Raw genomic sequence first — 72,089 nt, 5'->3', positions numbered from 1 at the left:
CTTTGGGAGACGGAGGCGGGCGAATCATGAGGTCAGGAGTTCAAGAACTGTCTGTCCAACATGATGAAACCCCGTCTCTACTAAAAATACAAAAAAATTAGCTGCGCAGGTGGAGCTTGCCTGTAATCCCAGCTACTTGGGAGACTGAGGCAGGAGAATTGCTTGAACCGGGACCTGGGAGGCAGAGTTTTCAGTGAGCTGAGATGGTATCACAGCACTCCAGCCTGGGCTACAGAGAGAGACTCCGTCTCCAAAAATAAATAATATATATATATGTGATTATATATATATATATATACACAATCACATTTTAATTTGTTATATAACTAAAAATCTCCTGAATTCATTTTACAATTATTTTAAAAATATAAAAACTATTAATGACAATTATAACTTCATAATTGTATAACCATTTTCACTGTAGAATGAATAATTGTACCTGTACATATGGAAATTGTAGCTACAGATAAGAATATATTTTCTACATCTCTAAATCTGTGCCATTTAATTAAGAGTACTTCCTGCATCTACAACAAATGCTATTTAAATTTCTTACACCTTATCAAGAGATTACAATCATGCTGCAGAAGTTCTTTTTTTTTTCGTATTTGAACCACAGTTTTTTTGTTTTTTGTTTTTTGTTTTTTGAGACAGTCTTGCTCTGTCACCCAGGCTGGTGTGAAGCAGCGTGATCTTAGCTCACTGCAACTTCTGCCTCCTGATGAACCAGTTGTTTATTCAATATTTTTTTCTCTGAAGTTTGTATACCTTCTTCATTTTACTATATTTTTTAATAAGTGAAGAATATGCCTTCATTTTATTATTATCATCCAATTTCTTAACAATGTTTTATGATAGGCGCCATTCTGTAACTTCTCAAAGACATTATTAAAATCCTGTGGTCCCCTACAATAAATCAAACTGATGGTCTCATACACATATTTGGGACACTTTCATTTTGCTTTCCTAAGCTAGAATTTTGTTTTCCACTTTATCTGGAATGTTGCAGCATCCTTCTTTTCAAATTGTTTCAATGGTTAGAATAATACTGTAGTTATTTTTTAAGAGAATGTTCAAAGGAGGTTTATGGAGTACTTACATACTTACATATTAATATTTATATCTATATTTATATAGATATCCTCCTATCTTTCTTATATCTGTCTCTATCATCTACCTATCTCTATGTTAATTTTCTCTTATTAGCATTTGTATACTTTATTGGCTAGAGCACTCTAGTGCTAAAGTCATTGCTGTAATGTCTTCCAGCACCCAATGCTCCTGCAGGGATTCTTGGTACCAGTTCAGTGTTTTCCATTGAATGGTATCCTAGTCCCTGCTCCTCTTTCCCAGAATCCTTTGGGTTTTCACTTTTGTCCTAAAATATAAAAATTGTATGGCAATATTTCTATGTGTGAGTCTTTTAAACATTTTCTGGCTTTTATCCTTATAAACCCCTCTCTGAGGATTTACATTCTAATATTTCTGGATTATTTCTTACCATCTGTATTTTCTATTCTCTTTCTGAAATGCCTATTATGTGAGCCCTCTACTCATTGTTTTCTTGATATTTTTCTCTTCATTTATATTAATTATTATTTTCCTCAAGTGCTCATGGATACTTGCTCTTCCTACCTTTCTCTTTGGGCTACTCATTTTCCTCAAATGGCTAGTGACTCCTGATTGTCAGTACATACTAATAAATAAGAGTTATGTAATAAATGCAGAAGTTTGGGGTTTTCTCTATAAATTTATCAACCTGTGGGGACACAGCCAATCACTCCCTACTTCAAGCCCCTCGATATACCACTTTATTGCAGCATCCAACTCAGGATAGTGATTCATTTTGTTATACAAACCAAGTCCAAGTCCAAAAACACCTTCTCAGTTGCAGTTCTTCTAGTATGGTTACTCAATTCTGACAGTATGTGTTACGGTTCGGCTGTGGCCCCACCCAAATCTCATCTTAAATTGTGGCTCCTATAATTCCCATGTGTTGTGGGAGGGACCTGGTGGGAGATAATTTAATCATGGGGGTACTTTCCTCAATACTGTTCTTATGGTAGTGAATAAGTCTCACAAGATCTGATGGTTTTATAAGGGGTTTCTGCTTTTGGTTGGTTCTCATTCCTTCTTTCCTGTGGCCATGTAAGACATGCCTTCTGCCATGATTGTGAGGCCTCCCCAGCCACATGAAAGTGTGAGTCCATCAAACCTCTTTTTCTTTATAAATTACCCAGTCTCGGGTATGTCTTTATCAGCAGCATGAAAATGGACTAATACAGTGTGTATCTAAAAAAACAATGATCTTCCACTCATACAGCCAGTCTACAGTAATTGAACAGGCATTCAATAGCCAACTATTATAGAGGCCTCTGTTTAGAAAGAGGAAAAATGGAATACACACAGCAGCCCTTAGTTCATAGTAGATACAAAATTCAGTCATACTCATAGTGCCAGTTCCTTAACTGGGCTTCAGTCTTATTTCCTGCAGGGTCTATTGCCTCTGCCTTTTGGCCTCTTTGATTTATCTTTTGTTATTCTGTTCCCACAAGAAATGGCCAGTGGTTGAAGCTGAGTAGTTTCCAACCATTTACTAACTATTGAAGTTTGGAGGCCATGAGACCTCTTTTTCATTGTGTCTCTGTCCCTTTCAATTCAAGGTGATATAATTCTTTTAAAAATGTTAACGGCTTCTTAGGAATCAATGTATAGTACATTTCATTATACAAAAGACTTTCTATGCCTTCTATACCTTGGGCTTCCTGTGATACTGCAATGGGACTTGGTTTTTAAGATTCTTAGAGAAGTATTGTTAGGCCTGCCTGGAAGATTCTTAGAGGGGCATAGTCTGGCAGAATGGCTCTCTCAGGCATTGCTTTACAGCTTTCTGAGTTCTTAACAAAAGATTTTAGAGCCACATCATAGATTTTATCTTTGCCATGAAGCCTTTTCTTAACTTGAGAATCTTGAAGAGCAGAGTATAGGAACGATTTATTTTCAAACCCAGTATGTTCTGGCTCCCTTGTAGGTACTCTAAAATTAGTTGAACACTGGACAATATTTTTAGCTCACCTCCACTCTCATTTTATCATAGTCATTGAGAGGAAGCCTGAAGACTCTTCTAAATTCTGCCCAAAAATCTCCTTCTCTAGATTCATCAATTTACTAGGTACAGTTTCTATTTTCCACATTATGACAAACAAATAAACTTCTCACTGCTATGGAAGAAAAGCCGCTCTACCTCCATCCTGCTGTTACATTTTTTCCTACTTTCTTCTAAGAATTCCCTAACAGGCTTCTTGAAAGCCATATGACTTCTCCTAACAATCACTTTGAAGTTGTTTTAATCCGTCTGAGTTGCTGTAACAGAATAATACCATAACCTGGGTAGCTCATAAACAACAGAAATGTATTTCTTGCAGTTCTGGAGGCTGAGAACTCTAGGATCAGGGCACCCCCAGATTCGGTGTCTGGTGGAGGGTCTGTTCCCTGGTTCAGAGATGGTGCCTGCTTGCTGTCTCTTCACATTGTCAGAAGGGGTGAGGGGTCTTTCTTGGGCCTACTTTTATAGAAGCTCTATTTCCTCTCATGAAAGGTCTGCCCCCAGGACCTCATCACCTCCTAAAGGCCCCACTTCCTAATACCATCAGTTAGGGGTTAGGATTTCAACATATGAATTTTGTTTGAACACAGACATTCAGACCATGGCAGACGCCCTTTCAACTTTTACGAACATTCTCCTCATTTCAGCTTCCACCCATCATATGCTTCCAATGGTAAGTGTTTGAGTTTTGTTACTATAATAATGTGCTTCCAGGTACCAACATCTGTTTCACTCACTGTGACTCCATAAACTACTCTAAAATGTAGTGGAACAATACAACCACTTATCATGCTATCCTTTGTAGATCAGAATTTGGACAGATCAGTAGAGATGGCTTTTCTCTTCTTCCCATTATCTGTGACTTCAGCTAGAAGACTGTAAGGCTGAGGGCTAGAATCTTTTGAAGCTCATTCACTCATGTCCTACAGTCGATGTCTTTGGATGTGGTGTCGGTTTCTCTCCACTTGAATCTCTTCATGGGAGCCATCTTGGACTTCCTCACAGGATAATGACTGAGCTCTAAAGCTCAGAAAGAGAGAAGAGAGAGAGAGAGAACAATCCAGAGGGGCGTCCTATCCCATTTTATGATCAAGCCTTGGAAGTTAGGCAGAGTCACATGAGCTTCATTATTATTACTGAGGCAGCTACAAAATTCTGTCCAGGTTTAAGGGAGAAGAAATAGATTTCATATACTGCAGGAGACTAGCAAAAATATAGAAGAACATGTGAGGCTGGCAATATTACTGTGGTCCTCATTGGGAAATAAAGTGTGCCACCCTTAGTTTGACTCTACTTGGCTCTACTTCCTTCTGTGATAAGGACAGTAGGAGAGCGGGCAGCAAATAGTGCATTTGACAGCCTAGGATCATCTAATGGAACTACCTTTGCATGTGTTCTCTTTCTTTCCTTACATCATTCAGTTCTGCTGGACTTTACACCTCCAAAAATAGTTAAATATACTCCTGGAATCTGCAGGCTTTCAGTGTGTGTGTGTGTGTGTGTGTGTGTGTGTGTGTGTGTTACAGTGTCCTTTCTGCCATTTTTCTGTTTCGTCTGTCTTCTCTTGCCCTGAGCAGTAAACAGCCTGCTAGAGATCCTAGAAATGATCATTAGGGGAATGAATTAGGTTCTGCTTTGTATTTGGCCCAAAGTCTAATTCAAATAGAAGCTGACAGTAAATCAACAAAAGTAGACCTGGGACATCTCCCTCTGTGTAAGACTGCTGACTCATTTCCTCATCACATTAGAGAATGTATTACAGTGAATATTTTTATGATGACAAAGAAGATAACACTATGTGCTAATGGGCATTTTTGGCTGTATTTTCTTTGATTTAGTATTATTTCATGGCTAGAGCAGCAAGGAGATATTTTGTATTCTTTTAAATTATGATACAAATGAATATAGCATGTTTTTAAATTTTATTGCTAGATCTTAAATCATCAAATTGAGGCTATAATAATATAATTTGTATAATTAGAGGAGAAAGGAAGTATTTTGAAAAACAGACAATGTGATTTTACTACGTCCTACTCCCTAGTAAAGAAAAATTAATACTTAATCAGCAGGACAGTGATTTTTATTATTACACCACTATGACACCAAATTCCTATTTTTATATAGCTTTTCATGCTACATAAAATATGTATAAAGTAATGAAGTTTAACAGTAGATCTATTTGGAGACTTGAAGATAGCTTCCTAAATATCATGAAACTAATATTAAGTAACTAGAAAACATAAATTTCATTTAATTCAAATAGTAACTATTAAGCAACCTCTATGTGGTAAGCACAGTGAATAATTCAACAATGTGTCTCTCTCAAATAGATAAAGCATGCAAATAATTTAAAAGCAATCATCTATTTGTTGACTTTGACATGCATAGCAATTCAGCACTTGGCAAGGATGTACTTGGTCCTTCAGAGATTTTATAATTTGTTTTAGAAGAGGAGTAAAACAAAAATAATTAGTATGTGAAAACAGTAATTTTCTTTAAAAAATTGAGCCCTAAACACCAAATCCTATGAGTTTTTCAAGTACAAAGAAAAATAAAAGATCAATGGAGAGTGAATACTTCAGTATTTGAAAAGGAAGGAATTTTAAACCAAGCTTTAGAGGGACAGTAGGGTTTCCACAGGTAGAGGGGAAGAGAAAAGAGACTTTTAGAAAAGTGAGAGAACTAAATATGAGTACAACCATGGAGATGGGGAAGAAAGACCCTCAATATGAAGAAATACCCCTTAGAATAACTCAGGAGCAGCCTTCTGGGTGGTGAACTAGGGAAATCAGGCTCTGGGGCAGTTTCTCCACACTTCTGATTTCCTCACCCTGCAATGAGGACAACTACACTGTCCCCATTGTAGTGATAACAATTAAATCACACAATGCCAAAGCCTGTGCAGCATATAGACATTAGACTATAAACTTTGTTATGAAAGGAGTTATTTATTGCTAAGCACTGAAACAGTATCCAACATAGCGTGGATACTTCAGCTGAAGTAGTTACATGAGTCTTTCAGTCTACAGCAAGCAGCTACTTACGGAAAATGTGCCATTGATGCTGTTACTCTCTTGGAAGGGACCCAACATGATGCCTGAAATAGGATACAGGTTAGCCGCACTTCAGGAGTTTCCTGACACACTGGGTGTATTCTCTTTAAAACATGGCTAAGGCACTTAGCCTAATGACATACATATTTGTCCCAACTTTATATGAAAGACGGTGGAGGGTGGTGGAAAATTCTGGAGTTTGGATGAAGATGCATCTGGGTTCAAATATTGGCTTCTCTGTATATACAACGTGCGCCTCGGGCAAGTCACAGAGGAATACTGGCCCCCAGTGCCCAAAGATAAGAACAAAACTTGCCCTTTCTTACTTCACAGGTTTATTGTATATGTAGTATGTCTGTGTGTGTGTGTGCGTGTGTGTGTGTATGTGTTCTTACTTCACAGGTTTATTGTATATGCAGTGTGTGTGTGTGTGTGTAGAACGTGTAAGTATTAAATATCTCAGAAGGGCAAGTGTGCTGCACAGCATTGTGCCAACTTCGATTACAGTCCTACTTCTATGAATAAACGAGAACTGAATTTCCTTCCCATTAGATCTCTACCAGCTTGTGTCATTCTGTCATATCTTAAACACATCACTTAAAAATGTGCTTTAGCATATTCATTTCCTACGAAGCTCAGAGATACTTAGATACCAATTTTTAGGGCTCTTTATTCTTAAGACTCAATAAAGATTCAGGATTAAAGTCCAAGGTATAATTGAAAAACATATATTTTGATCTGCAGTAAACCTAAAGGGAAATTTTCTCAAGTCTATTTTATACTTCCCAAATCTGGCTTATGTAAACAAAAATACAGAATTCAACGACATCTTCGGAAATATTCAACTCATAAATTGTTACTACTGAGCTTCACTACTTTGGACTATTACCAGAGAACTCTTACTTTCATACATTACTTTGGTCTCTTTCTTTTTTACTACGACAGGCTTCTTCCTTAGTTTTCCCTGAAACAAACAGAAAGCCTTATCTCTTTGGGTCTTAATTCCATGCTGTAGTCAGTTTGATTCATCCACACTTACTACTAAATAACTTCTTTCATCCACACTTATATACTAAATAACCTATGTACTAAATATACTTACATATGAAATAACTCCTTTTAGAATAGTCGAGCCCTGAAATTGTCCTAATAACTGTCCCCAAAATAGTCTACAAAATAAGCCAATCATCTGTTGCAGGGCTCTTATTCTCAGTCACTGGCTTACAGCTACAGGGGAAGAATATTGGCTCACTTCGTCAACATATGTATCATACAAGGGCAATAAATAAGGCATCCTTTTTACTTATCTTACCTTTACTGGTAGCTCTTTTCTCACCATCGGAAGGATCACACTGCAATGTTTTCAACATATATTCTTAGCATCTCTGTGGATGACAGCTGTGTGACACTATCCCCTCTTTGCTAGGTCAGAACATAGTAGAAAATATATGTCTTTAGCAGAAAAAGCAGTCTCATTTTTACCGTCATATACGAAAGCACAAACATCTACAATACAGTGAACCTACTGTTCATAATAAAATAAATAAAATGTAACTATAAACCAAAAGCTGCAGAAGGAATTAAAATAGTATCATGAAAATAAAATGCATATTTCTAGACTCTCAAATAGTTGATTTTGAAGTCCCACAGAGGCCCATTAATGGCTGTGTTTATGTTTATGTAAATAGAGTCGATGGCTAGGAACATGCAGTTACTGTTAAATTTAAAAAGCATTTTGGAAATAGTGGACAACTAAAGTTTCTCTTAACGATTACATGTCATGTTTTCACCTTTTCCAGAATCTGTTGACTCACTACCATTATTGACTCTGTATGTTCTCAACTATTTTATTTCTGTCTGCTTCTTATATTATTATATGGTAACTTTACTTTATTTTTGTAATGTGTTCTTAGTGCCTTAGGGAACAATGGATAATTGGAGTGGTCAATTTGTCCCCAGGTATCTTAGAAAAAAGACTTTTATGGTCTGTCAGTGAGGGATTTCAGGGAGCGCCCAGTTGAATGTTACATTTGAGAAAATGCTTCCAGATTCACAGAGCACAAGTTTTCTTGCAGAGCGAAGGGTAGGGATAACAGCCTCATTTCTTAATCATCTTTAGTAATGATTCTATGAAGAATATTTCTGTGGTGCTCCATCTGTGAAACTTTCGACTGTAGTTACAAATTGTTGCACAAAATCCTGACAGAGATCTGCCTGTGGTCACGATACTTGGAACAAATGAGTCAGAAGTTTAGGAGTTGAGCAATTAGCTGGACATAACCAGAGGATAGGACCACCATGACTAATAAGTGGGCACAAAATGCAAGTCAATTAGGAATAAACCTAATAAAGCCTTCAGAAATACTTACACTACAAAGGCATTTCCACTCAACTTCACTAAATTATGGTGATGACTTTGGAAAATTTATCTGCTTCCTTCTTCAAGAGCACAGTCGTGGGGGTGGGGGTGAAGTTACCCATGAACCCTAGTCCCTGTGTAGTAACTGAAACTCTCTCCATAAATAAATAACCCAAGGAAATTTTGAGGTGGCCAGCATCACAAAATTTAGAGTTTAGAGGCCTACTACACATGCCCATTAGAACCTATGTCTATTTTATAACTCTTCCCTATATTTCTTCAGTAAATAATTGTTAAGCACCTACTATATGCCAGACACTATTCTAGAATACATCAGGGAACATCACAAAGAACCTCCGGCAGGGAGCTTCCATACAAAGTGAGAGATCTCATTCATAAATACAAAATAAGGGGGAATTCAGAAAGGCTACTGGCATTCTCCAAAGTCATCCATCTGGTCAATAATTGAGCCAGGATATAAACTCATAATCAAAGGCTGTTTCTTTCACAAAGCTAACATACAAGTAGAATTGAATTTGCATACATACATAATTGAGCACACAAAAACACATTGCTGATTTCTATGTAGTTAAAAGGTTCTATGCCTTTACACTATAGGATTATATAATGTTATAAAAGGCTTTTTTCCAGGATTTCCAGATGATGTTCATGTATCTTTATGATATGAAACAAACAAACAAACAAACAAAACAGAACTTCAGACAATGTGGATTGTGTAAATTTTGATATGAATCATTTTATTGGAATGTTTCTTCATCTTTATTCTAATAAACTGTCTAGTCAAAACTATAAAGACATTTCAGATTTGCCTTTTCTGCCTTACAGTGGATAATCTTTCAGGACTCTACACTGAAAGGTGCCACACAATAATCAAATAATTCTTTAAACAACTGGCTTGCTTAAACAGTTTCTTCAAATACTAAAATATATACAAGCATATATTTTTATTTTTGTCTTTATTTTATTTTATTGCAAGTCAATGCAAAACAAATAAGCTAAAAATTAGCTATATCTTTCAATGCATCTTATTTTTTGTTTTTTGGGGAGCTGAGTATCAAATCTGAAATCTCCAGGCTTTTTGGGGGTTTAGACATTCCATTTGACCTCTTTATTCTTCAACCCAGGGGAAGGTGGCAATGACTGCCTGAGGAAACTTCACAGAATTATGTGCACTCTGAAATAGGCAAAATGGAGCATGTAAGAATTCCTGTAATCATCCCATAAGATGGCTGAAAGAGTTTTATTTGGTCTCCATGTGGGTTCCACCGTTAGAAAAATAAATGTTTCAGAATTCAGAATTCATAAACTAGACAAGCAGAGTAGAGATGAAGACCATTGACATTATGGGGTCTGCTATAGTTTGAAGGTTTGAATGTGTTCCCCAAAGTTTATGTGTTGGAAACTTAATCCCCAATGATACAATGTTAAGGGAAAGGACTTTTAAGAAGTGATTAGGTCATGAGGGTTCTACCCTCATAAATACGTTAATGTCCTCGTGGTTGGAGTGGATTCCTGATTAAAAAAAAAAAAAAAAAAAAAAAAGAATTCTGCCCCCTTCCTCTTTCTTTCATCCTCTCTATCCTCTCTCATCGTCTTGCCTTCTCTCATGGGAAAGCACAGAAACAAGATTCTTGCCAGATGCCAGCACCTTGATATCTTACTTTCTTGCTTTCAGAACTGTGAAATAAACTTATCCTCTTTTTAAGTCTCCCAGTTTGTTATAGCCTGTTACAACAACACAAAATGGGCTAAGATAAGGCCCATTACAAAAATACAGGATGCAGGCATCAGACCCAGGCAGGTAAAGAAGAGTTGTGCTGAAAGAATGGCAGAAACTGAGGAGGGAAAGGAAGGCAGCAGTTAGATTATGAAGGGCCTTAAGTGCTAAATTCATATGTTTAAATTTTTTTTTGCTGGCAGCTTTAAGAATTATTGAGGTATTATAAGCGGAACAATATCCTGTTTTTTTGTTTTGTTTTAAATTACTTTGTCCTTTGTGAGAAGGGTGAATTAGAGGGAAGCCAGTCTGGCAGCTCATGGTCCCCAGTAGTAACAATAGTGATAGCCTGAGTTATAATACTCATAGCAGAGAGGTAGTAAAGGGGGGATGGTCTAAATATGGTTAACAGTAGATTCAGCAGCACATTATTGATGGATTAATTAACTAACTGATTAGATATTAGAAAAGACTAGATTGATTCTCAAATGTCTGCTATAGATGTCTAGAGAATGGAGTCATAATTAATACAATTGATACTAGGGAACAAACAGCCAACCCTAGGGAAAAAAAGAGATTAGTCCATTTTGGACATGGATTTCACATGCCTGTAGATGTTCAATTAGTCTGTTTAGTCAGCTGTTAGATACCTTGTGTTATAGATCTCCCAACAAATCTGAACTAAATTAGAAATAAAATAAGAAAAGAAAAATCCTGCAGGCAGGCCATGGCTTTGCAAGGAGAGGATGTACACTTCACAAGGTACATCTCTCTGCTGACTTCATCACAGTCTGATATCTGTTTCTCAATGTCACTGGCCCAGAAAAGCAATTTCTTTAGGATCCCAGAATTAATGAGACTAAAAAATGATGACTCACACTAAGAAAACTTTAGAAAAACCAATGTATAACAAAGGAATGTAAGTGCATAATGCTGTAAAAAAAGAAAATGATGATCAAATACAGTAAATGCTCATTAACCTACCTTTTTAGTCCTCCTTATTTGCAGGTTTCAAGGGATGCTAAACAATCAAAAGCTTTCTCAAGAAACACAGAATCAGACAATACATAATTCCATGGAGTGGGAATAAATTTAATAGTAAAAAAAACTTGTCTATCGTTAAAATACACTTACTTGAATGGTCAGCATCCAAAATGCTGACCACACTAAATGATGATGAAGACATGGAGCAACAAGGCCTCTCAACAAGGAATGGAAAATGGTACAGCCACTTTGAAAAACAATTTACCAGGTTCTTACAAAACTAAACATACCTTTACCATACAGTCCATCAGTTCCACTTCTTGATATTTACTAAAAGTAGCTGAAAACTTATGTCCACACAAATACAGCACATAGATGTTTATAGCAGTTTTATTCATAATTATCTAAACTTGGAAACAACTAAGGTATTTTTAGCAAGTAAATGCATAAATAAAATGTGATGCCTTCAGACAATGGATTATTACTCAGTGCTAAAAAGAAATGCATCATCAAGCCACGGAAAGACATAGGATACTTAAATGCTTATATCTTATTATTTTTTAGTTATTCATTTATTTATTTATTTATTTTTGAGATGGAGTCTGTCTCTGTTACCCAGGCTGGAGTGCAGTGGCGCAATCTTGGGTCACTGCAACCTATGCCTCCTGGGTTTAAGCGATTCTCTTGCTTCAGCCTCCCAAATAGAGTAGCTGGGACTACAAGCATGCGCCACCATGCCTGGCTAATTTTTGTATTTTTAGTAGAGATCGGGTTTCACCATGTTCGCCAGGCTGGTCTTGAACTTCTGACCTCAAGTGATCCGCCTGCCTCAGCCTCCCAAAGTGCTGGGATTATAGGCGTGAGCCACCATGCCTGGCCTTAAATGCTTGTTTCTATGTATGATTCTAATTATATGACTCTCTGGAAAAGGCAAAATTCCAGAGTCCTGGGTAGAAGGGAGTGGATCCCCAGTAAGGCCCCACATTACGGCCAGGAAGGGCCTGAAGGCTGGGGGCCAAGCTACCAGTCCCCTGAACTGGAGTGTGAGCTAGTGGTGCTGCTTCTGGGCAGCCTATGGCTGCCCATGGACCAATCAGCACACACTTCCTCCCTTCTGAGGTCCATAAAAGCCCTGGGCTCAGCCAGAGCAGGGCAGAGGTTGGTCAGAGAATGGAAAGGGCAGAGAGATGACAATGGGACAACCCACTGCAGAGAGGTATACTATCTCTGCTGATAGCTGGAGATAATGGGATGATCAGCTGCAGAAAGGAGTACCCTCTGCACTGAGAGCTGCAGAGATGACCTGCTGGCAGAGAGGAGCTACCCTCTCTCTTCTGAGAGCTTCAGAGACCTGCAAAGACGTTGGAGTAACTTGCCTGCGAGAGGAGCTACCCTCTCCAGGGCCTCCTCTCTGCTGAGAACTGAGCACTTGACTTGATGATCTGCCTACAGGGAGGAGTTACCCACTCCTCTGAGCTGTTAAATAAAATGCTTATTCACCCTTCACTTGTCTGCATACCTCATTCTTCTTGGATCCAGGGCAAGAACTTGGGCAAAGGTGCCGCAGCCACAGAGGTTTCCAGTCAGAAAAATCAACATCCCAGAGACCCCGTAACAAAACTATTTTGTATGAGCCTATAATGGTGGATATGTGTCCGTATGTATTTGTCCAAACCTATAGAATTCACAACGTAAGAGTGAGCCCTAATGTAAACTATAGACTTTGGGTGATAATGACATATCAATGTAGGTTTATATTATAACAATGGTATCACTCCAGCAGTAGATGTTAATAAGGGAGGAGGCTATGCCTGTGTTGGGGCAGGGATATAGGGCACATCTCTGTACCATCCTCTCAATTTTGCTGTGAACCTAAAGCTATTCTAAAAAATAAAGTCTGTTAACAAAAACAGAGACCATTCATAATTCATGTACAATAATTTTACTCTTTTATTTCTGTAACTAGGTTTTCTTACTACATTAGACAACATTGTGTTTGATGCAACAAATATAAAACCTGATACTTTTCAAGTAACTCAGACAACTTCAGTAACTTGTGGTATAGTTTAAGGCTTAACATTTTAATCTCAGCACTCTTTCTGCCTCAGATTGCATGTATGTTCAAAGAAATCTTTTCTATTATCATGGATGATTGTTATGCTTTTCATCTTTGTTACTTAGTATCTGTCAGGAGACAAAACGTCAACAAGTATCTGTTACAGAAGTAAATTAAGAAATCGTAAAGTGGCTGGGCACGGTAGCTCACACCTGTAATCCCAGCACTTTCAGAGGCTGATGGGGGCAGATCACGAGGTCAGGCATTCAAGACCAGCCTGACCAACATGGCGAAACCCCATCTTTACTAAAAATATAAAAATTAGCTGGGCATGGTGGTGGGTGCCTATAGTCCCAGCTACTCCGGAGGCTGAGGCAGGAGAATCGCTTGAACCCAGGAGGCAGAGGTTGTAGTGAGCTGACATCACACCACTGCATTCCAGCCTGGGTGAAAGAAAATAAAAAAGAAATCATAAAGTATTCCAAAACTTATATATCTATGATACATTCTAAAAGACGGCATAATATATCTGTAATACATTCTAAAAGATGTCATGACATATCTATGATACATTCTAAAAGATGACATATACTACAATCATAGTAGTCTTTCTCTTCTTGATTGTAAGGGAACAGTCTCTTGCCCTATTTAGTTAAAAGAAGTCTGAGTGTTAAGACTATGATATCTGATATTTCTTAGATATTCTTGTTTTCTTTCCTATACCATGACTAACCATTTTATTACTAGAGTGTGTGATGTATGAAGAGTCTAATTCACAGTCCTAGACAGTGTTTTACAAGTAAAAGAGTACTCAAAAACCAGGGACATTTGAAAATGTGTATAACAAATTTATTTTTCACAATCATTAAGAGGGTTTAAAAAATTTAGAGGCAGGGATCAAAGATGATAAAATATTGAAATGTATAATACATTCCAGCACAAGAAGAAATTATCCCACACAAAATAACAACCACTCTATAACTGAGACACATAGATCTGGAATGTTAGAAATGATGTATATATAGCAGGCCCAGACCTAAATTCAGGTTTTCAGACTGCCTGAAATATCAGAACAAAGAATGAAACATCATAGAAATGTTAACTTCAGGACTGACCTGTGAAGTCTAGTTGATTTATCACTTCCACAAATCTTAACTTGATTCATGGACATCTAGCTGAAATTTGAGAAATCAGATTGATTTAGTGTACTTAGGAAATATCTGTGCTCTCTAAGTTGTGGTGTGTACATGCATGTGTGCATGCATGCTTGTGTATGTGTGTGAGCACCTCTGTGTGTGTACGTATGCCTCTGTGTGTGTGTGTGTGCACATGCACCTCTGTGCATGTGTGTGTGCACATGCACCTCTGTGCATGTGTGTGTGCGCACACATACGCACAAGAAAGGGAGAGAAAGAGGAAGAAGGTGACAGAATGAAAAGGAAAAAAGATACCTTTAAGTATTTGGGAGTATTTTTAACTTTCCTTTCTTTATTCCCTAACCCTACTCTACCCAATTCTGTCAAGAAGAGTAAAGTGAAAGATATCACCAAGGATACCCATCATGCGATGTGCATGATACTATGCTAAGATAAATTGGGTGTTTTTTGTAGACATCACTAATGTTTACCAATATTTATTCTCTTCTCATTCCTGAGCATAAAGAATACTAGACTTTCAAGACCCTTATGTTAGGCAGAATCATTTGTTACTGCCCAGTGTACAGTCAGTGGAAATGCCTAAAAAGAACTGGTAAAAACACTGAAGAATTTGTCTGCTCTTTCTTCCTCTGTTGTGGTTACTAGGGGATTTTGGGTTGAGATGGGGAGCCATGAGATCAAAGTAGCTTGGATCACTAATCACCACATAGAGACCACTATCTGGAGTGTTTTATGGAACCTGAGCAGATTTTGAGTGTAAGAGGAATAAAAGTGCATTGTACCAAGTTATTGCTTTTATTGCTTGCTGAGAACTGTTTATTATTGCTTCATACCTATGCTACCCTAATACTGTCTTCTTATCTCCATCTTGCTGAAGCTTAGAGAATATAAGTAACTTTCCCTGCATCACAGTTAAGTGTCTGACCCCAGAATTAAATCCAAATCTGGCTGCCATTGTCACGGGATTCCCACATCACCACAACTGCCTTTCAGTAAATTCTTTAACTTTGTCCTCTGTGATTCCTTAACATATCTCTTTCAGCTACGACACTGGAAGTCTGTGAAGACTTGTCCTAAAGCAATGTTTTTCACCTGTTCATCTGACTATAGCCTGTCTTTAATCCAGACTATATAGCACTTCCTACCAGAATAGTTTCCTAAAATATTCCTTGGTTCATGACTCTGTCCTGCCAAAAAACTTCTGTAATTGCTGGCTTTGTGTAGGCTAAAATCTATTTTTAAAATATTGGAACCATAGAGTTTTCAAGTTTAGGAAAAGTTTAAGATTATTTATCTTAAACTTCTTATTTTAAAGAATATAAAACTCATGTCTGTGATTTCTTTATGGCCCCATAATTATAAGCAGCAAAGTCAGAGAAAACTACAGAGATTCTGCATTTATGAAAATGCATAAACTAGCTTTAACCTACTTTATGACCATGAGTTATGGAGTCAGAATACCTGGTTGAATTCAATCTCTTTTGTTTGATAGCTGTGTAAGTTTATCAAGTAACTTAGAACTTCTAGGATCTAATATTCTGATTTACCAACTGGGAATAATAATATTGTCTATCTCAGAAGGTTATTACTAAAATTAAATAAGCTAATATAGGTAAAGTATTTAAAGCAGTATGGCATATTGAAAGCTGTGTGTAATATAATCAATTTTCATTACTTCTCAAAACAGTTCATTTTCTTCAAGTAGTCCAGTGCTCCACATTTCCTCAGAATATGCCATTTGAATCCATACAATTATACTTTTGTCTTTGCAGCTACCTCTGGCTGAGTACATGGCTTTGCTTTCCATATTTGATGTTATCTACATATATTCAATATCAGATTGAAGTCCTACCTGCTATATAAACCATTCTATGAATTCCCCAGCACCTGTGATCTCTCCAATCTTGGAATTCTGACTCTGTGTGTGTGTGTGTGTGTGTGTGTGTGTTTGTGTGTGTGTGTGTGTGTGCCTATCACATATCTGGTGCTTATCACATCCTGCTTTAAATTATTACCTTACCAACATTTCTCTCTCTATGATTATCTCAGGTTGCACACTTTGGTGAAGCAAGCCACTGCGTTAAACAGACCTTTGTGGCAAGAACTGACATCAGCTTTGGGACAAGAGCCAGCTAAGAACTGACAAACTGAGGCCCTCAGCCCAATTTATAAGAAATGAGTTCTGCCAAAAATGATATATTTTTGGAAATGTATCATTCTCAGTTGAGTCTTCAGACAAGACCTCATCCCTGGCCAACACCTTGATTCTAATTTTGTGAGGGATCCTGAAGTAAAGAACGCAGTTAAGCTTTGCCTGAATTCCTGACTCACAGAAACTGTGAGATCAAAAAAGTGTGTTAAGCTTCTAAGCTTATGGCTGATCATCTGTTATATTGCAATAGGCAGCTAGTACACCTGGGCCAGTGGCAGGAGAAAAGGCAGTTATTAGAATCTCACTTTTAAGGGCAGAGCAAAGAAAACAAGCCAGAGGCAAACAAATTAGTTTGACAAAAGATCATGTAGTAACTGTACTATGTATACATTTACATATCATATAGTATATGCACAACATTGGAGAAAATATGCAAGGAGAAACTCAAACTTCCTGTCTTACTAGAAAGTTTTTTGAGGTGTAGTATCTACCCTGTTGCATGAGAAATGCCCTTCATTATCTGTAAATAACAGCAATAAGCTTGTTTGCTGAACATGATGTCAGTTTTCTAGTACTGCATAAAGATTCAAGAGACCTCCAGGGAATTTACAATTTAATCAAGGGGAAGACAAGATGGAGTATCTTTGCCCAGCTCCTGCCCCTACTCTCTCAAATCTTCTCACTTATTGCTTATTTATTCCATTTTCTTCTTGCAATATTATGTCTTTAGACAGATGTGAATATTGAAATTTCAGAATAAAAAAGAAGAGCATTTTTCCTCTTCCCAGCTGAATTTTCCATGTACTTCTTTAGAATATAGATAGTGCCTATTAATTTATAAAGAAATGCATCTCAGCTAAAAATATTTGCCTTATGGAAATGGTGCCATGCAGCTGAAAATATCTGTCATATGGAAGCTTATTTGCCTTAATTCAATAGAGGTGGTATGCTATGCAATGAAGAACAAGAATTTAGAATCTAGAAAACATTTGAATTTGAATCTTGCTTTTATAATGTATGAGCTTTGTTACTTTTATTGTTTCTAAATCTTGATGAATCTGTTTTTTCTTCAGTGAAACTGAGATTTTAAAGAGCTATCTCAGTGTTGCTTTGATGAGCATATTAAGTAATTAATATAGTGTCCTTGATACCTTGTAATAGTTCCTCAAATATCAATTACCCTCTCTCCACCTCCTCCCTGTCCCTTTCGCTCACCACACAAACTCACACAGGCAAACGTACATTTTGTTCCAGTGCTTTCTACAATCGAATGTTCCGCAGAGAGCATCACAGGATATTTTGCTGTTATAAGAGAACTAATTCTTTGTATAGCACAATAAAAGCCACAGTTAAAAAACAAAAACAAACAAACAAACAAAACCTCTAACTTCTTTCTGTAGCTGTGGCTTGAGATTCTTATTTTTTCTTGAAGGTCAAGGGAATTTAAAAAAGTTTTAATTGGCAGATGAAATTATAAGAATTTATCATGTACAACATGATGTTTTAAAATATATATACATTGTGTAATGACTACATCTAGCTAGTTAACATATGACTTACTTCATAGTTATCATTTTTGTTGTGAGAATACTTAACATCCACTGTCTCCACATTTTTCAAGAACACAATATAATTCCAAGGCCCAGACTAGGCCTAAAGAGAGAACAGTGAAATGACACTTTAGGGCCTGGGATAAAAGAATACAATATATTGTTATGAACTATAGTCACCCTATTGTACAATAGATCTCTTGAACTTGTTTTTCCTATCTAACTGAAATTTTGTATCCAGTGGCCAACATTTCCTCAATATCTGCACTCCCATGGTCCCAGCCCACAGTAACCACCATTCTATTCTCTAGCTTTGTGGGAGATCAACTTTTTTAAATTTCACATCTGAGTGAGATAATGCATTATTTTTCCTTCTGTGTGTGGCTTATTTCATTTAACATAATGTTCTCCAGGTTCATCCATGTTGTTGTAAATGGCAGAATTTTCTTTTATATGGTTAAATAGCATTCCATTGTGCATATATAATACATTTTCTTTATTCATTCATCCATTGACTGAGATTCAGGTTGATTCCATATCTTGACCATTGTGAATAATGCTGCAATAAACCTAAGAGTACAGATATCTATCACCCCACACCCATTAGAATGGCTATTATCAAAAAGACAAAAGACAACAAGTGTTGGTGAGGATGTACTGATGTACTGATTTACATTCACACCAATAGTATAAAGGATAAAGGAAACCCCCTATACTATTGGTGGGAATGTAAACCCTCTATACTGTTGGCGGGAATGTAAATCAGTACAGCCATTATGAAAAACAGTATGAAATTTCCTCAAAAAGATCCAAATACCACACCATATAATCCAGTAATCCCACTGCTGGGTGTGTATCCAACAGATGGTGGAATTTTAATGTGACTATAATGCCCGCACCACATCTCTGAAGCACTCAGATGAAGTTATTTATCAAGCTAAATAAATATGTGGTGCCAGGGAAGTTTGATTTCAAAAGTAATACAGGATCACTTTTGACCATAGTTCAGAACAAATTCGTTATGTTTACAGAAATCTCTGGTACATATTTGTATTTAAGAATTTTCCATTATATTTGAAAGTGTTCGAGCTTTTAGGGGTTTTCTGCTCAGCAAATCAGTTGTAAGCTGACCATGTGCTTCTTTTATAAGTTGGCATTTGCCTACTCCTTGCCAGAAGAGATATTTGCCATTTTTTCCACCCATTTTTAATTAATTTGATGCATACTACAAAATTCAGAATTTAGTTAGTCCTTATTTTTGTTGTGTTCAGAATAATTGTTCTGCTCTGTCTTGCTATTAATTAAGTTAGTATACTAACCCTGAGCAAACAGGTGACTTTAATTTGGTTTTAGACTGGATTTCATACTATTTGACGTTGGCTGAAGTGAAATCTTTAAAACTGAGTAAGCTGGGGGCCAGATTTTAGAGTGCTTGTTGACTAATGCAATTACATAATGCTTTATTATTAGTTAATTTTTAAATTAAATTTTGGAATATAATTTTCTATCAGTGTTAGCGGAAGTCCTTACTGACATTTGAATGATACTCCCCCTAATCTCTCTATTAAGCTTAGTGGTAGCCCATACCAAGAAACTACATTTTGAACCACATCAGTAGGAGGTATATATCCAGACTTCTTACTTTAGTTATTTGCAAGGAGGTGTTAATGAGACTGACATCTTATACTTAGTCAATTATAGTTTAAATGCATATATTGCTGTCTTCACCTCAGCAAGAAATTTGAAATGCAGGTGTCTTGTTATTTGAAATCAGGAAGAATTATTCATCATTACACGTAAAACCGTTCATTTTACCTGAAAAATATACCTGCTGTAAGCCCTATGAATACTGGATTAGTAGGAAGACTGGGCTTTAGCATAAATGGAATATATAATATCTTCTAAGTAATGTAATGTTGAAACACTGTCTTAGTTTGTATTTCCCTCCCAAACAAAGCAGAGGCAAAGACATGGGTGTAGGAAGGTTATTTGGAATGAATTCCCAGGAAGCAAGAATAAGGATATGAGAGAATAAGAGAGGACAAAAGGAAAAGTCATAATGAGAAAGAGAGAGAAAGGGAGAGAGAGAGAGAGAAAGAGAGGAGTTTGCCAGGATTTCTGAGAAATGTATGGAATGCTACTCAAAATTGTTCACATGAATAGAAGGCTGTAACATTTATTTCATCTCTGGTCCTAATTGTTAAGGATTATTCTTGAAACCATTAACTGTCCTGTACTTCTATAATATTCTAGCATTCAGGGGCAGCAATATGCCATGTTATGAAAGACTTTGAGGCCAAATGAGAAAAGACAGTGGTGAAATTTCAGGTGAAACATTGGCAGCACAAGATGAATCAAAGCCCCCTAGAATTGAAATTGAATTGGAGGTGTGTCATGGCATAAGATGTCAGCACCAAGTTCTCTCTAATAATTATTGGGTAAATCTTTCTTTTGAAATTATTTGTCAGCCAGTTTCTGAAATTTCCTTCTTAGGAAATTTTTCTTTGATTCCCTAAATAAAAGATAAGTTCAAAGGGAAAATGCATCTTGTAGAAAAAAACTCAAATACCCCATTACATTTTAACGGAAGTGGCTGGTCTCAGAGATTTTATGAGCAGGTAAGTAATATGATGACATTGGCTTCTGAAAGACGTGGACATCAAGAAATGAGAAAATAACATAGCTAATTTTAATTCACCTTACAATTTTTCCCAGCAACCTGAACAGTAATATAATTTTTCCACATTGGTAGACAATTATCATAGGTAAATGTGTAACTACGAGGACACAGAGACATTATAGCCATTGTCTAAATTATCTATTGTTGCATAACAAACTATCCCAAAATTCAGTGGCTTAAAACAATTCTTGTGTTACATCTTAAGATTTTTTGGATTACAAATCCAGGCACCGTACAACTAAAGTGATATTTCTGCATCAGTTAAAGTGACACAGTCATACTCAGCTGGTTGATAAGTTGGCGTGGGAATCCAAGATGGCTTCACAGATCGGTCTGACACCTTGGTGAAGAGGCTGCAAGGCTAGAATAAATTTTGACTGTCATGTGGAGAATGTGTATGTGCCTTCTTTAGCATAGTGCTCTAACACTAAGGTCTCCCAGGGCTCTAAAAGAGAGTAATCCTTAAGGCCTGGGTAGAAACCAGAAGCTTCTTAAAACATGACCTTGATAGCACCACAATGTCACTTCTGCCAGATACTATTAGTCAAGCATGTCGCTAAATCAGTGCAGATCCAAAAAGAGGGGAATTGAACTCTACTTCTTAACGCAAGGAACAGAAAATAGTTTATAACCATCTTTAATCTACCACAGCTGTGATATTTGATCTTGGCTTCAAATTAATGTTGTTATGGGATTTTAAGAAAGCTGTGAAGTTTTACTTTACCACATTAAGGGTTCTCCTCTTAAGAGGCAAGAAGCTAAGTCCCAGTTTACATGCCAGCCTCAGGAGGAAAATTTAATGAAAGATGAAAGAAAGAACAGAATTTCAACAGATGTAAACACTGCAATAATTTATTATACTTATTTCCATTGAAACTTTAAAATGTGGTTCGATAATCAGATTCATACCTTTAAATAATTAATAGCATATCATGAGTTCCTCTTTTTTGACAAGATTGATTATGCAAAAACAGTTCATCTATTTGTGAAATTTTTCATAAAGTATTTTGTCACATCTAAATATAAGCCTAGCCTCATGTTTTAAGGATATCTGTTACTGAGTGTATGCTTGAAGGTATAATAATATATATATTTTTAATCCTTTTTTTTTCTTTTTGAGACAGTTTCTTACTATGTTGCCTAGGTTGGAGATCAGTGGCACGATCTCAGCTCACTGCAGTTTCCACCTCCCAGGCTCAAGCAATCCTCCCACCTCAGCCTCCAGAATAGCTGGGACTATAGGCATGCACCACCATGTCTTGTGATTTTTCTATTTTTTGGTAGAAACAGGGTTTTGCCATGTTGCCTAGGCTGGTCTTGAACTCCTGAGCTCAAGCAATTACCCCATCTCGACCTCCCAAAGTGCTGTAATTACAGGCATGAGCCATCCTGCTCGGCCCTCACAGTATTTGTTGGACTTGATCTTATTTGTAGCTTTTAGAGTATGTTGTAGACTGTCTTCCATTTCTCCTGTGTTGTACAGGAATGTTCTCAGCATCTGTGTGCTAACTTGCATTGAAATGAATCCCAGAGTCTCATGTGTTTGCCTTAGTACTCTCAAAAGAACAACTTAAACAAAGATAACAGTCATGGAGTCAGCAGTCCTTCCAAGACTGAGTAGAAAACAACTGCATTGATAGCCTTGGGATATTTCTACTGATTACCGATTTTCTCTGTTGAATTAATGGAAGAGCAGTTCTCCCTTTGAAGGCGCTGTTGTGGAGGTCTAGATTTTCCCTTTCACTCTAAAGCACTGGTCTCAGAGGGCTAGCAATGAAATCACTAGCCAAATGGTTAATGAGGTGGACTGAACTCTGAACCTGGGCCACATCCCAGGCAAGGGGTTATAACTTAGAAACAATTTGATTATAGATTCCCCTTGCATTCTCTTTTAGTGCTCCTCTTGGCTATTTTAAAGCTTCATCTTACTCCAGGTATCTGCCCTGTTCTGTCAAAATTCTTAGTTGCTAGCTACTGGTCTTATATGAAAGTCTGATTCATTGCACATTTTCTACCTTTTCTCATGTTTCTAATATTTTCCACCAATCTGATCTAAACATCATAAGCAAATTAATCATTCCAAAGGAATATTAATGTTCGTACAGGGGGAAAAGGAATTCTATCAACTGGCATTTGTGTCCTAATCCATAACTTCATGTTCTATGACCCTCATTTGTTTCATCATCTCCACTCCTCCTAGTGTTTCCACTAGGTCTCCTCCTGTCTCCAACATGAAAACTCGCCTAAAGAGCCATCTTCAGAATGCCGTCCCTGAATCCCTGACTATGGGAGATAATGAATTCTACCTCCCCTGAAACCCCATTATGAGTTATTTACACATTGCTTATAATGAGTGTTTTTGTCTGTTCTGCAGTATGGATATTTCGAATTGACCGCCCTTCTCCACCCCTGCAGGCACTGTTTGAATGCTCTTTGAAAACATTTATTTTTATTTTAAAGTACAGTTTTCTCATACTAAATAATTTTTATTTTAAAAGTTATGTAACATATATACTTGGTAAAGAGTATAAACAGAATGAAAAAGATATATAGTAAAATACAAATGTCCCTCCTACTTCAGACTCTAAGTTACCTTCAGTAAAGCAACTACTGTTAAGTTTCCCATTTGTACTTCTAAAAAATTGTACTATGCCTACATATATATGACATAATGCTATGCCATAAGTTTACCTTTTCCAATTAACAATTCATAATTTATAAACGTTTTTCCACACTACCACATATTGATCTCTCTAGTGATTTTAGCAGATGTACTATATCCCATTGTATACAGGTACTATACGTCATTGAAACAGTACCTTGTTAACTACTTTTAGCTTGTTTCCAGTCTTTTTTTTTTTCTTTTTTCTTTTTTTTTTAAACAGAGGCTCACTCTTGTTGCCCAGGCTGGAGCACAATGGCACGATCACAGCTCAACACAACCTCCGCCTCCCGGTTCAAGTGATTCTCCTGCCTCAGCCTCCCGAGTAGCTGGGATTACAGGCATGCGCCACCACATCCAACTAATTTTGTATTGTTAGTAGAGATGGAGTTTCTCCATGTTGGTCAGGCTGGTCTTGAACTCCCTACCTCAGGTGACCCACCCGCCTCATCCTCCCAAAGTGCTGGGATTACAGGCATGAGTCACTGAGCCCAACCTTTCCAATCTTTTGACATTAGTAATAATGCTGCAATAAAATTAGTTTATTGTTTTTAATGCACATATGTGAGTATAGCTTGGGGGAAGACCCTGAACTTCAGGTGAGATTATAGCTCTGGCCAATAATTTGATTACAGCTTTGTGAGACCATGAGCAGAGAACTCATCTGATCTGTGTCCAGACTTCTAAACCAGGAAAACAGTTGCGGCAATTTGTTACATAGCAAGAAAAAACTAATACAACCCAAAAGGAAGGGAGCAGAAAGGTATTATAAATTAGTGGTTATCAGCGGATACTACAGAATCAGGCCTAGGTTTTATCCCCAGGAGGGTTACCTAAAGTTAAACAGATTGTTATCTCAATATAACAAATTGTTATACTAACTTAGTATTTGTATAACTTTAGACAACATCCCTGATTCTTAGTGTCTTCATCTGAAAACAGGCACGCAACACTTACACTAAATGATTGCTATGAACATTAATGAACTAATGTAAATTATATATTTAACATAATATTTGACACACTGTAAATGTTCAAATTATTACAGCAATGCAATAATTTAATAATTAAATAATTAAATAAAAAGTTCTTATTTCTAGGTTTTATTTTCTGATTGTTAATATCCATAGTCCATATTATACCAACCCTACAGGATTTGTGGGCATATCTAAGGGCAATTATGGCTCTAAAAAATAATTTTCTGAACTATTACATTTTCTAATTATACATCTCTCAGATTTAAGTACCCAAAGCTTGAATCTGGCTGATAGAACTAAATGAATCATCATCAAATGCATTCCAAAAGTGTTGATAAAGATGACTTTACAACAGTTAGTTGATTTTTTACCCCAAATACATGTGTAGTCTCCATGAAAATGAGTCTTCCTACAATCAAATTCTCCTTTTTTTTCTTTTTTTTTCGTTTTAGAAACACGGTCTCACTTTGTCACCCAGACTGGAGAGCTCACTGCAGGCATGATGTCCCAGGCTCAAGCAATCCTCCCACCTCAGCCCCTCAAATAGCTGGGACTACAGGTGTGCACCACCAACCCCAGCTAATATTTGTAATTTTTGTAGTGACAGGGTTTTGCCATGTTGCCCAGGCTGGTCTCCACCTCCTGGGCTCAAGTCATCCACCAGCCTTGGCCTCCCGAAGTGCTGGGATTACAGGAGTGAGCCACCACACCCAGTCATCCCTTTCTTAACTATGGACCTAATTAATGTATTGAATGAAAAATGACTTGGAGTTTGGTCCATGTATGAGAGATTAATGATCAGTATCAAGCCTATGAATAGCCTTGAATGCAATCTTAGAGAAGTTAATCTTCATCCTGAAGGTGACAATAAGCCATAAAAGAATTTTAAGAGGAAGAACCACAGTATGCTTTATGTGATAGATTACAAAAATGGGAACAAAATTTTGTAGCTTGTCCTAAAGGGTGTAATATATCTTCCCTCTTGCCCCAAGTTTGAGATTGTTCAGGTAAGTTGTTTGCCCATTGGAACATCTGTAAAATTGACACAAAACAAAGGCCTGATATGTGTTCATACACTCAAGTTCTGTCTCTTTGGCTTTCTTAGAGACCATGCCCCATGGGGAAAGACCACAACAGGATGTTAAAAAACCAAGTGGAACAGAAACTAGGTTTTCCAGCCAAGGCCCTTCTAAACCAATCATGCCCCAGGCAACCTCACGTATGACTGTATGAGTAAGCCTACCACAGTCCACTCCATATTCCAAGACGTAAAAATATGAACAAATAAATGGCTATGATTTTAAGTTTCTAACTTTTGAGGTTGTTTGTTATGCAGCAAAAGCAGATAAAACACTGTTGCTTTTTCTGAATAACAAATAAAAAAAGAAAAATAACTCCAATTAAAATCTGAATTTACTAATTTATATTTTTTCTTTTTTAGACTCTCATAATGCTTATATTTTCAAGTTTAAAGACAACATCTAGCTTTAACCAACCTCTCAGTCTCTTATATTTAAAATTATATATATATTAACTTATATACATCTAGACTTATTCCAAAATACTTTTTGCAATACAAATTATTTGAGAGACTAAGAATAATTTTTTTGGAACACACACACGCACACACACACACACATATATGTGTTTTATATATATATAGAGAGAGAAAGAGAGCATATTTGTAAGATATCTTCGGTCGACTAATTTTCTCTTAACTAATTGTTCATTAAGGAAGAATAATGAATTATATTCATGATCTCTCTGGGTAAGTTTTAGGTATTACAAATTGCCACTGTGTGACTAAAGTTCTCTAATTTTTAACTAGCTTTATAATGAAAATTTCTCAAAATATTTTAAACAATTTTTTTAATTCAAGAGACATTATTGAATTATTTGGGTAAAAGCAAAAATACAACAGCCATATTTCCCACCTACTTCTGAAAATTTTTGCGATGTTAGGCAAAGAATCAGGCAGATGGCAGATAAAAATAACATCTTTGGAAACTGCTGCTTTTGGCCCAAATGGAGTACCAGGGACAGAACTTGCCCTCCCATCATAAACAACGATAAAACTTAGAAAATATGTGAAACAACATGGTTCAGATATTGGATAGTGGGCAGCTAGGATGTGATTCCTGGAATAAAAAGAAACAAGGTAGACCTGACAAATTCACTGCATGCTTCTCTGAATCCGTTTTCAAGTTTGCAGCAAAACCATGGGAGGTCCAAACATAGCCTTGCAGTCTAATTATATTAAGAAGAAAAAGATTAGAGTTTGAGGAGGCTAGAATTTGGGAAAAGGGTACCAAAAACAGAGAACTGTGCACACAGAAAGGTCCAGATATTTAGAGGGGCATTTTTGAGTTTTCGACTGAGCAACAATCTGAGCTTGCATAAAAAATAACTACCTAGGTTTAGAGAACATATCAGGAAGAAAACCATGAGAAAAAAGTAGGCAACAATTCATGGACTTCAAAGGGGCTGTGAAGGGTTTATCTTTCCACCAAACAGAATGGAAAGATACTGCAAAATATGGAGTAAGATCTCCAGAAGTTTATCTCCTTAATAGCATGCATACATGGCCCTAGATTAAAGGCCCTAGATTAGAGGTCCAACCATAACAAAGCTTTTAGAAAAGCAATTGTATAAATACACAACTGATTTCAAATAATTTAACTGTATTTCAGCAAAAAAAATCTAACAACCAAAAATGTAAATTCACAATGTTCAGTATCCAATCTGAAATTGCCAAGCATTCAATGATGCAAGAAAATATGACCTATAGTTAGCAGAAAAATCAATTAATAAAAATAATCCCAGAAACAATAGATGATGAGAGTAGACAAGGACAATTAAAGAGCTTTGATAAATATTTCATATGTTTAAGATGGTAGAAGAAAGCCAGAACACAATGAGGAAAGGCACAAAATGTTTTTAAAAGACACAAATAAGATTTATAGAGATTAATAATTAAAATATCTGAAGAGAAAAATTTACTCGATTGAATTAACAGCAGACTTAGAGAGAACTTCTAGCATTTAATGTTTACATTACAGAAAAGAAGGGCCTCAAATAAAGGATCTATACTTTTACTTTAAGAACACCAAATTACCCATAACCTGAAATAATTCTATGGAGAAAATAAAGAGAAGAACTAAGTGGAATAGAAAATTTACAGCAATGTTAAAAACAAAACAAAAAGCTAACTTTTTCAGAGAGTTAAAACGAGAGCAGGAAAAGGAAGACAGAAACATTAAAGATGGGGTGTAACTTCTGATCCTGTAAATGTTAGTAGCTAACAAGATGAATATTATAACAATTGTATGTCAGAGTTGAATAACTTCGAAGGAATAGTTTCTTGGAAAAATACAAAGGATCCAATCCCACTCTAGAATAAATAGATAGCCTAAGTAGTTTGATATGTATTTACAAATTGAATTTTTAGTTTTGAACTTTCCTACAAAGAAAACCCCAGGCCCAGAGAGCCTCATTGATGAATTTTTTTTTTTTTTGAGACAGAGTTTTGCTCTGTGGCCCAGGCTGGAGTGCAGTGGTGCAATCTTGGCTCACTGCAAACTCCACCTCTCAGGTTCACGCCATTCTCCTGCCTCAGCCTCCCAAGTAGCTGGGACTACAGGCACCCGCAACCATGCCTGGTGAAATTTTTTGTATTTTTAATAGAGAAGGGGTTTCACCGTGTTAGCCAGGATGATCTTGATCTCCTGACCTCGTGATCCACCGGCCTCGGCCTCCCAAAGGGCTGGGATTACAGGCATGAGCCACTGTGCCCGGCCCTCATTGATAAATTTAACCAAACATTTAAGAAAAAAAATTATACCAATTCTACAGAGTCTTTCAGAAAACACAAGTGGAAACACTTCCCATTTCCTTTTATGAAGCTGGGATTACACTAATATTAAGACTATTCAAAGATATTATAATAACAGAAAATTACCAACCAATATTCTTTGATCCCATATCCATAGTTGCCATACATAATGCATTTTAAGATTTTAGCAAATTAAATCCAGAAATATAAACACAAAAGAAAAAGTGGGGCTTGTGTCAGGAATGCAAAATTGGTTTAATACTTTAAAAAAATCAAGCAATATAATTTGCAATGTCAACAGAATAAAAAAGGGAAAACCTTACAACTATCTTAATTGATACAGGAAAGGGATTTGAGGAAAACCCATCAACTAATCAGATAAAATCCCTCAGCAAACTGCTAATTGAAGGGGACCTTTTAATGTGATAAGGAAATCTGATCTCATATTTTTATTCATTATTTGCCTGGATTCCTAGCTAGAGAAAAATGAAAATATAATTAAAAGGCATACATCTTGTAAATAAAATAATAAATTATTTTTATTTGCAGGTGATATGATTGTCTATCCAAAAAATCTTAAGGAATTTACAAAAAAGCTATTAACACTAAAGTGGTATTGGCAAGTTCATAGATTTCAATAAACCAAAACCAAATATATTCCTATATACCAGCCATAGACATTTGGAGCTTGACACTTAAAATACATTTCTGACAAGATCAGAAAATAAAATACACAGAGATAAGCTTAGCAAAATATGTGCAGGACCTATAAACTGAAAACTATAAAACAATTTAGAGAGAACGGAGATAGATACTATGTCCAGGGTTCATAAATAACGAAAAGATATACTGTGTTCAAAAGGGTTCATAAATAACGAAAAGATATACTGTGTTCAAGTAGCAAAAGAATGAACCTTTTTAAGATGCTAATTCTCTCCAAATTCATCTATAGATTTAATACAGTACCAATTAAAATTTCAGCAATTGATTTTAGAAATGAATAAACTGGTTTGAAAATTTAGAATAGCCAAAACAATTTTCTTAAAGAAAAAGGTAAAGGACACACTACCTTTTTTCAATACTCATTATATAGATACAATAATCAAGGCTATGCTATGTGAATAAGGATAGCTATATAAATAAGCCAGAACTATATTTTAAAAATATATCCAAAACAGATTTTCAACTGATTTTTAATAAAAACACAAAATAGCCAATTATAAAATATTTATAAACTGAAGATCATCAAAATAAATATGTTACCTTTTAAAAGTCACCATTAGAAAATGAATTGGCAGGCAACACAGAGACTGAATATTTTCAAAACATGTACATGACCAAGAATTTATATCCAGAATATATTGTCTTATAACTTAAAAATAAACAGCAAAGACCTCTATTAAACAAATGAAGATAATTTTGAATAGCTATTTCACCAAAAGGTATACATAAATTGTAAACAAATATATGAAAAGAGATTCAAGGTCAGTAGTCAGTAAAAAATTTAAAATTAAAATCAAAATGAATACCAAAAAATTAGAAAGACTGATAATATTAAGTGTTGGTGAAGATATGAAGACAGCTTGATTGTGGGAATGGAAAATGGTACAACCACTTTAGCAAACAGTTTGGCAGATTCTACTAAAGTAAAACATAAACTTATCTTAGGATTCAAAAATACAACTTCCATATGTTTACTCAACAGAAATGAATAACATATTTATGCAAAGTCTTATTATTAAATATTTATTCAAAAATGCACATCCTCGAAGCAACTCAGATACCCAACTGGTATTTAGACACAAAGGAAGGAACTATTAATAAAAATAACAACATGGATGTACCTCAGAAGCATTATGCTAAAGGAAATAAATCAGACACAAAAAGACGATACATTGTGTGATTCCATTTATGTGAAATTCTGAAAATGTCAAACAAATAGGGAAAAAATAAGATCAGTCACTGACAGGAGCAAGGATTACAGGAAATCTATTGATTACACAGGGTTATCAGAGAACTTTTTGGGTTAATGCAAATGTTATATATTGTAATTGTGTTAGCTAAACAACTATACACATTGATCATAACACACACACATATACTTTAGTGATTGTTTATTTTAGGTAAATGATACTTACATAACTTTTTATTATTATAAAATAAGGCTGATAAAAATATTACCTAAAATACTGAAAAAGACTAAATAAAAGCTCCAATTGAGTTCCCTATCTAAAGTCTGGAAGTCAACTTATCTTCCTAGCCAGTCATGAACAGTGCTGGGCTAGCACAGGCTTTTCCTCCCAATAGTGGGGAAGGGTACTAGGGTAGGACTTACTACATGAGGAAAGAAGAATGCCTGCTGTTGGGCACATCCAGTTCACAAGAAAGGAAATGTAAGAGCTGAGCTCAATTGAGGAAGTCCAGATTTTTCTGTCCGGTTTCATCAGTCAGATAAACTAGCCCACTTCCCAGAGGCATAATGAGTTAGGTGGTACAGAGAAGTGTAGAGGACAAAAACGGTGAGGCATTATCCACACAGAAGGAAACAGGGTTGGGAAAGAAGCAAACATGCAGCGTGAGTAATCAACAACTCACATTTAGTTGCTTTTATCTCCTTTTACATCATCTGTTTTCTACTGATGTAAGCCCATCATTTCAGAATGTTATTGCAATTCATTTTCTTAGCTGAAATGCATATTTTCCCTACTGTTAACAAGCTGGTGTTAACCTGTAGATTTCGTAGGATCACACCAAAGTGAGGTTTTATTGTTGGACCACTACCTGAATTATAATGTTTTTCTTTTCAGTAAACCCCATGAATATCATTTGAGATAATACTTTTGAAGGCATTCGACTAAAGAATAAGGCTATTGTCACAAAAGGATGACTTGGTCTTCTTTCTTTTACTTTCAATGGCAAAAACCGCAATTACTTTTGTACCAACCTAAGATTTATGGCCAATACATGTTCTGTACTGAAGAAGCCAGGTTGATCTCTTCAGAAAAAATCTAACTAGTATAAATTTTATGTCATCTTAGATGGTGGATCTTATGAAAGATGGTAAAGACTTCTGGTAAGAGGTTTACTTTACTAATTTTTTCTTATCCACTTAAGTTTGAGTATAGTTTGTTCAAAAGATAAGAGAGAGCTACACATACATTATTGAATAAAAAAGTAGAATAAGGAAATGAGGCAAATTCAATATTGAAAGCTTTTTTTAATAATTCTCAGTTTATAAGTCTCATCTTTTTTTTTAATTTTCCCTCTCCTTCAGTCCATTACCTCCCCATCTCTCTGTGTCTGTCTCTATCTCTCTGTCTTTCTCACACATACACATACTTGATTGCGGGAATGGAATGTTGATATCTTTGGACTAGTAGACTAGATAAACTTAGTTCATTTATATTAAAAAAAAAACTGCTGAATCAGAAGCATTGATCACTTTCAAAGATTCTTTGTTAGCCCCAGCTAGTCAAAATTATTCTTTTCCCTACTTCGGCTATATTTCCTTAGCTTTAATTATTAATACCTATAGTTTTTACGTTTTAAAAATCCTTCAATCATTCACAGGAAGAAATAATTATCATTTTGAAAAATTAAATGAAAATTTATATTTTGACTAATAACACTTCAGGGAGAAGTTTTTAAAAAAATATTTCAAGTGTTGAAAGTGTTATTATTTCAACTAGCCTTCTCCAGAAGCTACCCTGGTTGATATACATATAGATAGGTAGGTAGATAGATAGATAGATAGATAGATAGATAGATAGATACTATAGAGATAGAACATATAGCCTATAAAACCTAATAGTCTTGACTTCTCTCTGTGAAGAAAGGAACTTTATCAATATTGAATCTTAGAATTATTTTCTATTAACTTATCAAAGACCTTATGAGCTTTCTCAAGACCACTCTAAAGATTAAAGACTAAAACCCCTCAAGAAGATGAAAAATTATCCCAGAATGAGTGACTAACCTGATATATATTTATGATAGAAAGAATTACTTTGACTATAACTTACATAGCTTTTCATTTCAAGAATATTTTACTCCTAAAATATATTTCCCAGAACAATAACTATTTAAGATTTCCAACAAAGATGTTTTTGGGAAATATTTTTGGAATATAAGAAAAGCACAGATTCTCTAATTCTAAAATGCTGGATAATTACCCTTCTTTCAATGTAATTTCTTAGTTTAATTAGCAATATTTATTAAATGATATGGCTAATACATACTATCTACAGACCCAAGAAGTTTATTTTGCCCTCACATGAGAAACTAAGACAATTTAACAGAAGAGAAAGAAAAAGATTTACTGTACTTGGAGCATTTGAATTACAATATAGTTTGGGTCTGCATCCCTGCCCAAATCTCATGTCAAATTATAATTCCCAGTGTTGGAGGTGGGGACAGGTGAGAGATGATTGGATCATGGGGCCATATTTCCCCTTTGGTGCTGTTCTCATGATAGTGAATGAGTTAACCACAAGATCTGGTTGTTTAAAAGTGTGTAGCACTACCCCTTCCCACACTTCTATCCTCCTCTGGCCATGTGAAGAATGCCTGCTTCCCCCTTCACCTTTGTCATGATTGTAAGTTTCCTAAGGCCTCCCTAGCCATGCTTTCTGTCGAGCCTGCAGAACCATGAGCCAATGAAACCTCTTTTCTTTACAATTTACCCAGTCTTCAGTATTTCTTTACAACAGTGTGAGAATGGACTAATACAAATTAATAATGAAAATGCACATTTTATAAGACAATTGTAATTATGAAACTTCCACAAAAGTATACTCTTCTGCCAATGTCAAACCTAAAACCTAATTGTACTCATTGTTTCCTTCTTAATTGTTGCTGCCTAACCTACCAATTTAACTAACAAGTTAAGACTAATTTTGGTGACCATTAAATAATTTAGTGTCTTCACCAAGAAAACAAAAAATTAACAACATTATTTCTCAACATTTACCAAAGAACTTTGGAAGAAATATAAGTTAAATGCAGGATTAGTTTCAACAACATATGCAAATTATCCTCCTAAAATACATCAAGCAACATCAGGAAGACACCTAGTCTCTATTTGAATAAAATTCTCAGAGTTCATCCAAGCAAAACCAGATTCTCCAAAACAACTTTGAATCAACTCTAAGCTGAAAATAGGAACACTTTTTAAGATACCTAAACCTTAAGGAGAGCTGAAAGTGCTTAACTATATATAGAACACAAGTGGTACCATCTTAGATAATTTGTCACAATAAGCTAGTAAGAGAGCTCTTAGAAATTTATTTTATAGTCACTGAATGCTATGACATTTTCTATTTTGCTTCAAAAAAATGTTGAAGTTGTTAGTTGCTTCCCCCCCACCTTTTTTCTTTTCAGAACTAAAGAAGTGTGAAATGGAAGTTTGGAAAATTGCTGAGAACAACCCACTAGCCCTGCCAAAAGAACATCCCGGGGGATACAACTTCTGTTCTTTAGAGCAAGGCTTGCTATTTAGGAAGTTGGCTCACCTGCTGGAGTTGGGGGACATATTAGGCAGACAGATGTTAATGCCTCTAAAAGTTGCAATCTGAACAGACAGTTTTAAGGGCTGGAGCATTAGCTAAAGAATGGCTTGAAGGGCATTGAACTTGTTGACCTATTTTGAAGTTTTTTTATATTCTCAAGACACTAGTCATTTTTTATGAGATAAGAGGGAAAAAATGATCATGTCCAATATTTTTTCAGAAGTTTAAGCCAGCAAATGTGTTTTTTCTATTATTTTACTTGTTGTCTTTCATGTTTTCAACTTTATTGCTTTTGAAACTACTTTAATATATTTAACAGAGGGTCTTTGTTGAATCTTCACTGTCATGGGGACTGGAATGTTTAGAATTGTCCAATATTTGAGAGTGATTTTAAGAAAAAAATGTCTGAGGAATTGATTCCTATGTGTTAAAGACAGTCTTGTTTGAATAAAAGAAGATATTTCAAGTCATTGTTCCTCATGTGTTCATGGCTGTTGGCTCCAATTGGCCACTATTTCAAAAACCTGGAGTCCCATCGTGTTAATTCATTCATTCATTCATTTAAGAAATACTGTTTTTTAAGATCCTACTATAAACCAGGCACTGTTCTGAGCACTGAGAATGTATTCATGGGAGGTGGGGAGCAAAAATCCCTGCCCTCATGAAGTTAACATATTTGTGGGGTTAGAAAGACAAGAAACAAACAAACAAAAATATTGTGTAGTGCAATAGGAGGTTAAAAATTAAAATGGCACCAAATTGGGAAAGGTGGAAGAGCTATGGGAAAGGCTGAAATTGTGAATAAATGACCTGAGTAGTATTTTTGAGAAAGAAAAATCTGAGCACATAATCAAAGGAGTGGAGGAAGTAAATTCTGCAGATATGTGAAGAAAAGTTCTTCCAAGCAGAGAGAACACAATGTAAAGCTCCAAGAGTGAACTGTGCCTGGCAAGCTTAAGGAGCAGCAAAGGTGGAGCAGAGTAAGTAAGAAGAGGGTAGCAGTGAATTGTCGCTGGTGCCAATACCATTATTGAGATTTCATATTTACCCTAAAACAACCAGAATCTCACTGAGGGGTCTTGCAGAGATGTGTGACATAATTGATACACATTTTGATAGGATGTTTTGAGAATAAACTCTAGGGAGACAAAAATGGGAGCTGGAAGACCAGTTGAGAGTCTATGGCAATAGCTAATGCCAGATATTATAGTGCTTGGAATTAGGATAGAGCAATGAAGGGTGATTAGTAGATGGTTCTGGATATATTTTAAATGTAGAGTTAACTCTGCTGGAGTAAAGGTAGCATGTGGGTAAAATAAATATTTTTGGCTGGAACTACTGGTGGATAAAGTTGCCAGCAATTAACATAAAAAGTTGTAAGTAAAACAGGGTCAGGGAATATGATTTAAGATTTGACTTAAATATTTTAATTTTGAAATGTCTAGATGTCTACAGACTTTCTATTAGAAATAAGAGGAGATGTCAAGTAGGCAGTAGGATACACAAGTATGGATTTCAAGAGAGAAATCAAGGAAATATATTTGCAAATAATCAGCAAGATATGGTATTTATGGAGATTATAGGAGTCTCCAAAGGAATTATAATTACAGACAGAAGAGAAGTGGTCTAAAGACTAAACCCTAAGGACCTCCAATACTGATTGAAACTGAGAACAAGTATCTGCAAGAAAGGAAGCAAGAAAATGAGGAGAATGTGACCATTTAAAACCCAAGTAACAAAAGCATTTCTTGGTGAAGGGAATCATAAAATGTTTCTAATGTCGCTTTTAGGTCAAGTAAAATAAAGACAGAATTGACTGTCAGATTTAATAATGGGAAACTCACTGGTGAGCTGAAATAAATGAAAACCCTCACATAACTGTGCAAGTGATTTATACGTTTACAAGTTTTCTTTTGTAATAAGTACAAAACAATGCACCAGTATTCTGAAGAATGCATTTTATTGTATTAGCTTACTAATTGCTGAAATAATCTCGCATTCTACTTAAGCTATCGATGTTTCCTCTGTTTGAGAGGATAAAAATAGTACAGACTTTGCACAGTTAAAGGTGTGAGCTTGAATCTTCATTTTTGAATTTAGTTCAGTTAGTGAATCAAATGATTTTACCACCTAAAAATTCAATTTTAAATGAGATTCATACGCAGTTTATAGGGCTGTTATAAAAATTAGATGTATTGCATTCAGAGACTTAGCAAAGATTACTTTAATGTATTCTATACGATAACAAAATAACATAGAGTAGTTTATCCAAAATGACAGATTAGGTATAATCATTTATCACCTTTTCCTCCTGAGATGTCATTACCTTGACAATAAAAGAATAAAGGGAATAAATATTCAACAACAATAAAAGAAAAGAATAGGAGTTAGATCTGAGCAGATAAGATAATATGACATTTTTCTGGAGCTTGTGAAAGTAGAGTAGATGGAGGAATAAGAAGTAATAAAGCAGGGTAAAGGGAACTGCAGCCTAGGGTGTGTGTGGTACAGGCCATTGTTCCAGGTAATTATATTTAGCACATTTATTAATCCTAAGAGCAGTCCTGCAAGTAATGTTAGTATGTAGTAAGTGTCTAGTATCTAGTAAGTTAGTAAATGGTACGGCTAAGATTGGATTTGTTTTCTTCCTAAATCTCACTCCATGATAATGTCAAAAGACCCAACAAAGCTATCACACACACACAAACACAATGTGTCTATTGGGCTCAGAGATTTTTAGATGCTCATATATTTGAAAATACAAGTTTTGTCACAATAAGAAACCTTAGCCTTTGAATGCCCTACCTGTCTGAATTTCTCTCTGTTTTTTACCTAATTAATTTAAAATGGAAACAGAATCAATCACTTTTACTCAAATTCAGTGCTTTAGACGGGTGATGTAAATATAACTAGAAAAAGGAAAATGTACTATCAATAATAAACCCCTTGGACTAACTACTGCACAAACTGAAAGAGCAATAATGTGCAAAACCAGAAAAGAGAAAAGGACATGTTGGAGCATTAGCAAGAGCACTAAAGTGATTAAGAAGTGTCAAAGAGGGATGCTGAGTAAGATATCTGGTATTTAGCTGTCAAGGTACAACTAAGTGAGTCAAATTAGCCTTGAATAATATAATGTGAGTGATAATCAATTTACTTTCCTGAAGGAAAAGAATGTGGATAAGAGGTTGGTTGCTTGAAGACAAACTCCTATATCACATAAGATATTAATCTCTTTTTACTTCAAAATTCTAGAGATTTGTTATATTCTGAAACACATCAACTCTTCTCATCTACGTTACTATTCTTTTTTAGTGTCTGCTACCATGATAGTCAACCTAACAATATTCAGTATTATTTGAATTATTCAATTTAGACAAACAGCATGCACATTTTTAACGCTGATATTTATTTACGAAGATAACAGCAGAAGAGAACCTTTATGAAGGCTATTGGGCTGTTTTTGTTCAAGTTTTGTGGATAATGTTCGAAATTATATATAGGATTCATAAATTCAAATGTTTCAGGATATCCAAAAAATCACCAGTTGGGTGGCACAGACTTATGGATTTAAATGCTAGCAAGCCATTAAATTAAATTAAATTAAATTTGATGTTTGTCTAATCACCTTTTATTCCTTCTAAAAACTGCTTTTTAAAATTTTCAATATATAATTCCTAGATCAATTCTTTATTATGAATAATTTTTAGAAAACTTACACATTGAATATTTTAAGGTACATATTATTCTTTAAATTATACTAAATTATACTAGTTGCTGATTGCCTCTTCTGTATACCAAGGTACCTGGACTTGATCACAATTTGGAATCACTGATAATAGTGGGAGTAGTAGTGGTAATGGTAGTGCTAATATTAGTGATACTAATACTTGTATTCACTTGCTATAAACTGGGCACTATTCTAAATCTTCACATATATTAATTTATTTAATGTTTATAAATAATCCTATAACATAGAAACTATATTACATATGAGAAACAGAGACAGACAGGTTAAGTAATTTGCATAGGTACACAAAGACTGTTAGTAAAGGAACTAGATTTCAATTCCTACCATTCTAGCTACTAAACGTTGCTGCTTCAAAAGAAAATATATATCACTTTTGGGATTTAAATTATTATACATTTATTTTGAAAATATGGCTTGCATCTTCAAATATGTGGAAGTCCACTAATAATTATGAATTTTAGGGGTATACTCAATAATACTCATTTGTTCTGACCATTGTAATATCTTTATAAGAAAAAATTTGCCTAATAAACAGATGAACTCTCTAGTAATAAAACCTGGCAAGGCTTGTGGGTTACCTTGACTTTATTGACATAATCTACAGAAAAAAAACTTCAATTTGTAATTATGATGAATTATATTAGCATTCTGGTTACTGAATAAATCCTTTCTTCCTAGAACAAGTCTTATATGTTAGTAAGGTATTTTTGTCTCATTATTTGATTCTTTTGCTAGGAATTTATTTAGATTATCCTACTTATAGAGTGATATTTTTATTTGATCACAACTTGTTTGACAGTCTTACCGGATTTGGGTATTAAATGTATTCTGCCTTTATAAAATGATTATATAGCTTTCCATTTTTCCCTGATGATTTAAAGTATTTCAAATAATAATGAAAATGTATGTCTTTACCTCAAAATAATAAGAGCCATCTATGGCAAACACACAGCCAACATCATACTGAATGGGCAAAAGCTGGAAACATTTCCCTTGACAACTGGCACAAGGCAAGAATGCCCTCTCTCATCACTTTTATTCAACATAGTATTGCAAGTACTGTCCAGGGAAATCATGCAAAAAAAGGAAGAAATAAATAAAAAGCAAGAAAGCAAGAAAGCAAGGAAGAAAGGAAGGAAGACACCCAAAGAGAAACACAGGATGTAAAACTATCTCTGTTTGCAAATGACGTGATCTAGAAAAACCCCATGGTCTCAGCCCAAAAGCTTCTTAAGCTGATAAACAACTTTGCCAAAGTCTCAGGATACAAAATCAATGTGCTAAAATCACTAACATTTGTATACAGCAACAACAGTTGACGTTGAGAGCCAAATCAGGAATGTAATCCCATTCACAATTGCCAGAAGAGAATAAAGTACCAAGGAATACAGCTAACCAGGGACATGAAAGACCTCTGTAAGCAGAACTGCAAAACACTGCTCACAGAAATCAGAGATGACACAAACAAATGAAAAAAAACAATTCCATGCTCATGGATAGGATGAGTCAATATTGTTAAAATGCCCATAATGCCCAAAGCAATTTATAGATTCAGTGCTATTACTATTAAAATACCATTAAGATTCTTCACAGAACTAAGAAGAACTATTTAAATTTCATATGCAACCAAAAAAGCCAAAATAGGCAAGGCAAAACTACACAAACAGAACAAAGCAGGAAGCATCATGCTACCTGACTTCCAACTATACTACAGGGCTACAGTAACCAAAAGAACATGGTATGGGTACAAAAAAAAGACACACAGACCAAGGAACAGAATAAATAACCCAGAAATAAGGCCTCACACCTACAAACCATCTGATCTTTAACAAAACTGACAAAAACAAGCAATGGGTAAAGGATTTCCTATTCAATAAATGGTGTTGGAATAACTGGCTAACCATATGCACAAGACTGAAAGTGGACCCCTTCCTTACACCATATACAAAAATTAAGATGGACTAAAGACTTAAATGGAAAACCCAAAACTGTAAAAACCCTGGAAGACAATCTAGGCAATACCACTCAGGACATAGGAACAGGCAAATATTTCATAATGAACATGCCAAAAGCAATTGCAACAAAACCAAAAATAGACAAATGGGATCTAATTAAAGAGCCTCTATGCAGCAATAGAAACTATCAACAGAGTGAACAGAAAACCTACAGAATGGGAGAAAATGTTTGCAAAGTGTGTCTCTAACAAAGGTCTAATATCCAGAATTTATAAGGCACTTAAACAAATTTACAAAAAAAAAAAAAAACCCATGAAAAGGTGGGCAAAGTACATGAACAGATACTTTCCAAAAAATGGCATACATATGGCTAGCAAGCATATGATAAAAAAGCTTAACATCACTGAACATTAGATAAATGCAAATTAAAACCAGAATGATATACTGTCTCTCCTCAGTCAGAATGGCTATTAAAAATTCATAAAATTACACATGCTGGCCAGGTTGAGGAGAAAATGGAATGCTTATACACTGTTAGTAGGAGTGTAAATTAGTTCAACCATTTTGGAAGGCAGTGTGGGGATTTGTCAAAGACCTAGAAACAGAAATATCATTTGACCCAGCAATCCCATTACTGGGTATATACCCAAAGGAATATAAATTGTTTTATTATAGAGACAAATGCACATATATGTTGATTGCAGCACTATTCACAGCAGCAAAGGCATGGAATCAACCTAAATGCCCATCAGTGACAGACCAGATAAAGAAAACGTGGTACAATTATACCATGGAATACCATGCAATCATAAAAAAGAACAAAATTTTGTCCTTTGCAGGAACATGATGGAGCTGGAGGCCATTATCCTTAGCAAACTAATGCAGGAACAGAAAACCAAATACTACATGTTCTCACTTATAGGTGGGAGCTAAATGATGGGAACGCATGGATACATAGAACGGAACAACACACTGGGTATATTGAAGGGTGGAGGATGGGAGGAGGAAGAGTACCAGTAAAAATCTCTAATGGGAACTAAGCTTAATACATGGGTGATGAAATAATTTGTACAACAATCACCTGTGACACAAGTTTACCTATATAATGAACTGGCACATGTACCCTGAACTTAAAAAAAAAGTTAACTTTTTAAAAATAAATAAAATATACAATAAGGCATTGTTAACTGCAGTCACCCTATTGTGCTACTGAATACTAGATCTTATTTATTCTATCTAACTGTATTTTTATCTACATTAACAATCTCCACTATATCCCCTTCTGCCCACTACCCTTTCCATCCTCTGGATGATAGTAGAACTATCATTCTACTATCTATCTCCATGAGTTCAATTTTTTTTTTAGTCCCACATATTAGTGAGAACATGTGGTATTTGTCTTTCTGCCTTTAGTCTTACAGACTCCATTTCTTTCCAACTTATATAAGTTAGCATCTTTACTCTGTAAACTTCCCCTGATAATGCTTTAAACAGATCACCTTTCTTTAGAATTCCTACTAGCCCCATCTTGGGACAGTTTGGGACAGTCCTTCGTAGGAGTTTTCCTATCTCTAATTTGGGGTGAATTTAGCTGTGAATTCAGATACACTGAGTAAATACAGAGAATAGTTTCTCTATCCAAAAAATTCTCTGTACTTCACCTACCCCACTCACTCTCCTTCAAAGCCCTGGCAACCATTGGTCTATGACTAATCTTGAGTTAATTTTGTAAAAGTTGTAAGATCTGGTCTAGATTCATTTTTTTGGCATATGGTTGTCCAATTTTTCTCACATTTGTTTTGTAGAGAAGACTATCTTTCTCCATGGAATTTCCTTTGTTCCTTTGTCAAAGATCAGTTGACTGTATTTGCATGGGTCTATTTCTGGGTACTCTAGTTTGTTCCATTGATCTATGTGTCCTTTTTTTTTTTTTTTTTTTTTTTTTTGCCACTACTAAGCTGTTTTGACTACAATAGCTTCATAATAAGTCTTGAAGTCAAGTAGCATTGGTTCTCAAATATTGTTCTTCTTCAATGTTTTGTTGACTATTCTGAGTCCTTTGCCTTTCCAAGTAAACTTTGGAATCAGCTGGTTAATACCATCAAATTGCTTCTTGGGAAGTTGATTGGGATTGTATTAAATCTATAGATGAACTTGGGAAGAATTGGCATTTTAACAATTTTGAGTCTTCCAATTCATGGACATCAAATATCTCTATATCCTATTTTATTCATTTAATCAGAGTTTTGTAGTTAGCTATGCAAAGATCTTGTATACATTTTTTAATTTGTGCTTTATTTCATGTTTTTATGCTACTAAATACAGTATTGTGTTTTTAATTTCAAAATTACAATTGTTCACTGTTGGTATACAAAAAAGCAATCAACTTTTGTATGTTAACCTTGCATCCTACAACCTTACCATAATTACTTTTTACTGCCAGAAGCTTTTCTTCAATTCTTTGAGACTTCTACATAATCATGTCATGCATGAAAAAAGACAGTGCATTTACTACCTTCATAATCTTTATATAATTTATTTTATTATCTTATTTCATTATCTAGGCCTTCCAGTATGACATTGAATAAATGTAGTAAGAGAGTACATTCTTATCTCTAATGTTGTAAGAAAAGCATCCAGAAAATCTACATTAACTGCAGGTTTTTAGTAGACATTCTTTATTAAGTTGGGAAAGTTCCCTTCTATTTCTAATTTGCTGAGAGTTTTTATCACTAATGACTGTTGGGTTTTGTTAAACATTTTTCCTTTATCAATTGATATGATTGTAGACTTTTTATTTCCTTACTCTATTGGTGTGGTAAATTGCATTAATTCATTTTTAATGTGGAACCAACTTCAAATACATGAAATAGATCCCACTTTGTCATGGTGTATAATTCTGGCTGATATTTCATTAAGGATGTTTGCATCTATGTTCATAAGAAATAGTGGTCTATAGTTTTCTTGTAATGTCTATCTAGTATTGTTATTAGGGTAATTATGCCTTCTACTTTATGGAAGATACTGTAGAAAATTGACATAATTTCTTTCTTAAATGTTTAGTAGAATTCACCATTGAACCCAGTCAGGCCTGCTGCATTTTGTTTTGGAAGGTTATTAAATATTTATTCAATTTAATAGGTTTAGGATCACTCAGATTATCTGCGTCTCTGTGTGTGAGCTTTGGTAGTTCGTGTCTTTTGGGGTATTGCCCATTTTACTTAAGTAATCAAATTTGTGGTCGTAAAGCTGTTTGTATTTTTTATCATTTTATTATCATTTTAATACCTACAAATTCAGTAGTGATGACCCCACTTTTATTTCTAAAATTTGTGTGTTCTCATGTTTTTGTTTTTGTTTTGTTTTTCTTAGTCTGGCTAGAAACTTTTCAATTTCATTAATTTCAAATAACGGCTTTTAATTTTTTTTGTTTTTCTCTATTGATTTTATGTTCTTAATTTTACAGATTTCCACTCTAATTTTTATCATTTCTTCTGCTTGCTTTAGGTTTAATTGTGTTTCTTTTTCGGTTTCCAATTTCTTCCACTTCTTTTTGTAGTTCTATCAGCTTTTGCTTCAATAATTTTGAATTGTTTTATTGGGTTTATATATACTAAGAATTGTTATGTCCTTCTGGGAAAGCATATTTGTCAGACGAACAGTAAACTTCTCAGCAGAAATCTTATAAGTCAGAAGGTACTGGACTCCTGTCTATACTCTCCTTAAATAGAATAACTGTCAGCTAACAATGTTGTATCTAGAAAAACTAAGTTTAATAAATGAAGGAGAAATAGACTATTTTTCAGACAAGCAATTGCTGAGGAAATCTATCAGCACTAGATCAGCTCCATAATAAATGCTAAAAGGAGTTCTAAATCTTGAAATAAAAGATCTATACACACCAGAATAGAAACTTCTGAAAGAATACAATTCACAGGGCCTAAAAAACAATAACACAACCAGAAAACAAAGTTACTAGGTAAAAGTCAACATGATGATTGAAACAGATCCTCACATATTAATATTAATGTTGAATCTAAATGATCTAAATTTTCATCTTAAAAAAGACACAGACTGACAAAAGAGACAAAAAAAATACAAGCCAAATATCTGCTGTCTTCAGGAGACACACCTAACAAGCAAATATTCTTATAGATTCCATGTAAAGGGGTGGAAAGTGATATTTTGTGCAAATGGAATCCAAAAATGAGAAGTAAATTTAATAAAACAGACTTTAAATCAACAACAGTAGAAAATGACAGAAAAGGTCATTATATATTCATAAAATAATAAATTCAACAAGAAGATATAAAAATCCTAAATATATATGCACCTAACTCCATAGCTCTCAGATTCAGAAAGCAATTACTAGTAGAACTAAGAAAAGAGATAGACAGCAACACAACAATAATGGGGAACTTCACCACTCCATTCACAGTACTAGACAGATCCTCAAGGCAGAAAGTCAACAAAGAAATACTATATATATTATATATATATAATATATATAGTATTTCATATATATTATATATAGTATTTCATATAGCATATATATAATATATAGTATTTCATATATATACATATATACTGCACTCTAGAAAAAACAGACCTCATAGCTATTTACAACACATTCTACCCAAGAATATACGTTTATCTCATCAGCACATAGAACATTCTCTAAAATAGACCATATAATAGGTCACAAAACAAGCCTTAATAAATTTGAAAAAATCAAAATCATATCAAGTATCTTCTCAGAACACAGCAGAATAAACCAGAAATTAATTCTAAAAGGAGTCCTCAAAAGTATACAATATGTGAAACTTAAATAATCTGGTCCTAAATGATTATTGGGTTAATAATAAAATCAAAATGAAAATTAAAAAAAAATGAGCAATTACAGTGATACAAATTATCCAAACCTCTGGGAAACAGAAAAAGCAGTGCTAAGAGGAAGATTTATAGCACCGAATGTCTACGTCAAAAAGACTGAAACTTTTTTTTTTCAAGATGGTGGACAGGAGGCAGTGTCAGCATGCTCTCCCACTCGGAAGGACAGAATAGTGGGTAGAGAGTCATGCTGTAATTTTTTTTTTCCAAGAATCACCAAAGGAACTTGACCAGGAAAGCCAAAATAAATCACAGAATCTTTGAAAGAAGCAGCATGCTGCAGCTACTCCAAGACACACGTGAAAAACTGTAAGTTTCCAGAGTGTGAGAGGAGAGCTTGCCTTCAAACACACATCCCCAATGAGGAATCTGAAAATCCAGATCACGGGAGAAGTCCTTAACCCTACCCAGAGCTGGAATGCATTCAGGGAGCAGCATGAAACTCCCAGCAGTGGGAAGTGTCTTGTAGGAATTCCCAGTCTCCAGCTTAAGTCCAGGAAAGCCATTCCTGACTATATCTCACAGGGGACCTCAGAGAAGTCAGCAAATGAACTCAGGGAGGGATCACAGGGTGAAAGAACCTCCCACCTGAATTTTATGTTATAATTTCAAGTGGGGATGAACTCCCTTGAACAGAACTGAGGGACAAGCTGGAAGTGTGCTGAACACATGAGCACAGGAGCTGGATTCCTGGCCTTGTGGACAGATGGGGAGGCGCATGGCATGAAAGCCCTGTTTGCTATCTCTGTGGGGAAGCTTATGGACTGAGGAAGTACTGAGTTCTGTGTGCAAGCTGCCAGGATCTAAACCTGGCACTGTTAGCAAGGCACTGTGGGAGTGAGACCAGCCTTGCAAACTGCATGGGAGCTGGGTGAGGCTTACTGCTGCTATTTACTCCCCACTCCCTTTGGAAACTCTTCTGCACAGCAGAGGCAGTTATAGTCCCCTCAGGAACATTATCCCAGCAGCCTGAGAACCACACCCCATCCCCCACAGTGGCCACAGCAAGCCCCGCCCAAGGAGAGTCTGAGCTCAGAACCACCTAACTCTGCCCGCACCTGATGGTATTTCTTTACCTTCCCTGGTAGCTTAACACAAAAGACACACAATTTTGGGAGATTTATGTCCCCACCTCTCACCTGAGGAACCAGAATACATCCTCTGGACAACTTGGGGCAAGCTCAAATCCCACTGCTACTACTGAAGCTGGTGTTTTCTTGGAAGCACCACCTCCTGGCTGGAGGCCAACCAACTCAGACAATTACAGCACCTCTTGGCAGAATAACACTGAACCCAGGAAGGAGAAAACAGCAGCAGGGTCTCAGCTAACACCACTGCTTGCTAATCAAAAGCCCTGACTATGTCCATGTGACAAGTTCACTACTAAAACAACCAGCATTCTAGAAAGCCCACACACTAAGTCTATCTACAACCAAGAATTCTCACAGAGTCTGTGTCACTCCCCTGCCACCTCCATCAGAGCAAGTGCTGGTATCCGCTGCTAGGAGACCTGAAAAGCCAGATAGCCCCACTGAGTGGCTAGACCCAGAAGAGTGATAATAAGCACTGTAGTTCAGCTCTAAGGAAGCCCCATTCATAGGGGAAGAGGGAGAGCACCACATCAAGGGAACATCCCATGAGACAAAAGAATCTGAATGGCAGGGCTTGAGTCTAGTGGGAAGTTTCTTACAGCAGAGACACAACTGTAGTGCTGGGTGCAGTAGGGAAAGTCTGCACCTCTATCCTAATAGGTGGGCAATCTCTGTGATTGTGAAGGGCCTTAAAGAGGGGGTCCTTCTTCCCCTGCAGTACACCATTGAAGACACAGCTGGGGATTCTCTCCAAAACCACAGCGTGGATACACCTTTAGACAGCCTTTCCAGAGCATTTCAGTGTGATGGAAGCCCCACAGGAGGAGCACTCCCCAGATTCAGATCTGAACAAAAGGCAGAATCACAGTTTCTCCCTACTTGGAAAATCAACATTTCTAAGGATGAAAAGAGGTACCTGTCTGATATGAATAACCAGAATACTGGGATAGGAGTAAGGCTGTGAAGTGGATAGCTTTCCTGCCTGGCATGGCAGGGGAGCTAAGGTAGCTCCCACTCTTCACTCTGATAAAACCTCAGCATATCTAATTGAGAGCTCCCCCAGCAGCTTTCATCAAGGCTAGTACATCTTCCCACCATTTGATATTATATCTACCCACTGCCATATTTATAACCATTGCCTACCCAGGGATGCCTCCTTATTGGCCTGATGCCTGAATCATTGACTCAGTAAATAAAATACTGGGGATAAATTAAATAAATAAATACAGTGTACACAGTGAAAGAATGAGATAAGCTTCAAAAGATTCTTGCCATTTGAACCCCATAAAAGACAGTGAACTTGCCCACACACCAAGTACATAACTACTACAAACAGCATCTTGGAAAGTCAGTACACAAAGAGCCTCTATAACTAAAAAACTCATACAGAGTATTCACCTTTTAAAGCACCAAGAATCAAATTAGGCTAAAATGAACTATAAACGTTAAACTTAGATTTATAAGAAAGAAAAATAAAAAATAAACACAGTCCAATAAAAAATTTAAGAACAACTTTAAGAAATAATCTACCCAAATGAGGAGTCAAAAAGTAATTCTGGTAATATGACAAAATATGGTTCTATAACACCCCCAAAATATCACACTAGCTCCCCAGCAATGGACCCAAACCATGAAGAAATCTCTGAAATGCCAGATAAAGAATTCAGCGGGTTGATTATTAAGCTACTCAAGGGGATACCTTAGAAAGGTAAAAAGCAGCTTAAATAAATTTTTAAAAATCCAGGATATAAATGAAAAACTGTCCAGAGAAATATATATTATTAAAAAAAAATCAGAACTTCTGGAAATCAAATATACAATTAGGGAAATACAAAATGCAGTGAAAGGTTTCAACAATAGACTAGAACAAGACTAGAACTAGATGAATTTCAGACCCCAATGACAAGGCTTTTGGATTAACCCAATCATATAAAGACAAAGAAAAATAATTTAAAAAATGAACAAAGTCTCCAAGAAATATGGGATTATGTAAAACAGCCAAACCTTTGAAAAATTGGTGTTCCTGAGGGAGAAGTCTCAAAGTTTGGAAAAATTATTTGAGAGAATAATTGAGGAAAACTTTCCTGGTCTTGGTGGAGATGTAGACATCCAAATACAAGAAGCTCAAAGAACACCTGGGGAATTCACTGAAAAAAGATCGTCGTGAAGGCCCATAGTCATCAGGCTATCTAAAGTCAAGACAAAGGAAAGAATCTCAAGAGCTGTGAGCCAAAAGCATCAGGTAACCTGTAAAGTTAAAACCTATCAAACTAATAGCAGATTTCTCAGCAGAAGCCTTACAAGCCAGAAGGGATTGGGGTCCTAACTTTAGCCTCCTTAAACAAGATTATTTTCAGTGAAGAATTTTGTATCCAGCAAACCTAAGCTTTATGAATGAAAGAGAAAGTCTTTTTCAGACAAATAAATGCTGAGGGAATTTGTCACTACCAGGCTAGCCTCACAAAAAATGCTACAAGGAGTTCTGAATCTTCAAGCAAAAGCTCGATATACACCACAAAGGAAACTTCATAATGCATAAATTTCACTAAGCCTACAAAAAATAAAAATAAAAAAAATATCTAGGCAACAATTAACATGATGAATAGAGAGGTACCTACAGCTCAATATTAATGTTGAATGTAATTGGCCTAAATGCTCTACTTAAAAGATACAGAATGCCAGAATAAATTTAAAAAACCACCAACCAAATATCTGCTGCCTTCAAGAGACTCATCTAACACATAAGGACTCACAAAAACATAAAGTATAGGGGTAGAAAAAGATATTACACAGAAATTTAAACCATAAGTCAGCAGGAGTAACTATTCTTATGTAAGAAAAAAAAACAGACTTTAAAGCAACAACAGTAAAAAAATAAATAAATAAAAATAAAAAAAGAAGGAAATTATATAATGATAAAAAAGTAGTCCAATAGGAAGATATTACAATCCTAAATTTATATGCATCTAACACTAGAGCTTTCAAATTTATAAAACAATTACTTCTTAGACCTAAGGAATGAGATAGAAACACAATAATAGCGGGGGACTCCAATACTCCACTGACAGCACTAGACAGGTCATTAAGACAGAAAGTAAACAAAGAAAAAAATCAACTTAAACTGTACCCTAGAACAAATGAACTTAAGAGATATTTACAGAATATTATTCCCTAAATCTGAAGAATATACATTTTTCTCATCAGCACATGGAACATTCTCCAAGATAGATCATGTGATAGTCCACAAAACAAGTCTCAATAAATTTAAGAAAATTAAAATTATATAAAGCATCTTTTCAGACAACAGTGGAATAAAACTCAAAATCAACTCCAAAAGGAGCCTCAAAACTATACCAATACATGGAAATTATTAGCCTGGCACAAAAATAATTGTTTTTTGACATTAAAAGTAATGGCACCAACCAACCTAACTCAAACGTGAATCCAACCAATCTTTGGATTCACAGCTAAGTTCTATCAGGCATTCAAAGAAGAATTGGTACCAATCCTAATAAAACTATTTTAAAAGATAAAGAGAGAATCCCCCCTAAATAATTCTATGAAGCCAGAATTACCCTAATACCAACTATTTTTGCACCAACCTAATAAATAATCTGTTCTGGGATGATTTGGGGATTAACAATGAAATCAAGATGGAAGTTTAAAAAATATTCGAAATGAATGATAATAGTGACACAACTTATCAAAACTTCTGGGATACAGCAAAAGCAGTGCTAAGAGAAAAATTCGTAGCATTTAATGCCTTCAACAAAAAGTTTGAAAGAGCACAAATAAACAATCTAATATCACACCTCAAGGAACTGGAGAAACAAAAACAAACTAAACCCAAACCCAACAGAAGAAAAGAAATACCAAAGACAAGAGCAGAACTAAATGAAACAAACAAAAAGTAAAAGCAACAAAAAGCTAGTCCTTTGAAAAGACAAACAAAATTGATAGATCACTAGTGAGATTAACCAAGAAAAGGGAGACGATCCAAATAAGTTCAATTAGAAATGAAAGTAGAGATATTACAACCGATACCACAGAAATACAAAAGACCACTCCAGACTATCATGAACACCTTTACACACACAAACTAAGAAATCTAGAGGAAATGGATAAATTCCTGGAGATATACAATCCTCTTAGATTAGATCAGGAATAAATAGAAACCCTAAACAAACCAATAACAAGCAGCAAGATTAAATAAGTAATAAAACAATTTCCAATAAAAAAAATCCAGGACCAGATGGAGTCACAACTAAATTATATCAGACATTCAAATAAGAATTGCTACCAATTCCAATAAAACTATTTTAAAAGATAGAGAAAGAGGGAATCCTTAAATCTTTCTGTGAAGCTAGGATCATCCTAATACCAAAACTGGGAAAGGACATAACAACAACAACAGACACTAGAGACCAGTGTCCCTGATAAACATAGATACAAAAACCCTCAACAAAATGCTAGCTGATCAAATCCAATAGCATATCAAAAAGATAATACATCATGATCAGGTGGGTTTCATACCGCAGATGCAGAGATGGTTTCACATATGCAAGTCAATAAATGTGATACATCACATAAACAGAATTAAAAGCAAAATTTATTTGATCATGTCAATAGATGCAGTAAAACCATTTGGTAAAACCCAGCATCGCTTTGTGATTAAAAAAAACAACAACAACAGCAAAATGAGCATAGAAGGAACTTACCTCAAAGTAATAAAAGCCATACATGACAAAGTCACAGCCAACATCATACTGAATGGGGAACAGTTGAAAGCATTCCCCCTGAGAACTGGAACAAGACAAGTATGCCCATTTTCACCACTTCTATTCAATACAATAGTAGAAGTTCTAGCCAAATTAATCAGACAAGAGAAAGAAACATAGGGCATCCAAATTGGAAAAGAGGAAATCAAACTGTCACTGTTTGCAGTAATATAATCGCATACCTAGAAAACCTTAAAGATTCAACCAAAAAGCTCCTAGATCTGATAAATGAATTCGGTGGAGTCTCAGTCTCGGGATACAAAATCAATGTACACAAATCAATGGCACTGCTAAACACCAACAATGACCAAGCTGATAATCAAATCAAGAATTCAATCCCTTGTACAACAGCTGCAAAATAAAATAAAATAAAATACCTAGAAATATACCTAACCAAGGAGGTGAAATGTTTCTACAAGGACAACTACAAAACACTGCTGAAAGAAATCATAGATGACACAAATTGAAACACATCCCATGCTCATGTGGAAAAGAAACTGAATTCTCATCTCTTACCTTATACAAAAATCAACTCAAGATGAATCAAAGACTTAAATCTAAGGCCTGAAACCATAAAAATTCTAGAAGATAACATTGGAAAAACTCTTCTAGACATTGGCTTAGGCAAAGAATTCATGACTAAGACCCCAAAAGCAAATTCATCAACAGCACAGGTAAATAACTGGGACCTAATTAAACTAAAGAGTTTCTGCACAATGAAAGGAATAATCAGCAGAGTAAACACACAACCTGCAGAGGGAAGTAAATATCTGCAAACTATACATCCCACAAAGGACTACCACCTGGAATCTACAAGGAACTCAAACAAGCAGCAAGAAAAGAAAAAAAAAAAAAAAAACATCCCATCAAAAGTAGACAAAGGACATGGATAGATAATTCTCAAAAGAAGATATAAAAACAGCCAGCAAACATTAAAAGTTGCTCAACATCACTAATTATCGGGGAAATACAAATTAAAGCCACAATGAAACACCACCTGACTCCTACAAAAGTGACCCTAATTAAAAAGTCTAAAAACAATAGATGTTGGCATGGATGTGGTGAAAGGGGAACTCTTTTACACTGTTGGTGGGAATGTAAACTAGTACAATCACTAGTATGTAGAAAACAGTATGGAGATTCCATAAAGAACTAAAAGAGAAATTACTATTCGATCCAGCAATCCCACTACTGGGTACTTGCTCAAAGGAAAAGAAGTCATTATATGAAAAAGACACATACACATGCATATTTATAGCAGCATAATTTGCAATTGCAAAGATATAAAACCAACCTAGTGCCTAGCAACCAACAAATGAATGAAGAAATATATATATAATATATATATATGAAATGAAATTCTACTCAGCAATAAACAGGAATGAAATAATGTCAATTGCAGCAACTTGGATAAAGCTGGAGGCCATTATTCTAAGTGAAGTAACTCAGGAATAGAAAACCAAATATCATATGTTCTCACTTATAAGTGAGAGCTAAACTATGAGGATGCAAATGCATAAAAATAATATAATAGACTTTGAGGACTCGATGGGAAGGATGGGAGAGGAGTGAGGGATAAAAGACTACATAATATGGTACAGTGTACACTGCTCAGTTGACAGGTGCACCAAAATCCCAGAAATCACCACTAAGGAATTTATCTATGTAACCACGAACCACCTGTACAACACCAACTATGAAATTAAAATAAAAAATTATTAAAAGTCTGAAAGATGCCAAATTGACAACCTAATGTCATACCTCAAGGAACTAGAGAAACAAAAACAAATCTAACCCAAAGCTAGCAGAAGAAAATAAACAACAAAAATCAGAGCAGATCTAAAGAAACTGAATCAAAAAGAAGAAAAAACAAACAATACAAAAAAAAAGAAACAAAAAGATAAACAAAATTGATAGACCACTAGCTAGATTAAGCAAGAAAAGAGAAGATTCTTATAAGTTCAATTAGAAATAAAAATGGAGACATTACAGCTGACACCTGAAAAATACAAAGGATCATTCAAGTCTGCTATGAACACCTCTAGGAACACAAACTAGAAAATCTAGAAGAAATTGATAAATTCCTGGAAACATACAACTTTTATCAGGAAGAAATAGAAATCCTGAACTGACAAATAACAAGCAGTAAGATTAAATCAGTAATTTAAACAACAATAAAAAAATCTACCAACAAGAAAAATCACAGAGCCAGAAAGATTCACAGCAAAATACTACTAGATATTTCAAGAATAGGTACTAATTCTAAAGAAGCTATTACAAAAGATTGAGAGGAAGGAACCCTTCCTGACTCATTCTGTGAAGCCACTATTGCCCTGATACCAGAGCCCAGAAAGGACATTACAACAACAACAACAATCTACAGACCAATGTGCCTGATTAATATAGATGCAAGAATCCTCAACAAAATACTAGCAAACTGAATCCAGCAGCATATTAAAAAATAATAATTCACCATGATCAAGTAAATTTCATTCCAATGATGCAGGGATAGTTCATCATATATAAATCAATAAATGTGATCCATCATATAAACCAAATTAAAAACAAAAATGATATGATTATCTCAATGGATGCAGAAAAAGCATTTAAAAAAACCCAGCATTGCTTCCTGATAAAAACCCTCAAAAAACTAGGCATAGAAGGAACATACCTCAAAATAATAAAAGCTGTATATGACAAACCTACAGCCAACATCACCCTAAATAGGGAAAAGTTGAAAGCATTCTCACTAAGAACTGGAGCAAGACAAAAATAGTACCGGAAGTCTTAGCCAGAGCAGTCAGGCAGGAATAAATAAAGGGCATCTAAATTGGAAAAGAGGAAGTCAAACTATGTCTGTTTGTTGATGATATAATCTGATACCTAGAAATCTCTAAGGACTCCTCCAAGACTCGTAGACCTGATAAATGAGTTTAGTGAGATGTCAGGTGGCAAGATCAATGTACACAAATCAGTAGCACTGCTATATACCAAGAACAACCAAGCAGAGAATCCAATTAAGAACTTAATTCCTTTTACAATAGCTTAAAAAAAAACACCTTTGAATATACTTAACCAAGGAGGTGAAAGATCTCTACAAGGAGAATACAAAACACTGCTGAAAGAAATCATAGATGACACAAATGGAAATATATCCCATGTTCATGGATTGGAAGAGTAAATATTTTGAAAACAACCGTATTGCCCAAAGCAATCTACAGATTCAATACAATTCCTATCAAAATGCCACTATAATTTTTCACAGAATTAGAAAAAAAAATCCCAAAATTTATATGGAACGAGAAAGGAGCCCAATAGCCAATGCAACCCTAAGCAAAAAGAACAATCTGGAGACATCACATTTTCTGACTTCAAACTATACTACACAGCTATAAAAGCCTGCACATTGTGCACATGTACCTAAAACTTAAAGTGTAATAATAAAGTTAAAAAAAAAAACAGCATGGCACTGGCATAAAAGTCATGGTCTAATGGGACAGAATATAAAACCCATAAATAAAGCCAAATTCAACCAACTGATCCTTGACAAAGAACATTTTTATCTACATATATATTTGGCTTTATTTATGGGTTTTCTATTCTATTCCACGTGTGTGTGTGTGTGTGTGTCTAGTCAGCCATAAAAAAGAACAAAACAATTTCTCTTGCAACAACTTGAATGGAACTGAAGGCCATTATTCCAAGTGAAGTAATTCAGGAAGTGAAAACCAAATACCACATATTCTTGCTTATAAGCGGGAGAGAAGCTATGGGTTCACAAAGACATACAGAGTGGTATAATGGACATTGGAGACTCAGAAGAGGGGAGAGTGATGGGGGAGTGATGAAAAACTACCTATTGGGTACAATGTACACAACTTGGGTTTCTGGTTCACTGAAATCTTGGACTTCACCACTATACAATTCATCCATGTAACCAAAAGCCACTTGTACTTCTAAAGCTATTGAAATTAAAATAAATAAATAAATAAATAAATAAATAAATAAATTATTTCAAAAAATGTATTTTTAGATAATCAACCCTTGATAATTGTATGCTCCTCTCCTTATCCTTGATAATATTACCTATTTGGAAGCCTTCTTTATCTTAGTTTAATAAACTACTCCAACTTTATTTTGGCTAGTGTTGTCATGATATATCTTTCTTCATTCATTTACTTTTAACCTATCTTTGTCTTTATATTTAAAGTGGATTTCTTTTGGACAACATATAGTTGGATCTTTTCTTTAAATCTTTGTTGATCTCTGCTTCTGTATTGGTGCATATAGACCATTCACATTGAAAAGTATTATTGATATAGTTAATATTTACCATGTTTGTAGCTTTTCTACTTCTTATACTAGTTCTTTCGTTTCTTTTGTTTTTCTTCTCTTTTCTACCCTTTCCAGTTTCAATTGCAGATAACATACAATTCCATTTTATTTAGTAAGCATATTAATTATACTTTTAAAATATTTTAGGGTACTGGGGCTTGTAATAAGCATTTATAAGAAATTTAAGTTTACTCTCACTATGATACTTAATGAGTAGTACAGGAACTTTATACCAGAGTATTAGCAATTTTACACTCCTGTCCTCATCATATTGCTGTCATTCATTTCACTTATATGTATTCCACAATTACCTACTATATAATTACTACTATTACTTTAAATAGACAGTTGCATATTAGAAAAATTAAGAATTTTTAAAAATTATCTTTGTCTTTGTTTCTTCTTTGCTGATCTTTGATCTAAGGTTCTGACCTATATCATTTTTCTTCTCCTCAAAGAACATTTTTAAACATTTCTTACAGGCCTGTTGTACTGACACAAAAATCCCTAAGATTTGCTTATCTGACAAAGTATTTCTCCTTCAGCCTTGAAGGGTAATTTCAATAGATAAAAATATCTATATTGGTGAGGTTTTTTTTTCAACACTTTATATATCTCACTGTACTCTTTACTTGCTTGTATGGTTTCTGGTGAAAATTCTGGTGTATTATGTACCCTTTTTCTTTTACATGTAATGTGGCTTTTTTTGTCCTCTGTCGTCTTCTAAGATTTTCTGTTTTACTTTGTTTTTCTGCAGTTTGAATATGGCATGCCTATGTGTAGATTTTTTTGGAATTTCTTATGCTTGGAATTCTCTGAAATTCTCAGATCTGTGGTTTAATGTCTCATTAATTTTTGAAAATTGTTGGACATTATTTCTTTTTTTTTAGAGGCTCAGCGATGCTTATTTATTTGTTTATTTATTTTTTTAATTTTATTTTATTATTATTATACTTTAAGTTTTAGGGTACATGTGCACAACGTGCAGGTTTTTTACATATGTATACATGTGCCACTTTGGTGTGCTGCACCCATTAACTCGTCATTTAGCATTTTAAGTATTTCAGCTTCTCTTTTTCTCTCTTTTTTTCTCCTTTGCGTATTTCAATTACATATATGTTATACATTTTTTTTTTGGCATCGGGCCTTAGTTCTTGAATACCTTTTTTTAAATGTTTTTTTCTCTTTACACTTCAGTTTGGGATGTCAAACTCACTGATTCTTTCCTTGGCCATATCTACTCTACTGATAACACCAGCATAGGCATTATTTGTATCTGTTAGCATTTTTTATTTTTACTATTTTCTTTTCGTTCTTTCTTAGTGTTTCCATCTCTCTGCTTACATTATCCATCTGTTCTTACATGTTGTCTATTTTTATTAGAAAACTTAACATAGTAAACATGTATTAATTCAAATTAAATTTAAATTTTCATTTAATAATTTCCAAATCTGTGTCATATTTGAGTCCAATCCTGATGTTTGCTTTGTCTTTTCAGATTGTGTTTTTCTCTTGCCTTTTTCATATTTTGTTGTAACATTTTCGTGTGAAGTATTATTTAATTATTTGGATAATAGAAACTGAGCCAAATAGGCTTTCAGTGTCAGGTGGTGTGTTATTCTGGCTAAGAGCTAGACTGTATTAATGTTTTTGAGCTAGACAGTATTAATGCTTAATGTTTTTTGTGGCCATTGGTGTTAGAGACTTGTTTCCTTTGCTGATCTTGTTTATTTTTCTCTCCTGATCCCTCTGTGTTTCTATAAGTATTACTTCTTAAATAGAAGCTGTGTCTTATTGCTCTTTCAGTTCTAATCCACTGTTATACTGGAGCCCTATTGATACGGTGGTAAGGTGCAGAGGAGGGGAACATTCTATGATTCTATGATTAAATCTCAATATTTTAGTGGCAGTGAATCCCTAGGCTGTGACTTTAGAATGTTTCTCAGCTTTTTCAACCTCTCTTTAGGTGAGACAGAGCCAGAGTGGGCTACAGCTTGGCAATTGCCCTTTCCCCAGTGGGATAAGGCTCTGAGAAATAGGCTTATCTTGGGGAGTAGGACTTTGTTGTGAATGTTACTTTCAATGTATTTCAACATGATTAGCTTTCCTCTCCCCTGCCTCACAATTTGAGGGAATTGTTCTCAGATCTTCACCATGAGGATGTGGAGTAATTCCTGCAGTTAAAACCCTTGGAAGTGTGGGGTATCCCTGAGATTGAGACCTCAAGAACTCTTAAACCTCCTGAAATTTGTCAAAATTACTATTTAATTTTTCCTGTTAGTTTATGGATCCAGTAGGTTCTGCTTCAGGTAAGGTATCTCAGGTATAATTCTCTGTGTTGGCCTGTCTTTCCAAAGTGGTGATTTACCGTGTGGTCTCTGTTCTCTGATGGCTGTAAGTAACTTTGTTGGTGTTTTTTGTTGTGTTTTGTTTTGGTTTTTTGTAAGAATAGATGTGATTACTTCTAAGCTCTTTAGCAGTCAGTGCTGAGACTGGAAGTTCCTAGTGTTAATCGTTTAAATTTTCTGTTCAGACTTGTTCTTTTTCTGATACGTATAAATGATTCTTTCTTTGTTGTATTCTTATGTAGAACTAGGGTTTGAGAACTGTAGAATCAGGATTATGGCTCTTTATTTTCTGTGTATGAATTGTTTACATTCACTTGGGTAGTTTATAACTTTATTTGAACAGGTGGAAAACATCGGAACATAGTTCTTGTTTTATAGTTTCCCGCATAGAAGAAGCATTCATAGTCAGTTAAACCACACACACATCCACACATACTATCTCTCACAATATACATATTTAATGCCATCTTGGCTACCTGCCTTTAATAAATCTCAATTACCAGCATTACACCCTTTACTTTCAAATTGCACTGCCAATTCTGTGTTCATTGAGGACTAAGTGACAATGTTTGCCTAAAGATTTATTAAGAGACAAACCAGTTTTTGAATCTCTTGTAAGCTTTAACTTGAACTGCTATTCTATTTATTTAATCTTATTGTGAAACATTGGTATGTTGGTGTTACACAGAAACTCTCAATTTTTAGGGTAATCGGAGGCAAGGATAGCAATGAGGGCAAAAGTTTGTAACCACTGTGATATAGTAGAGAAACTGGAGGTTGAAATACTTGGGAAGATGCCAGTATAAAGGGTATCATTAGAGGGCTGAGTAAATTGATAAACTATTCACATTTAATCACATCAAATATAAAATATTAATAATCAAGCTAGTTTCATATTACTCTTCATATTAGGTAATTCAATTCTTAAATTTAAGTCCAATAAACATTGTTACAACTTTCAGTCCTTATTTAAGGATGTGGCATTAACTTTCTTGATGGAGACCTAGATCGAGGCAAAGAGGAAGTGAAATGAATGTACAATATTTGTTAGGATGCTAGATGATGTGATAGCAGATGAAAATTAATTAAACACGATTATATTATCATGAAAATAGAATGATGCCAAGAATTGTAACTAGTAACATGAACTGACATTTTTACATATTATAAATATGTAATGTCTTCATGACAACATTAAATTAAATTTATACACACATAGACATACATGAGCGCACACACACACATCTCAACTACGTATTACCTGAAGTTTTCTGGTAACTAGAGACCTGGATACACTTCACTCAATGTTTTATTTCATGTTCATATAACTGCAAAGCTATGATTTCTTAAATTCTTGATGATTCTGACTATAGTTTTCTCCGTTCATAATACTTTCCTTGCTATGTAGCATTTTAATGGCTCTTCAGATTTTGAACCATAGGGTCAGGGAGGGGGAACATAGAGAGGACAAAGGAGGAGGAAAAGGAGGAAGACATAGAGGGGGAGGAAAGAAATGGAAAAAGAAGACAGAAGTGGAGGAAGAGGAAGAGAGGGATGGAAACCAGAAGGGAGGGGGAGGTGGAGGAAGAAAGAGAGAGTCATTTGCCTTGTTTCCTCAACGTCTCTGTAGAAATAACTGCAAATATAAGTACGTAGCTTGCCTAAGTTGGTTGATCATCGGGATAGGTAACAAAACACATTCTACATGAAGTAACATACAGTCAACGATAATTTATTGTACACTTTAAAACAAGTAAAAAAGTATATCATAATGTTTATAACACAAAAAAATGATAAATGCTTGAGGTAATGGATACCCCATTTACCCTGATGTGATTATTACACTTTGTATGCCAATATCAAAATATCTCATGTACTCCATAAATATATACACCTACAATGTACTCATAAAAATTTAAAAACAAAAAACGACATATATACATTCCCAAATCAGAATCCTTTCCTCATCCTGGGGATTCTCATGGGAAACATCACTTTACTCAGCACACCAAGTTTTCCATCATTTCCTGTTTCTTTCTTCCACTGAACACTTTCTTTTGTGTACTATCATCTAAAGGAACAAATGTAAATCTCTGATTTCCTCATATAGAGCACTTTAGCCCTGTCATTTGTTATCTTGCTTCTTTCTGACATTCACCACTCAAAGCAGTTTAATAAAATATCATCAGCCAGCCTCTCTCTCTTCCTTTCTCTGTCTCTGTCTCTCTCTCCCTCTCTTCTTTCTTTCACTTCCCTAAATCCTCTCTTTTACACATATAAATACAGTCACACAAACACAGAAGCAGTTTCAGAACTCTGACCCACTGACATTGAAAAAAATAAACGCTAAACTTAATCAATAAGGGAGACTACATCCTGGTCAATTAGCTGTAGTTTTATGTTTTTAATTACTATTTGTAAAGTTTATGTTTACGGGCATATTGAAAAAAAGTCAGAATGTAAGTCATTAGAGTTTCTCATAACTGAATTCTGCTTTTGCAAAAGGAAAGGTAAAGTCAAGAAGTATAACAAAAAGGCTCATCAGCTTGGTTGGAAAAAAAGAAATGAAATACGGATACTTAGGTTGGGAGACTTTAGGTATAAAGCTTCTTTGACTGGCATAAATGAAGTGTTAAGTGGAAGAAGTGACCTGTGACCCTTCCCAACATACGTTCAGACGGATTTCCTTGGTCATTTTAGGCATTTCAGGGATTACAGGAACTAACACATCTATCACAATATAGAATGTATAGACATGATTTAATTTTATTTGTTTTGACACGATTATATATCTGGATGTGTCACTAACAAACTAAAAAATAGTCAACACTTATTAATAGGAAGTTATTAATTTTAATAAATGTACATAAATATGTATATTTCTAAATATGTTCCATGTTCTGGGTGATGTGCTAAGAACACAATAATAAATAAGGAATTACGCCTTTTAAACTTTTTTTTTTTGGCCAGTCGCTGTGGTTCACGCTTATAATCTCAGCACTTTGGCGAGTGGATCACTTGAGGTCAGGAGTGAAATCCCATCTCTATCAAAAAAAAAAAAGTACAAAAAATTAGCCAGGCCTAGTGGCATGCGCCTGCAGTCCCAGCTACTTGGGGCAGGGGCCTGGCTGAGGCTGGAGAATCGCTTGAACCGGTCAGGTTGAGGCTGCAATGAGAAGAGATCGCGCCACTGCAGGATCAAAAAAGAGACAGGGTGTCGCTCTGACGCCTAGGCTGGAGTGCAGTGGCAGGATCACGGCTCACTGCAGCCTAGAACTGCCAGGCTCAGGCGATTTTCCTGCCTCAGCCTCCCTAGTAGCTGGGACTACAAGCATATGCCACCACACCCAGTTAATTTTTTGTAGATATGGGGTTTTGCCATGTTGCCCAGGCTGGGCTCGAACTCCTGAGTTCAAGCAACTTTTAAACTTTTAAGGATAGTGGAGGAAACAAATATAATAGCAAATAATTATAATGCAGTGCCTCAATTGCCCTAAGACTGTATTTCCTATCAGGAATGACACCTAAGTCAATTTCCTTTCTTTGGCTTTTCACCTGCTAGCTAGGTTATCTCCACATCCAAGTCATATGGCTTCTGACACATAACATATGGGTTTGGACAAAGTGAGAGCTCTGTTCAGTTAACCTCAAAAAGCACTAGAATTGGGTTCACCACATTGTGTGCTGAACCACGGATTAATAATTGGCTCCACTGGAGAACAGAGGCAAAAATTGCAGGGTGATGGAATATCGGGAAAAGCTTGAGTACATTACTCTGTGTCATCAGGTGGGGTGTGGTTGGGAGCTAATAACTGTCATGAGTGTGTCTCAGTTCCCTGATTCTTTGAAAGTCAGGAAATAACTGAATAGTTGAACTCAGTTTTTCTCTACCCTAGAAACTGGAAGATGGTAGGAGACCTTTCCACACTCTTAATGGCATCTTTTGATTAGCACACATTTCTTATTTTAATTTAGTCTATTAACTGATTTTTATGTGCTATTAAAGATATCATTGCCTATCCCAAAGTCATGAAGATATTCACTAGTATTATATTCTAGAAGCTTCATATATTTTTAATCATTCACACTGAAGTATGAAACCTTGATATTTGTGTATCACGTTAGGTAAGGGTTCATGATGTAATGATATTTTTATGGCTACCAATTACAGAAATGATTCCTTTCCCCACTGCTTTGCAATGCCAGTTTTGTTATAAAGCATCTTCATATATGTGTTGGTCTGTTTACACATGTGTTATTTTGATATGGTTGTCTGTCTGCAATTTCTCTGATACCACAATGTTTAGTTACCTCACCTTTATAGTAAGTTTCCACATATGGTTGTATGACTCCACTAATTTTGTTCTTAAAGTTTGTCTTAGCTAATTGTTTTACTTTTATTTTCAAGTAAATTTTAAAATTACCTTAGCTTCCAGAATTGGCCTCTAAGAATTTCACTGTGGTTCCACCAAATCTATACATCAATTTAAAGATGATAAATGAATGTCATTATACTAATGAACTTTTCAGTTCATGAATATGGTATATCTTTACATCTGTCTATATGGCGTTTTTTGTTACTGAAAACTGATTTTAAAATTCATGCATAGGACTCATCTAATTCCATTGCTGTGGACTTTAGCACCATGCTTGCTACTTGCAATTGATGTCAAAACACAGATACATTTTGGTTTGCAGTCTGTACTTTAGTAGTGTTTATTTAGTGGACTGTAGTAAAGCCCTTTATACATATCATTAATCTCTTCACAGTACACATTTAACGATGGTCCAGTAATCTCAAAAAGTCCTACTTTAGTCAATAAATTGAACAAAACCCACACAATGCTCGCCCACTCCCCAAAGCTAGGAGTTGTGAGTTATATTTATAGTGGAGCTTAATGTTTTTAAAATAGTTCTGGTTTTCCAACCACCCCATGCCACCTCAGGTTTGCAGCAATATTCATGTATTGTTTTATTCTAACCCTCCCAGTGTTATTAATCCAGTGACCTTTAGCTTTCTAAAATACAAATTAGGAAAGTGTTACTAATAAGATTTTTTAAAAGGCATAGTCTTCTATAACAAGAATGACATATAAACCAATCAATACAAGTATTTGACAAGACATGAAATTATCACAACCACTGGCTGTTTTTTCAAGTTGGGATCTGTATCCCGCTATCTCACATTCATAGTATTATTAAGGTAATTAAAATACTGAAAATTGGACTCCAAGTTGTGGGGTCTGAATGTCAATGCGAAATATATATTATCTTCTGAGCCCACCTCCCCCCCACAAAATTCAAGTTTTTTTGAGGTAAGAACTCAAAATCCAATTAACAGCCTTGTTTAATAAGGAAAAGTGATGATACTTTCAAGAAACAATTTTCATGCTTGAAAACTGCCATGAGAGGGCATTCTTACCTGAGTGGTTTTTCATTTTATCTACAGGACAAATAAATCCACATTACGCCCTATGTATTCTAAATATAAAAGTAATTTTCCTTTTATGGAAAGGATATTGCTCTGTGTGTGTGTGTGTGTGTGTGTGTGTGTGTGTGTGTGTGTGTGTTATGAGATGGAGTCTCACTCTGTCACCCAGGCTGGAGTGTAGTGGTGAAATCTCTGCTCACTGCAACCTCCGCCTTCCGGGTTCAAGCAATTCTCCTGTCTCAGCCTCCCGAGTAGCTGGGATTACAGGAGCCTGCAACCACGACTGGCTAATTTTTGTATTTTTGCAGAGATGAGGTTTCACTGTGTTGGCTAGGCTGGTCTCGAACTCCTGATCTCAAGTGATCCACCCGCGTCGGCCTCCCAAAGTGCTGGGACTAAAGGCGTGAGCCACTGTACCTGGCTGAAAAGGACATTTCTCTAAGCATTCATGCTGAGAGAAACCACCCACCCACATTCATCCCAGGAGCCATCTGTATCAGTCCATTACTGAGTTGAGCGCTTTCCCTTCCTAACAAAGGCCATTGGTTTGATTACTGAGATTCCTTCTGCTAGATGGCTTTTTTTTTTAACTTTCCCCAGTAATATTTTTAACATTCTGTGTATAATTTTTATGCAGATAAATTGAGTATTAGGGTTACGTTATTTTACACCAGGGAGGATTTGTCTTAACAACTTGAAGACTTAAGGTAGAATTAGGTAACTTTTAACACAATCAGTGATTGAATTGATTTGAAGCTAGCCTTCAGTCATTTTTCATTTATCTTTGTTTCCAGTATATGTTAAATAGACAAATTTTTAGTATAAAGGAAACAAATATTATAAATGTCCAAGTGGAATCCATAGTCTTGGAGAAGTAGTCTATTTTAAGAGTTCATGACTCATACAATGTTAGGAGGAAGTGTGAATGGGTTAGAAAAAGATTGACCTGAAATGTCTAACATAGACCACCGGGGAAGATAATGATGTTGTTAAATGAAATAGAAAATATATGTAAAGCTGAAGCTTAAAAAAAATTATTTCAGTTTTGATCTTTTTGGAGGACAAGGTGTGGAGGCTAAAGCAACTCCATCTTCTATGCTAATCCACCATGTTGGCTTCTAATTAACACATGTTATGGGAAGGTCTCTGAGATTTCCATTTATCTATTGTTCCTTATGTCAGAGCAGGTACTTACCCTAAATTCTGCTTTTAGGTCAAACAGCCTTGATGCTATTGTACTTCAATTGTCCTACTCTTCTGAACCACCCCTCACCTATGGCATCTATGCCCTAGGTCTGGGGTTAATGGCATGGGGTCCACCATCTTTACTTGCTGCTGCTCAAGACACAGACACAACTTCTGTTCAAAAGTCTTGGTTAAATATTTCTTCCTAAGAAACCGGATTTGTCAGCATCTTTCCTCGGCCTATTGGCTTCCTCAGATTTTGAGGTAGGTTCGCACAGACCTGTCCACTGTGAAACACAGGGTAATACCTGAGTCTTTATATCTCACAGATAGTTTAAAATTGTTGCTTAGTAGAGAAATTAGGGCCAAAATAATGATTTGGACCAAACTGAAAATAAATATGCAGAAATGTAGAGTTACTGGATTAAACAGATTGTAGATGGGTAACTTGTTTACTTGAAAGGTTTTAAAATTTTTATACATTTATATTTGTTTTTTAACACATTTTATGTGAGGTTTTTTAATGTATAGAAAAGATTCTTGACATTACTTTTTACTGAAATAAATAAAAATTATTTAAATTGAGTGCTAAGTATAGGCTGACCAAAAGTCATATGTGCTTTTCTCTCTATTAACAAAATGACTAACTACAGAAATTCAGGTTTCATGAAAGCTCTATCAAGACATTCTAGCATACTGGACAGTATAATATGTCTGTCACTGGAAGTTTTTCTCAGACGTTTTAATGAAGATGTGTATCAGTATAGTGTTTGAGTATTATGGTCAAGTCGTGGGCTCTTTATAGACACAGCTTGAGACACATAAGAGCAACTAAGAATAAATAAATCATACTTCACATCATAAAACTACTAAATAAATTCCAAGTAGTCATGTATAAAATATTTTTTCTTTTTCCCTTAAGTATATATTAAAGTCCGTATTTTTTGATGTTGTAATTTTGTCTTGTGGAGTACTAGAAAACCTATTTTAGCATTGATTATATAAGTCAAGGAAAAATGGAATGCATTATAATTTAATTCACTGACAATAAAATGAAAATGTAATTCTTAGAGTTTGAAAGAGATGTTAGATAGATTTTAGCCCAGTAGTATTAAATTCTGGCTGCACCTTGGAATCACCTGAGAAGTTGCAAACAATGCTTGATCCTTATCCCAGATCAATTATTCCAAAATTCTTTGGGTTGGGGCCGGACATCTAATTTTTTTAAGTTTCTCATGAGAGTCTACTGTATAGCCAGTGTTAAATTAAAAAACAAAATCCAACAAAAAAACAAAACAAAAAAGAAAACATCGATCTAATTCAGTCATCTCAATTTACAAATCAGAAACTTCAGAGCTAGAAAAGTTAAGTGATTCGCCCAATGACTCACTCGTAAATATAAGTGCCCAACACATAAATGAAAAATGCTCAATATCTCTAATCTTCAAGGAGAGGCAAATTAAAACCACAATGAAATATTACCTCACACCTGTTAGAGTGACTGTTATCAAAAAGACACATGATAACAAGTGTTCGGAAGGATGTGGAGAAAAGGAAATGTTTGCACACTGTTGGTGGAAATGTAATTTAGTACTGTTATTTTGGAAATTAGTGTGGAGGTTTCTCAAAAATCTAAACATAAAATTACAATATGATCCAGCAATCTCACTGGGTATAAGGAATTGAAATTGGTATGTCAAAGAAATATCTGCACTTTCATGTTCATTTTTGTATTTTTCACAATAGCCAAGACATGGGAGAAACCTAAATGTCCATCGACAGATGAATGGGTAAAGAAAATATTGTACGCACATTCCCAGAGATACAATGATGTGCCTTGCGATTTTTTGACTTCACAATGGTGTGATAACTATGTGCATTCAGTACACTCATCAATTTAAGATGAAATTATGCTTAGATTATCCCACCATATGTTGAAATATTCTGAAGACAGAAACATCCTTTTGACTTAGTATTTTCAGCATGTGATGAGTTTATCAAGACATAACTCCGTTGTAATTTGAAGAGCATCTTCATATATACACAATGAAATACTATACAGCCTTAAAAAAAGGAAGGAAATTTTATCATTTGTGACAGTATAAAAGAAATTGGAGGACATTATGCCAAGTGTAATAAACCAGGCACAGAAAGATAAATACTGTATAATTTCACTTATATGTGGAATATAAAAAAGCTGACGTCATAGAAACAAGTAGAAAGATCGTCACCAGAAATGTGGGAGATGGGGAGGTTGGGGAAAGGGGAGGTGTTGATTAAAGTGTACAAAATTTCAATTAGACAGCACTGTGTGGTAACCACTGTTAAAAATAATCTATATGTCAAAATTGCTAAAATAATAGATTTTTAATATTCTTACCACAAAAGAAGACAAGCTGGTGAGGTGATGGATACATTAATTATCTTGATTTTTGTCTTTCTGCAAGGTATGCATAGATCAAAACATTATATTATACCCCATATATATATACACAATAATTATTTGTCCATTAAAAACAAACACATAAATAATTTTACCATTAAAATAGAACCAAGGTAGGTGTCTGTATTCTCACTCCAGTGTGCTCTATAAACCACACAGCAAGGAGAATACACTATAGGATCTACCCTAGAATCATAAGTTGTGAAGGTCAAATATGTGAAATAAAGTAACGTATGTGTAAGATAGTGTTTTGTTAGTGCTATACAGTTGCCATATATTGTGTCATATTTTAATGCATTTTCTTAAAGCAGCCAGAAGTTTTGAGTCTTACTGAGGTCCAACAATTCCACCATGCTATGTGTACAAATGTATTATTTGTAGGGATTATAATCAATAAAATGCTGATCATTCTTATGTGATTCATGAATTTTAAATATCTAAAAAATATATCTAAAAGATAAATCTATTCAATAGAAACCATTAACAATGACATTACGGAATCAGAATTTTAAATCATATACCTCCTAAAAGATACCAAACGAAGATTATTAAAGTGCCATGATACTTGGTATATTCTATATACTCCCCATGTATTTAATATGCTCAACTAAGTAAATCTTCGAAGCCACCCAGAATCTTTAGTTATTCTGTGTTATCCTCTGTGATCTCACTAGGAACTTATCAAAATGCAATTTCAGAGAGAAGCTCAAAGAAAATTTTACATTTGATACCCAGAAGCTTGAACAAAAAAGACTAATACAAATCTGATCTGCTTCAGCAATAAAACAAATCCTTGGTTTTATTTTAATACCACTGAATATTGTGAAGATAACTGGCAACATCAGAGAATTATTAAGATCTCATGGAAGGAAAGAGTATTTTTGGTATTAAAAAATGAGTCTATAAAGGAAAAATAGTTTATTGTAAACCATATAAAGAAGCCAAGAGAATGATTTCCCTTAGCAATAAGTTGTTCCTTCCAACAAAAATATATTTTATATAAGTTTCAGTTTTTATTTTTCCCTCATAGATTTCAAGTTAATTCTATAAAAATTCAATGAAATAAAAATATGTAAAACAGGCTCTTTGATTCATATAAAAATGAACTTTTTATCTAGTTCATATAAAAAATCTCCAACTGTATTATAAATATTATAAATTTTGGTTACAAAATCATCTGTCATTGTAACTTTGATTTCTATGTAATGGATTTACAGAGTAATGTTTTGAGAAAATTTGTTAAATATGCTCAGATTTTTAAAACAAATATTCGGCTTTGGAAACAATATTATAAAAATCCTCTTGGTATCTTCTCCCTATGTAATAATTGCATCAATTGATCTACAAAATTATTCCAAAGTTATTATAATTGTATCACCTACCACTATGCTCTTTGTTTTCTAAATAGCAGCATTTTCTCAGATTATTACTAAATACAAGAAAAAATTTTATATAAAGGGCACAGAGTTAACCTGATTAATGTCTTAAATATTAGAGGCCACTAGTGTGTCCATATCTCTAATCTTCAAATCTTCCCTCCGTACATCTAATAGCTGGCGAGCTAGGCAGACAGCGAGGAAAGTTGATCCAATGATGACATGGAGACCGTGGAATCCTGTGGCTACGAAGAATGTTGAGCCGTAGATGCCGTCAGAGATGGTGAAGGGAGCTTCAATATATTCTGAGGCTTGGAGGAGGGTGAAGTAGATGCCTAGCAGAATTGTGATGAGTAGCGCTTGAATTATTTGGGTTCGATTATTTTCTATGAGGCTGTGATGGGCTCAGGTAATTGAGACTCCTGATGCGAGTAATACGGATGTGTTTAGGAGTGGGACTTCTAGGGGGTTGAGGGGGATAATGCCTGTTGGGGGTCAGTGCCCTCCAAGTTGAGGGGTGGGGGCTAGGCTGGAGTGGTAGAATGCTCAGAAAAATCCGGCGAAGAAGAAGACTTCCGAGGTGATGAATAGGATTATTCCGCATCGGAGGCCTTTTTGGACGGGTAGTGTGTGGTGGCCTTGGTATGTGCTTTCTCGCACCACATCCCGTCACCATTGGAATATGGTTAGTGCGTTGATTAGTAGACCTGTTAGTAGTAGGGTTGTGGAGTGGAAGTGGAATCACATGGTCAGGCCAGATGTTATTAGGAGGGCTGAGAGGGCTCCTGTGAGGGGTCATGGGCTGGGCCATAAGTAAATTTTGATTAACTGACAGGTAATGTTGTAAGATTGGAGTATTGGTACTTAAAAACAATTAAAACAACAGAAATTTTAAAATGATGTAAAACAAAACAAAACAAAACAACCATAAGCAATAACAAACTTTTTATTCCATTTGAGATTACTGTGAGTGTTACAAAGCAGTTGAGGATGGATAAAATGGAGGTACATAAAAGTTTTACCCTAAATAAGATATCTATTATATATCCCACCCTCTGTTATCAGATTGACTCAACAATATTAGAAAACAAATCCCAAATGGTAAACAGAAAAGAAATGCAAGAGAATGCATGCACACACACACACTCAAGTGCACACAAAGAATATGTAAAGATCATAGATGACAGGCATAATGAAAAAGCAAAGACCTGTGTAACCTTAGGGCTGTAGGTAGAAATGAAGTTTCAGAAATGAAGGAATGCACATTACAGTTGGATATTTTAGGAAATAGAGAGGATACATAAATAGGAAATGAAATGAGAAGAATGGAAAGGTTTATTACAGCTTGGGAAAGACAAGTGAAAATGTATTTGAGAATTTGAAAAATTAGGGTCTCACTCTGTCACCCAAGCTAGAGTATAAGTGGTGTGATCACGGCTCACTGCAGCCTTGACCTCCCAAGCTCAGGTGATCCTCCCACTTCAGCCTTGACCTCCCAAGCTCAGGTGATCCTCCCACTTCAGCCTCCAGAGTAGCTGAGACCACAGGCCTGTGCCACTACACCCAGTTAATTTTTTTTAAATTTATTTTTTATTTTTTGTAGAGACACGGTTTCACTGTTTCCCAGGCTAGTCTTGAACTCCTGGGGTAAAGCAATTCACCCTCCTTAGGTTCTTAAAATGCTGGGATTACAGGTGTGAGCTACCGTGCCCAGCAAGAATTTGGAAAGTTTTTGATAAGCTTAATAAAACAGCACATGAATTCCTTCTCGCCAAAATTTGAGAACAGCACCCAAGCCAGAAATCCCTTACATATTGAGGAATTTAGCTTCTCCTGAATAATTAACTTGGCGTCAAGTCAGAGGTGCATCTATGGAGAAGAGACAGATAATTTCATTAAGAAGTGGTTATGTTATCTGTTTTTTGGTTTATAGTAGAAATTATCCTCATTCCCTTCACTTTGATAGAAATTTCTTAACTGAAATTTGCAATATTCAGAAAAAAATTGCTTGAATAGAGGAAATTTTTTTCCCTCAGTAGAAACCTCATTCATCAGAAATTGCCCAATATTTTGCTGGTTAAATCTTTCTACAAAGCAAACAATCCCCTTACTATCATGCCTTGGGCCTTTTCCATATTGTTCTGCTGTGGTGTAAGCCAAGGTTTGAGGCACTAGAACAAATTATGGAAATTAGAACAGAAGTTATGAAGGCAAAAAACCCTGCTGTTCAAGGTCAGACCAGCAATTGGTTCAACAGTTCATAAAAGTATAGACTTCATTTAACAGATATTATTAAGTGCCCAGTATGAGCTACTTATTGCTAGGTGTTGGACACACAACAGAATATAAGATGGACTTGTACTCTACCCATATGGGGTATATCTTTAACTAGGGAAGTCGTGCAATTAAATAATTACAGTAGCGTATTATAATTTTAATATAACAAGTACAAGGTTTAATGGGAATCCATAAAAAAGAGGACCTAACCTAATACAGTGGGACAGAGGGTGAAAAAAGCCCCTTGAGAGAGAAAATGGTAGGTGCGATTAGGAAAAGGCAGGTGAATGAGGGCTAAGGTGGATTATAAAAGTGTTACAGGCAGAGAGAATGCCATGTGTGAATGCCTTGAGGTAGGAGAGAGGCAGGAATATTGAGCATGAGAGGAGTCAATTTCTGCCTAAGAAGTACTGACATGAGGAGCAAAGAGAGGAGGGCCTATAGGAGAGCTATGAGGGATATGAATACTTAAGGATGATAAGCATCAAGGTAGGAGAAAAAACAGAAAAATGTGGCATCATAATAAGAAAAAAGGAGTGTGGGATAAATATATGTGTGTGTGTGTGTGAGTGTGTTTGTGTTATAAACGGGTAGCATGAGGGAGTTTCTTTGTAGTCATGTAGGACGGTTCTGCTTCCTGGTTTGGGTAGTGGTTACGTGAGACTGTACACGGGATAAAATTACATAAAATTATACACACGTGCACACAAATCATGAAAAATTATAAACTTATTAAAGTCTGTAGTCAAATCAATAGTGCTACTTCAGTGTCAATGTTCTGGTGTTGATATTATACTACAATCATATAAGATGTCACCATCAAGGAAGCTGTGCAAAGTCCACAAGTTCTTCTATGCTATTTTTGCAACTTTCTGTGAGTCTATAATTAGTTCCAATAAAAAGTTGAAAAGGTGAGGTGAGAATGTTTGGAAGAAAGGCAAGATTAATAATGTTTAACGAAGTGAAGAAGAAGACAAATTATTGAAGTATGCATTGGATTAAGCTTCAAGGAGGTTTTTGGTTACCTTTGAAAGGGCGATTTAAGTAGTGGAGTGGGGTGGAAACCATATTGTGCCAATGGAATTCAGAGTTAGAGGTGATCAAATATAAGCAGTATGACAAATTTTATTCAAGATCATTTCATCAAGAGATGAATAAAGAAAATTAGCTTAGTGGTTGCCTTTAAAAAAATTGAACATGTTTCTTTCTCATTTATCCTCTGGTTCCTTCATTTATTTTCTTGTCAACATATAAGAGTGCTTTTTTGAGAACATTTTGAATATTAGACTTTTGACCACCATTTTCGTTACAATTTTTTCCAAAATAGTATTTTTATCAACTTAATGTTATTTTTGCCAAATAAAATATTTCTTTTATTATAGAGACTGGTAAAATTATATTTTCTTTCTTAGCCTCTAGTTTTAGAATTTGGTTTAGAATGTTTCCTTCTTACCAAGATGGCTCATATAGTCTCTTTAGAGAGTGCTTGTAGGTTTCTATAGTATATAGTTAAGAATTTAATGTATCTAGAATACGTATTTTTTGTGCATGAGATACATTAATGGTAATTTAGGAATCTGAAAACCTTCTTATTCAACTTCCATGCCCAACCACTTTTTTTCAGGCCAGTTTTTATAATAATGGCTGGAAAGCTCAATATATTATCTTTCAGCAGTTTTCCTCACAGCCCAAAAAATAAAGTTCTAATCAAAGAATTAGAGAGTCACAGTTTTTTAATAAAATATGGCAAAACATAGAGGAAAGTCCTTTTTCTTTTTGTACCTTTCTTTTATATCTTCCCTGGATGACCAGAGTTTCAGAAGCCATTTTGCAACCATTGTGGTAGTCATGTAAATTTCCTCAGCAAACCTAGAGGTGGAAAGCCAGAAGGAAACCCATTGCTTACAACATTCTAGAGCATCTGCCTCAGCCGAGACTATCAACTTGTAGACTTTTTGCCAAGTGAGAAAGGTCAACATCTATGCATGACTTTTGTCCTGTTATTTATGGACAAAAGCATTTCTAACAGATACAGGATCTGAGATCAATTTTTTCTGTACACATAGCCAGTTGTGTCCTCGTAATATATTTTTTCTGACTAAATTAAAATACAATTCTTAGAGATACAGATTACTGTCTTATATACATTATAATCTATTCTAGTAATCTCTATTTAAAGAAAATTTCCTCTATTGTGGGCTTGATAAAATATCAATTTGATTCTTAAAGCTTTATAATTTGTTTTTATTCCAGGCAAGCAAGTTTATTCTTAGTCTTCATTTTTTATATGTGTTTGGGCTTTTCTTGGACAATTATTCCTCTGTATACACTTAATGTATTTTTATAATAAGAAAAAAACAATTTGTTGTGGATCAATTTGGAAGTCAAAAAAATAATGTTAAACCTTGGAAGCCTT

At 35.2% G+C, this 72,089-nt stretch overlaps 1 long non-coding RNA gene across 1 annotated transcript; it reads right to left on the bottom strand.

Moving 5' to 3' along the window:
• Positions 1–13,168: 13,168 nt before the first annotated feature.
• On the bottom strand, positions 13,169–67,637 carry LOC129059951 (uncharacterized). Its single transcript, XR_008526198.2, has 3 exons — positions 67,493–67,637; positions 65,958–66,017; positions 13,169–13,739 (listed from the first exon to the last, which is right to left on the bottom strand). It is a non-coding gene; the product is annotated as an uncharacterized LOC129059951 (long non-coding RNA).
• Between the last annotated feature and the right edge of the window lie 4,452 nt (positions 67,638–72,089).

The sequence above is a fragment of the Pongo abelii genome, chromosome 5 (assembly GCF_028885655.2).
Source record: "Pongo abelii isolate AG06213 chromosome 5, NHGRI_mPonAbe1-v2.0_pri, whole genome shotgun sequence".
In the NCBI taxonomy this organism is placed as follows: domain Eukaryota; kingdom Metazoa; phylum Chordata; class Mammalia; order Primates; family Hominidae; genus Pongo; species Pongo abelii.
This window is presented reverse-complemented; position numbering and strand designations above follow the sequence as displayed.